The sequence below is a fragment of the Cyprinus carpio genome, chromosome B13, assembly GCF_018340385.1.
Source record: "Cyprinus carpio isolate SPL01 chromosome B13, ASM1834038v1, whole genome shotgun sequence".
In the NCBI taxonomy this organism is placed as follows: Eukaryota; Metazoa; Chordata; class Actinopteri; order Cypriniformes; family Cyprinidae; genus Cyprinus; species Cyprinus carpio.
This window is the reverse complement of record NC_056609.1, coordinates 31,673,531-31,745,619: the sequence shown is the minus strand read 5'-3', so window position 1 is coordinate 31,745,619 and position 72,089 is coordinate 31,673,531. Positions and strand designations below refer to the sequence as shown.

Below are 72,089 nucleotides of genomic sequence, written 5' to 3'. Positions count from 1 at the left end.
AGCGCTGTATGTTTACTCGCTGTATCAGTCATCCGAGGCTGTCTTTGAGTTTCATTGTGTTTAACTAAATGAACACACCTGCTAACTAGGGTGATTAAACTCTATCTGTCACGTGACGTGCTATAGACCTTGGATCAGTTTTATATTCAGGTTCTAAGATGTAAGTTGTATTTGTAGTAAAATCATGGTGACCACGACACTTACAATAGTAACAAATGAAATTTGAAGTTAAAACCCAGTAAACAGGACATTTACCATGTTTTTACCACAGTAACTGTAGTTTTACTATGGAATAGTAATAGCACAATAATCACCAAACTATGGTTGTACCACTGTAATGATAGTTTTGATGTGCTTTTATATGACAGATATCACAGTAATAACATTTACTGTACCATGCTTTTAATACCTTTTAATGTAAATTAAAAAAAATAAAAAAGTATTTTTTCCATCTTGCAGTTCATTCATATCAGTTTATATCTTAAATATTTTGCTCACAGATCATTTACATTAACATTCTGTATATAATTATATTTTATTTTCTCTCCCCTTTTTTAATTATTATTTTTTTAGCTGAAAAGACGTAAAGGAAGCAGTCAGCCCAGTCATGTTTGTGGAGATGTATTCCTTCAGAAATGGAGAAGACAGAAAGCTGTCGTGTTAGTTTTACCCTTTTATCAAACATTCCTGCTGTTATAATTTGCACAGCATTTGTTGTTTCGTAAACTATTGCACTGTCCAAATCCCCACACTTGCCGTCTTTGCACTTGACCACTTGATTACTTATTTATCCCTCGTGCGCTCCTCATTTGAGAGTCACACTCATGGTCTTCACGGTCAAAACTGAACGGACACATGAAATGTAACTTTTATTTTCATCAGTAAAATCTAAAATCTAATATATTTTTGTTCAATAATATTTTTTCTTTTGTATTTTGAGAGAATTTTATGATACTAGTTAATATTTATGCAATAATTGTGTTAAATTTTTCCTACTGAAAATAGTACCTTTTTTATTATTATTTTTCAATTAATGTGGTATTTCAGATTAAAATAGAGACTAGGTCTTTAAAATCCAATTTTTGAAGGCAGAATAGCACCTCCTGGTGAGAGTTAAAAAAGAAAAACCTGTAATTCATGGTGTAACCACTAGATTCCTGCATAGGACTCTGTAGAGAGGCTTGTGAATCCCCTAGTTGTTTTTATACATAATTGTTTACTTTTATTAGGTTGTGGATTTAAATGTATATTAAGGCATTCTCAAAGACTACTTTTTGTCAAGGTTTAAATTTTTTTGTTGTTTTAAATGTTGATTTGAAGTGGGTTTTTTTTGCATTATTATTACTACACTCAAACCTGAACACAGAAAGCAGTTTGTTACACAAAAAAATTAAATTCTATAAAAATGTGACAAAAATTAACAGGATTGCTTTATCAGAGCTTAATCCTTCTGGGTCTGATTTGATTTTAATCTTTAGTTTTTTCAGTCTTCTGACTCATTTTGGCTATATGGTTATAGCCATACCAATTCATTTGAGTATGTATAATTCTGTATGTGTGTGTGTGTGTGTAAGTAAGTAAGTGTGTGTGAGTGGATTTATCTGTTTTACACTCTTGATGTTTTTGAGTGTAACCCCTTCCTTGCTGTCCACTTTTTTTACTGCATTGTAGTTGAATTATTGATTTTATTTTATATAGTTGCAGTGTTACAGTCACACCAGTTCATAGATGTGTATGTGTGTGTACAAGTGTGTGTGCCTGCGCATGTGTGAGTTGGTGTGTTGATTTTGCACTTTAGATGTTTTAGAGTTTCACCCCTTCATTGCTGTGCAAATTTTTTCTGCGTTTTGGGGAATTTGTAGATTGTACACATAAAATTGTTCTATATTTTATTTTTTTTTACAACCACTAAGCTTTTTGAATCATGCCCTCAATTTTTTCGTGTGTTCACATACCAAGTGCCATAAAAGTTACCAAGTTTCATACCATTCTGGTGAAGCTATGATTTTTAAAAATTCAAAATGTAAAATTCTCCGGTCAGAAATGACCGAAGACCGCACAGGGGTTAAACTTATTTTTTTATACTGATTATTCTTATTATCTGAATATTATTATTAATATTTAACGTACATTGGAAAAGTTTCTGTGACCTCTCGTGAAATCTCGGCAAAGAGTCTCACAATTTATTTCAAATCATGATACATGATGGGATACACTAAGCGTTGAATAGCTCCGGAGCTGTATTGGAGATAGTGTGGGTTTAGTGTGATAAGGGCACTGCGCTTTGGCATTATTAAGACCTGGGACTGTGTCACGTACACACGCTCTCAAGTGGCCAAGACCACAAGTGTGGGTATTTGGACAGGGTCAAAGTCTTAAAAATGCCCCATTAGTAAGAACCCTAAACACAGTCTCACTTCAAAGTCTTAATAATTCAATAATTCATTTTAACACTTGTATGATATTGTACAAGCCCCTGGACCATATCACAATATTGCTAAATCAGTTGCACTCTTCTTGGAAAGCAGTCAGATGCCACACACAGTCAGAATATTTATATTGTCCATTGGCTTCTTGATAAATTACTTCAAATAGGCCCCATCAGTTCATGTTCCAACTATACATAATATCTCTCTGCACCTCATAATTTAATTTAATTAAATTTTAACCACGGAATCGGCCCGACCCTAAAGTGCACAGCGCGCTGGACGTGGCCCGGTTTCATTTTTAATATCTACTTTACTGTACACTAATCCTTCATTTAAAATTGATACGCAGCTAAAACGTTTACTTTCATTTCCATTATCTACACTATAATACATAAATAACACGACCTAACACATCTAATGTAGATTATAATGAATGCAATTTTAAAGTCCATTTTTCAGAACTCACTTGATCAATGAATAAAATGTATTTACAAAACTATAGAATTACAGCCAATAAATATAAATATATATATATATATATATAATATATATATATATATATATATATATATATATATATATATATATATATATATATAAATATGTTATACAGAAATAGCTATAAAAATAAAAATCACATTTTGCAAAACTACCCTTGCATTTACTTATACTGTCACGACACGCACACAAACAGGTAGATCCAATTGCAGTGTTTTATTAGGGTAAACCAGAATCATCAATCAGCCAGGCAAAGGTCAAAATCCAGGTAAGCAGTCCAAAACAAGAAAAATAAACTAGGGCAAGGAAACACGAAATAGCAGGGTGACATTCAACAAGGACTCCGTAACAATGACAGAACAACCAGGGTATTTATAAACAGGTGCAAACAATGTAAGTGGGGACAGCTGAATACAATGAACAGTGATGAATACAGACAAGGCTTGTGGGAAATGTAGTTCCTAAGTTGGGGTGACGATATGGGGAAGTGAGACCTCTAGTGGACACCCAGGGAACACAAACCAGACACTGTGACACTACCCCCCCTCTAAGGAGCAGCTACCAGATGCTCCTCAGAAACCAACACAACAAAAAACAAAACAAAAAGACCAGAGAGGGAGGTGGACTGGTGGAGGTAGAACAGGGGGAGGGATGGAGGGCCAGGCCCGTGTAGGGGTACAGGGACAGGCAGCGATGGCTCCACTGGCAGCCAAGGTGGATCAGTCAGTTCAGGGGGCCAGGGTGGAACCAGAAACAAAAGTAAATATGTACAGTATAACACACATTAAGTGGAACTTTTAATTATTTTATTTTTTATTTCTTTATTTTGGCGTGCCACCCCAAGATTTACTGTAGCCTTGTCTGGCCACTGCACCTACTGTGATGGAGTGTGAGGAAAATGTACCGTTTCTCACCTAAATCTTATACTCTGTTCATTATCCCACAGTTCCTAAGAAATCACATGATTGCACTTATTTGTTTTCCTGCATTTGGACCCTTTTTTAAAAATACTACTTAATGAAAATTCTTTAATTCCTAAGGATTGTAATTCATCTTTAAGATGACCGCTTTCTCTTTCATATGCTGTACTGTCCTTTAGGTTGTAACAAATATGACGGAGTACCTCCAGCAGGCTGAAGCATCAAGACCTTACCCTTATGTCCTGTCACTTGAAAATGGACACATTGACTCCCAGGCATCTGTCATCATCGCAGAAGAAGTTTGGAGCAAAGCACTCTCATTAGGGCAGTAGATGTATGCTTCAAATCATTTTATGTTTTTGATGTACATTTTTACACTTTGCACTACATTCTTGCAAGTAGATGATAAGAGGTTCTTTGAACAAACAGTGGTTCAATTGCATGAGGTAGCATTTTAGTTTTAACTTTATTTACACATGAGATGCACTTTTTTTTTGTATAAACAACTGTTTTATTGCTTGAGGAAGAGTATTACTTTATGTGCACATACTGATGATTATCAATGACATTTCTGTGTAGAAATGTAGTCTAAAAACATTACTGCTTTGTAACAAACAGAAACAAATTTAGAAATTTAGAATTTGAATTTCATGTGCATATGGATTAAAAATAATGTGAGTTATTCGTATAAAAATGAGATTTTTTTTTGGCATTTTAATTTCATGTGCATATGGATAAAAAAAAATATATAAATTATTTCTTAAAAAATGTTTTACTAAACCTTAGTTTTGGTTGACGTAAAGTGTAATTACACAAGAGTAATGTCCTTAATGTCCTGGATAAACCGACCGTCTGCTAGCCGCCTCAAGTCACAGAAGTCAGTTAATTCTCAGCACATAGAGACTCTTTCACCTAGATATCACACTATAGAGACTGTGTCTGTTCCCCGAACTAGAAAGTACAAAAAACGTCCAAACCAATTTAAGAGTAACAATTTAATTGAGGTTCAACAGATGCAATATGTATAAACAAATGATAAAGCTTGGCTTATTGAATATCAGGTCCCTTTCTACGGAAGCACTTTTTGTAAATGATATGATCACTGATCATAATCTAGATGTGCTCTGTTTGACAGAAACCTTGCTAAAACCTGATGATTACATTATTTTAAATGAGTCTACCCCCCAAGATTACTGTTATAAACATGAGCCACGTCCAAAAGGTAAAGGGGGAGGTGTTACTTCAATTTATAACAATGTTTTCAGGATTTCTCAGAGGGCAGACTTCAAGTATAACTTGTTTGAAGTAATGGTGCTTCATATAACATTTTACTGTTATAAAATTGTTAATGGTAAATAAGGTGTGATGTTTGTACTGGCTACTGTATACAGGCCACCAGGGCACAATACAGACTTTATTGAAGTGTTTGCTGATTTTACATCCGAGTTGGTGCTGGCTGCAGATAAAGTTTTAATAGTTGGTGATTTTAATATCCATGTTGATAATGAAAAAGATGCATTGGGATCAGCATTTTTAGACATTCTGAACTCTATTGGGGTTAGACAACACGTCTCAGGACCTACTCATTGTCGAAATCATACTCTAGATTTAATACTGTCACATGGAATTGATGTTGATAGTGTTGAAATTATGCAGCCAAGCAATGAGATCATTATTTAATTTTGTGCAAGCTTCATATAGCTAAAACTGTAAATTCTACTTCTTGTTACAAGTATGGTAGAACTATCACTTCTACCACAAAAGACTGCTTTGTAAGTAATCTTCCTGATGTATCCGAATTCATTAGCATATCCAAAACCTCAGAACAACTTGATGATGTAACAGAAACTATGGACTCTCTCTTTTCTAGCATTCTAAATACAGTTGCTCCTTTACGGTTAAGGAAAGGTTAAGGAAAACAGTCTGACACCGTGGTATGATGAGCACACTCGCACACTTAAGAGAGCAGCCCGGAAAATGGAGCGCAGCTGGAGGAAAACAAAACTAGAGGTATTTCGTATTGCTTGGCGGGAAAGTAACCTGTCCTACAAAAAAGCGTTAAAAACTGCTAGATCTGATTACTTTTCATCTCTTTTAGAAGAAAACAAACATAACCCCAGGTATTTATTAAATTGCTTGTTGATGCTAAATTAACAAAAAATAAAGCATCAACAAGTGTTGACATTTCCCAACATCACAGTAGTAATGACTTTATGAACTACTTTACTTCTAAAATCGATACTATTAGAGATAAAATTGTAACCATGCAGCCGTCAGCTACAGTATCGCATCAGACAGTGCTCTATAGATCCCCTGAGGAAAAATTCCACTCATTCTCTACTATAGGAGAGGAAGACTTTTATAAACTTGTTAAATCATCTAAACCAACAACATGTATGTGTAACGAGGAGTCAGAGACATTCGGGTCCATGTGCAATGTTTATTATGAACTCGTATTGACAACAGGCAGGGTTCAGACAACAGCATCAGAGTAGGTCAATTACCAGGCTTGAATCGGGGCAGGCGGCACACAGTAGACAGGTCGTAGACAAAGCAGAGGGTCAGTAAGGCAGGCGGCAGAGGATCGTCAGAATCAGAACAGTTCAAGGTAATACACAGAAAGGCAGACAGGGATAAACGCTCAGAATTGCAAGACGGGCTAAACAAGACTTCGCAACGAGTGAGTGTTTAGCTTCAGCTTATATAGGGCCTGGAATGAGGAACACCTGGTGGTGATTAGTCCGAGGTACAGGGCCGCTGGGTAATGTAGTCCATGAGAATGTCAGTACTCAGGTGAAGGTGCCCTCCGGTGGCCGTCGGAGAGAGCCACAGAGGCCTGGGTCGTAACAGTATGTTAGACCCTATTCCATCTAAGCTCCTAAAAGAGGTGCTTCAAGAAGTCATAGATCCTCTTCTGACTATTATTTATTCCTCATTGTCATTAGGATTTGTCCCCAAAACCCTCAAACTGGCTGTTATTAAGCCTCTCATCAAAAAAACACAAATTGACCCCAAAGAACTAGTTAATTATAGACCGATCTCGAATCTCCCTTTTCTGTCCAAGATACTAGAAAAGGTAGTATCCTCACAATTATATTCCTTCTTAGAGAAAAATGGTATCTGTGAGGATTTCCAGTCAGGATTTAGACCTTATCATAGTACTGAGACTGCTCTCCTTAGAGTTACAAATGACCTGCTCTTATCATCTGATTGTGGTTGTATCTCTCTATTAATGCTATTGGATCTTAGTGTTGTGTTCGACACTATTGACCACAACATTCTTTTGCATAGGCTAGAACACTTTGTTGGCATTAATGGAAGTCCATTAGCATGGTTTAAATCATACTTATATGACCGCCATCAATTCATAGCAGTGAATGAAGAGGTATCATATCGATCACAAGTGCAGTATGGAGTACCTCAAGGCTCAGTACTAGGGCCGGCACTCTTCACGCTTTACATGTTACCCTTGGGAGATATCATCAGGAAACACAGTGTTAGCTTTCACTGTTATGCTGATGATACTCAGCTTTATATTTCTTCGCGGCCCGGCGAAACATACCAATTTGAAAAACTAACGGAATGCATAGACAATATAAAAAACTGGATGACAAGTAATTTCTTACTGGTAAATTCTGAAAAAACAGAGGTGTTAATTATAGGGCCTAAAAACTCTGCATATAATAACCTAGAACGCTGTCTAAGACATGATGGCTGCTCTGTCAATTCTTCATCATCAGTTAGGAACCTAGGTGTGCTACTTGATAGCAATCTTTCCTTAGAAAGCCACGTTTCTAGCATTTGTAAAACTGCATTTTTCCATCTCAAAAATATATCTAAATTATGGCCTATACTCTCAATGTCAAATGTAGAAATGTTAATCCATGCGTTTATGACCTCAAGGTTAGATTATTGTAATGCTTTATTGGGTGGTTGTTCTGCACGCTTAGTAAACAAAGTACAGTTAGTCCAAAATGCAGCAGCTAGAGTTCTTACTAGAACCAGGAAGTATGAACATATTAGCCCAGTCCTGTCAACACTGCACTGGCTCCCTATCAAACATCGTATAGATTTTAAAATCTTGCTTATTACTTATAAAGCCCTGAATGGTTTAGCACCTCAGTATTTGAATGAGCTCTTGTTACATTATAATCTTCCACGTCTGCTGCATTCTCAAAACACAGGCAATTTGATAATACCTAGAATATCAAAATCAACTGCGGGTGGCAGATCCTTTTCCTATTTAGCGCCTAAACTCTGGAATAACCTACCTAACATTGTTCGGGAGGCAGACACACTCTTGCAGTTTAAATCTAGATTAAAGACCCATTTCTTTAACCTGGTTTACACATAACACACTAATATGCTTCTGATATCCAAATCCGTTAAAGGATTTTTAGGCTGAATTAATTAGGTAAACCGGAACCGGGAACACTTCCCATAACACCTGATGTACTTGCTACATCATTAAAAGAATGGCATCTACGCTAATATTAGTCTGTTTCTCTCTTATTCCGAGGTCACCGTAGCCACCAGATCCAGTCTGTATCCAGATCAGAGGGTCACTGCAGTCACCCGGATCCAGTACATATCCAGACAAGATGGTAGATCAGCACCTAGAAAGGACCTCTACAGCCCTGAAAGACAGCGGAGACCAGGACAACTAGAGCCCCAGATACAGATCCCCCGTAAAGACCTTGTCTCAGACGACCACCGGGACAAGACCACAGGAAACAGATGATTCTTCTGCACAATCTGACTTTGCTGCAGCCTGGAATTTAACTGCTGGTTTCGTCTGGTCAGAGGAGAACTGGACCCCCGACTGAGCCTGGTTTCTCCCAAGGTTTTTTCTCCATTCTGTCACCGATGGAGTTTTGGTTTCTTGCCGCTGTCGCCTATTGCTTGCTTAGTTGGGGACATTTCATTTACAGTGATATCGTTGACTTGATTGCAAATGATTGCACAGATACTATTTAAACTGAACTGAGATGATGACATCACTTAATTCAGTGATGAACTGCCTTTAACTGTCATTTTGCTTTATTGACACACTGTTATCCTAATTAATGTTGTTCAGTTGGTTTGACACAATCTTTTTTGTTTAAAGCGCTATATAAATAAAGATGTCTTGACTAGACAATCATCAAACCTTAAAGGGTTAGTTCACCCAAAAATGTAAATTATGTCATTAATGACTCACCCTCATGTTGTTCCAAACCCGTAAGACCTTCGTTCATCTTCGGGAACACAGTTTAAGATATTTTTGATTTTGTCCAAGAGCTTTCTGACCCTCCGTTCCAAACCCGTAATAAAAGTAGTCCATGTGACATCAGAGGGTCAGTTAGAATTTGTTGAAGCATCGAAAATACATTTTGGTCCAAAAATTACAAAATATTACGACTTTATTCAGCATTGTCTTCTCTTCCGGGTCTGTTGTGAGTGCGTTCACAACACTGCAGTGACGGCGCTGACATATGACGCTGCTGATGTGTTTTCTGGTGCGCCCAATAACAAAGATAACACATCAGCAGCGTGTTAGTTTGTTAGTGTCACTGCAGTGTTGTGGATGAAGTATGAAGATACCCGGAAGAGAAGACAATGTTGAATACGTCACAAAACTGAATAACCAATCACGTCAAGGTTAGACTCCTATCATTAGCATATAATTAACTGCACTGCAAAGCTGAGGGTGTAGTCAGAAGTCAGTCAGGTTAAGACGGTACGTAAGATGTTTCTCTAGTTAATTAATTTAACGATTGCATGTGCTGTTTTCGGATGCAAATACCAGAGAGGACAAACGGTAAGTCTTCACATACTACCAACTGATCCAAAACTCTGATCTAAATGTGTGCGGTTTCTTGGGAATGACCCTGCCAAACTTACACCAAAGACATTAGTATGCAGCAGGCATTTTCCTAAAAAGTACTATAAATAATGCTGCGTTCCAGGCAGGTTTGTGAGCCCATAAGTCACGACTTCAAACCACGACTCATGACTTTGTAGCATTCCAGGCAAGTCACGCCAAACTTCCTGAGCGCAAGGAATTGTAGCTAGATTATTAAATTTAATGCAACTTTATATTGTCCTAAACTCTATTTCTACCATGTACCACTTGCATAAACACTGCATCCGTAGACAATATTATCCATAGGGGCTGCCATTGTTTTTTCGCAGACTATGTGACGTCAGAACTCGAAACTGGGAGTACATCAATCTAGTACGAGTTCACAGGTGGGAAGTCACGGGATTGACTGCTGTTCCGGTGCACTTTCACGGGTTGCCTGGAACACGGCATAACTACCCTTACTATAACCATAACCACTAACCTGGGAAACACAAGACTTTGACATGACAGTGGTTGTGACACATTCTTCAGTGTGTGAACTGCATAGATGACCCTAGTCTCAGCCTCAGACGTCATGCCCACGGACCTCTCACTGGGTGGCCCACAGCTGAAAATATATGAAGGTTGAAACCAGTGGCAAAGCTATGGGCCCAACCATAGCTTTGCCACTGGTTTCAACCTTCATATATTTTATATATAAGTATATTTAAAAATGTATTTTTGATGCAAGAAACATATATAAAAATATATAGAGTATATATATATATATATATATATATTATATATATATATATATATATATATATATATTAAATACTTTTAAAAAAAAGACCCAAAAATTTATTGGTAGAAAATATATTTATGTAAATATATTTTAGCAAATATTTTTTGACCTCTTTTTGGATTATTATTTTGTTTTTTAAGTATTTTAAATGTACAAAATTGCCAAAGTATATTTGTGCAAATTATATGTAAATAAATATATTTGAAATATATTTTACCAAATATATTTTTTTGGCCAGTTTTTTGTATATTTTGAAATATGTTTTTAAATAAATGTGAATATATATATATATATATATATATAATATTATATATATATATATATCTATATATATAATATATATATATATATATATATATTTTTTTTTTTTTTTTTTTTTTTTTTTTTTTTTCTGTGTTCCAAGCCATCAGGGAAATCAGCTAATACACACCTCTAATAGACTATTGTTATTTGTGAAATCTTTCACAAAGTATTAGTTGTTTTACCTTTTCTTGAGCTTTTGCTTTAATATTCTATTCGATAGGATTCACATATAGTTTTTGACAGTTTACGCTTTCCTGAGCTCTTAACTTAACTATTCTGATAAAAATAATAATATAACTTCTTTATCATGCTCGCTGCTGCTGCTCTAATTATTTACGAAATATTTTTATGTTTATGTAAATTCTGAATGTTGTAGTGAGCGCGCGCTGAACTTTGGAGTATTATACACTGGAGCGGAGGGAGTTGCCATGGAAACGGGGCAGATGACAACATTCACTACTGACAAGCTGCTTGTTCCGTGTCTCACTGCTGTTTTCACTGCTTTTGGTAAGTTTAGTCCAAATCGCACAAATATCATATGCAACTGTTCCTGACACTTCTCTTGCTTGTATTTGGCCCGCTTCTGTTGAATTTACTTCATAAATGGTTTAGTGTCTACGAACAAGACGTTAGCGTCTTAACCGTTTTCAGAGGAGGTAATGTATGCTAATAGACTGAGCTCTTTATGAAAGTATGTGTAGATGAGAGGCTTGACACTTTTTTAATGTGTGATTGGAAATATCCTTTTTTAATTATTATTTAACCTAAATATAAACTACCGTTAATCGGTGAGTAACAGCCTATTAAATCTATTAAAAATAAACTTTATTGTCTCTGAATATATGATATTGAAATTCTTAATTGCATCATCCTCATCTTTTTCAACGCTGGCCTGATCTCTGTTTGATCGTAACTCCATTGGGACGGATTAGACCACATCCCTGATATTACAAATAACTTACAATTCATTATATTATATAACAATCCATTGAAATGGCAAATATAACACTGTTTTCTATATATATATATATATATATATATATATATATTATATATATATATAATATATATATATATATATATAGTCGCATGTCTTATATTTTATAGAAAAAAAGCAATGTTAGTGAACGTCACACATCACGTTCTTCTTAATGTTTCTTTGTGTCCAACTGAAATAAAAATTTCCAACACATTCGGTACAAAATAACATGACATATTTATTCTTGAGTAAATACAGTTTTTAGTGTGTTGATACTGTTTATTTTAGCCTAATTTAATTTATGCCTCTTTGTGTATTTGAGTGTAAATGCCTTTTCTATATCGGTCTATATAGAAGGTTTGTATGGTCACCATTTACATTTGTTCATTTGGCAGACGCCAAAAATATGTATTTGTAACTGTTTATTTTTTATAAGACATTATGACTCAATGTGATTGACGAAGACTATTTATGTTGATCAAATACCATACGAGTCTATCATTTTCAGTCATTATCATTTATTTGTGCAGATCGGCTTAAAGAATTTCCCTCCTCTCGCCGCTTCACTCTCCAGTCCAGCGGGTGGCGCTAAAACACATATGTTTGTTTGACAAACACCATTAAACCTCAGAGGAAGAAGTTCAGTTTCACCGTGCTCTCTGTTGTTTTGTTGTTATGCTGGCTTAATACAAACTGTTAGAATAGTTGTTTCTGTTAGTAGAGAGACACAGTTTTTTTTAATCAGGTCAATAAATACCTGTAATATTCTCGTCCTCACAGTCGTGACTAAGTTTTGAAGTTGATAATATCAGGAGGAGTATCATCTGAACTGAGATCTGCTGCTGTGAAGATGGAGTTTGTTAAAGAAGAGAGTGAAGAGAACACGAGTGAACCAGAAACCTGGAGAATAAAACACGAGGAACCAGAAACCCTGAGAATAAAACACGAGGAACCCGAAACCCTGAGAATAAAACACGAGGAACAAGGAGGTTGGTGTTTATTCATAATTCATCTTTAATTGTGATACTACACACAGGGTGTCTGCAAATCCTTGTTAAAACAAGACTTTAACTGTTTCTACTAGAAATGTGACTGAACCAACACCAAGACAATTATGTTCTTTGACTTTATTTTTGCGTTTTGGGGGTCATAAAAGTGTTCATAAAGGCATGTGAGACAAATTTTAAGTCGCTACACGACTGTGGTTATTTTCAACAATTATTTGGTATATTTCACTGTGGATAAGAGTTTTGCAAACAGACATTTACGATTAGATATAAACCTTTTACAGCATTGTCACAACATGGAAGTATTTATTGTAGGGATGTGCAATATTGACTTTTTGCCAATATTCGATATAACTATATTTTTAATTTTTGATTATTTTTAACAAGAACTTATTTGTTAGAATTAAATAAGCAATAATGCAGTACTTTTTTCATAAAGACAGTACTTTGAAGATTTAATAATTAATTATAAATAAACTATATATTAATCACTGCATTATTTCCCCAGAAAGATGCAGCAGTAACCTTAACATTTTAATTTTATGATTTCACATTTGTAAATGGTCTAAAGCAAAAGAGTTGTAAAAATTCGGAAAATCTTTTAGAGCTCATAATTTGACATATTCATATACAATAACATATTACACATTAATGAATACAGTATACATAAAATAATTTAATGAACTATGAAGGCAAAAAATGTCTGTAAATTAATCAAATAAATAAATAAAAATTAAATAATCATTCTAAAATCATAATAAAGGTAAAGTATTCAAATAAATTGAGGTTTTGATTCTAGGTCATATTGTCCAGCCCTATTTCCACTATTTTATCATGGTTCATTTTTATGTCCTCTCACAGTTCTGTGTGTGTGTGTGTTAATGAGTTACTAAAAATAACTATTTTTAATTTTATTTCAGAGTTAACTGAAGTAAATGAGGAGAATGAAGAACTGAGTGAAGTTGAAGAGAGAAATCATATTAAAACGGGAGAAAATCCTCCAAGTTGCTATCAAAGAAAAAAAATGTCAAGAAAAAATTGTCTTGATGTTCACATGAAACTGCACGCTTGTGATCAGTGCGGGAAGAATTACACACGAAAAGAACACCTTACAGCACACATGAGAGTTCATACTGGAGAGAAACTGTTTTCTTGTGATCAGTGCGGGAAGAGTTTTGCACTAAAAGGACTACTTACAGCACACATGAGAGTTCATACTGGAGAGAAACCATTTACTTGTGATCAGTGCGGGAAAAGTTTCACACAATTAGCACATCTTAATGCACACATAAATGTTCACACTAGAGAGAAACAGTACGCATGTGATCAATGTGACAAAATGTTTTTGAGGGCTTCACACCTGAAGCAACACCTGAGAGTTCATACAAAAGAGAAACCACATTCATGTCATTTGTGTGGAAAGAGTTTTTCACGTCTACAACATTTGAAAGAGCATCAGAAAATACACACTGCTGTGAGAGAGTACATGTGCTTTAAGTGTGAAAAGACTTTTACTCAAGCGACCAGTTTAAAACTGCATGAGAGGATTCACACTGGAGAAAAACCTTACAAGTGTTCACACTGTGACCAGAGATTCAGTCAGTCAGGAACCCTGAAAATACATGAGAGGATCCACACTGGAGAGAAACCTTACAAGTGTTCATACTGTGACAAGAGATTCAGTCAGTCAGGAACCCTGAAAGCACATGAGAGGATTCACACTGGAGAGAAACCATATCACTGCACTGAATGTGGCAAGTGTTTCAAACATTCAGTTTCCCTACACAGTCATACAAAAAACAATCACAGCAAGTAGATCATCTTCACATCTGATGCTGCCTTCTCACCAAATGTGACACAATAATGCATCAAGCAATAAAATATAATCTGGATAAATCTATCATTACAAGTGACAAGACAAAGAAACATTATATAAAGTTTTCACAGTGAATAAAGTTCATCTTCAAAACCAGCAGATTCAACTGTGATTCAGATCAACTCAAAGATGGAGTTCCTTCCCAAAGAACACTGTCAGAAAGATTTGTTCTCGTATTTAATTTTGTTAGTTTCATACAATGTTCAAATGTCTTATAATGCATATTTATCAATTGTAGATTGCTTACTATTTCATGAAAGAAATTAGAAGCTTTTTACAAACGGTTCTTGTTCAGAAAGCTGAAGAAGAGGCTGTAACACTTTAAAAGAGAGCTGAGATTTATTTTTAACCTTTTTATTCACTGTTGTTTTTTAAAATGGCTATTCTTCCAATCATGATGGACTTAGGAACATAGATGCAAGATATACTGTCATGTTGATTTGTAATTGATCTGTTTTGCTTCTCTTGAAAAAAGGGATCTAAATGGATTAAATGGGCCCTTCTTTCATTAAAGAAAAAAAAAAGAATACTGTTAAAGAACCAGACTGATGTGCAGTATCATATGAATAGTAATACTGTTTAAACCTTATAAAACCTAACTTATTAGATCTTCAGGATGCCATCTGCATTATTTTTAGATACAGGAAAGTATATGAAACTCAATTTCAACACTTTAACTTTTATAACACACATTTGTAACTGATAAACCGATTTTGTCACATTTCTCACAAATATTTGTGTTTCGCTCAAATACATTACATCGCAGTCACTGACTACGAGAACACGTTGTCTCCATCATTAGCATGAAATGTGTGATTAGCACATGCTGGACTCGATACAAACATTTAAACATCCGAAAACAACAACATATTCACCCTATAAAGGATAACATTTGCATTTCTCATAACTTCAGCATATCAAGAACGCATATTACATTTACATGAATTCCATACCTGATGTGGATTGATGTAGATGTAGATTTTTAATAAAACACAGGACAAGGAGCTACTGCTTCACCATCAGAGTCTCTGTATTTTCCTCAAACGTGAACACTTCTCAAGTTAAAACAATCAAGCAATCAGTGAATCCTTCAAGGCTGAGCTGGGAACATTAATTGTCACAGATAATAAATTATAGTGCATTTGAAAATTACATTCACTTGTTTTAAGGTCAGTGTTACTCTAATATAATTTATGTAATATTTTTTCTTAGGTTTACACTTATTTTTATTTATTTATTTATTTGAACCACCACAGTCATTGCCTGAAGTGGCCCGGACTCTACAGCCAGACTCAGGCTGGTCCTGGTTAACAGGAATCGGGCCGGTGCTTTACAGCCGCGTCACAAACACATGCGCGAGAGCGAGCTGCGGGCCACACTCTGCCCGGATAACACTCGCCGATGCCGAGTCTGAGCCGAGGGCCAGCCGAGCTCGGGACGATTACTACATGCTATCTGGGCAGCAAAGAGCGCTGCATTTATAATCTCTAGAAGACATCTCTGTTCATCGCATTTTCACAAATCTCTGTTAACACAATAAATATATGCATAATGAATCTTTCATAGTGTCTACAATTTGGGTGTTATAATAAGATTAGCACGCAAATTTCAGCACTGCATTGCTTAATGCTGCAAATATGCTTTATAGCCTAGATAGAAACTCTGCATACGCTTGCACCTGTTAATCGTTTATGTGTTATATCAGTTCAAGTTGCTTTTGTGCAATAGTTAAATAACAATTTATTTACTTTAGATATTTTATGTTTACATATTTCGCATCCCGCACACACACGAGTCTCTGCGCTCGCATATCAAGTCTTGTCCCGCGCCGCACTCTGTTGCGTCGGGTCTCGCGGGAGCAACTTCTAACCCACTGGCACTTGACTTGACAGTGCGTGTGCTACATCCTTTTTACAATCTCTAGATTATAAAACACTGCATTCTGTCAGCAATGTAACGCGGCAATAACGTATATAGAGACCTCGGCTTGTACTCTAATTACTGAAAATTGAAATAATTTAATTTTGAAAATTATAACTATGAGAGAACTATGGCGGCTGGTACAACAGCAGCAGCAGCACGGCGTGCTGCGGGAGAGTGCACACAAGAGTTTTCTCGAATTAAACCAGAGATTTACCATACTGAAGACGGTAGAGTCGTAGTCGAAGATGAATTGCTGAACTTTATTGTGATTAAAATGCGAACTCTAAGCCATGATGATATTGTGACGATTGTAACGAGCAGTTTTAGCTCTGAGCGGATTGAGACCTCAAAGGCAGTTTTGTCAGAGCTCCTTCCACATCATAAACGATGGATCTCCCATAGGGGACAAAAGAAGGATGTTAATAATGTCAAAATGTGTCTGCAAGCGCTTAATGAATCCGGTGAAGAGATCCCAAGATTTGTATCGCACTTCCTGGATGATCTACCCCCGTCTCATTTAAACACATCGATGTGTCTGTGCTCCTTGGGAAAATGCAGCAAATTAATACTGACATTGACCACCTAAAAAGAACTATGGGAACTCAAGTAGCTGCCTGTGAAATGTTGCGGCGACGTTTCTGAGAAACTTGACGCCCGGCTGACAGCTGTGGAGGGGCACTGTGACCCGGATGCTATCTGCTTCACTGCCGTGGAGACACAACTGGGTCTTGCGCCCAGCGAGTCAGGTCTTCCCTCGGCTGTGTTGGAGAGGCCAATGGCGGGAAGACCGGCTCAGTCTGTGGATCCAGCCCTGGGACGAACGCAGACTCCCCCATGGAGCAGGGTGGTTAAGGATGGGCGCCGGCTGAAGCAGGTACGGCTGAAGCAGTTATCTGAGAACCCTGCACATCGAAGCCCCACACCTCGCACTGTAAAAACTCCAGCAAGGTATGGGAGAAAGAAAACTGGCATAATTGGGACTGGTGTGGTTAGTAATATACTGGCTGTTAAAACAAAGATGGTAAAGGTATTTTTGAACAAAGTTTGATCTTAGTGTTGATGCGATACCCTTAGTGACTACTTAAAGATGAAGCTGAATCGGGAAGTGTCATGCAGAAAAATAGAGGCGACACAGAGCAGATCTAGCTCCTTTTGTATTTCCGCTGAATGTAATGATGTGGCTGAGCTATACGATCCGCAGCTTTGGCCCGCTGGGACTTTTGTCCTACGCTTCTATGAGCCTCGTCGCCCTAGGGGAGCAGACGGAGGTCTGTCCGGGCCAGAAGATGCCCCTCGCTCTCGAGATGAGGGGCTGTTGCACGTTAATGATGCTAGTGTGCCTGCTGTAGTTGTGGGTGAGGGCTGGATGAAGGCCAGCTGCTTGGCTGGAAATGACAAAACATTGTAAAATGCATGTTGTCTCATATAATACCTGCGGGTTGTGAGTAGGTCATACTGCTTCTGATATATCAAAACGTCTGGTTGTGGATACATTGCTGGATGAGTGTGACATTCTGTGCTTGCAAGAAACGTGGCTGGGGAAACAAGATCTGGATAAGCTGAACACTGTACACCTAAACTTTCATGGGGCTGGAGAGTCCACTACTGACCTCGGTACAAAGCTGGTTCGAGGTAGGATAGCTGGTGGTGTAGCAATATTGTGGAACATCAAATATGACTCAGTAGTGAATGTGGTGCGCTTAAATGTTGACTGGGCCATAGGGCTAGGGTGTAATTTTAATGAAAAGAAATTTATTGTCTTAAATGTTTATACACCGTATGAATCATATGAGCATGAGGATGAATTTTTGAACAGGTTAGCTATTATTCAGACATTCATAGAGAAAAATAGTTAATCTTGTGTCTATGTTATGGGTGATTTTAATGCCGATATGTCAGATAGAAAATCTTTATTTGCAACACACTTACAGCAGTTTTGTAATGAGTCTTACTTAATTCTATCGAGCACTGCTTTGTTGCCTGACTCAAGTTTTACCTATGTTAGTGATGCGTGGAACACAACATCTTGGTTAGACCATATTGTTACCACAGCTGATGCTCTTGCCTCACTGATAAATGTGGAGATCTGCTATGAACTTGCCACCTCAGATCATATACCTATTGCTGCTTTGTTAGATGTTGAAAAACTCCCCCGGCTGTCCAGGAATAAGAATGCAGCTTCAAGTAAACTGGACTGGTCAAAGCGGAGTAAAGAGGCGGTGGCTGAATACTCAGTGCGAACTGAAAGTTTTCTAAATAATATTCCACTGCCTTATGAAGCCCTAATGTGCTCAGATATTAATTGTAAGGATGTGCTACATGTTGAAAAACTCTGTGCCATGTATGATGGTATTGTGAAATGTCTTAATGTTTCCAGTGTACCATTCTGTAAAAGAAAATGTAAGGTGCTTAACATTAGACCTGGGTGGAATGAGTTTGTGGCTGAGCAGTATGCCGAGGCAAGAGAGGCCTTTAGACTCTGGTCAGAGGCAGGAAAGCCCAGACATGGGGAATTGTTAGATAGAAAAAAAATTACAAATGCTAGAGTTTAGTATGCACTACGTTTCATTAAGAAAAATGAAAATACTTTGAGAGCAGACTCACTAGCCAGAAAGCTACAGAAAAACAACCCTACTGATTTTTGGCAAGAGGTCAAAATTATGAATAACAATAAAATATCTTTACCGGCTGATATTGAAGGTATTAGTAGCCCAGAAAAAAATAGCTGAGCTCTGGAGAGAGCATTACTGTGACTTATTCAACTGTGTCAAAAGTAACCCAGTTAGAATCAATCATGAACATACTGATTTCTCAGCAGATATGATGGTTATGGTAGCAGATATCTATGTTGCCATTAATATGTTGGAGAACAACAAAGCCTGTGGTATGGACTACATTAATGCAGAACATCTAAAATATGCCAGCCATAAGCTCTGTCCTTTGCTTTCCATGTGTTTTAATGGTTGTTTGGTTCATGGTGTCCTGCCTAATGCTATTATGTCTGTTATTGTTACTACCTGTGCTTAAAGACAAGGCTGGGAAGCTCAACAGTATTGACAATTATCGTCCAATTGCATTAGCCAGTATCTTGTCTAAAGTTCTGGAGAGAATACTGCTAACAAAGTTAGAAATGTATGTTCTTACTGCTGACAATCAGTTTGGTTTTAAAAGAAAGCATGGAACCGATTTGTGTATCTATGCTCTTAAAGAGATTGTGTCAAGGTATAACAGCCTGAATTCGCCTATGTTTTTATGTTTTATTGATGCGTCAAAGGCATTTGATAGAATCAATCATGAACGACTGTTTGTAAAATTGCTTGATAGAGGTGCCCCTACATTTTTAGTGAGAATTCTAGTGTTTTGGTATGCCCATCAAACGTTTCAGGTCAAATGGGACAATGTTGTATCTGCTCCATTTTATGTCAGTAACGGAGTGAGACAAGGAGGAATTATGTCTCCTATTTTTTATTCAATGTTTATATGGATGAACTGTCAGACCAGTTAAATAGGTTAAAAACTGGCTGTCTTGTGGGCAACACTGTTGTTAATCATCTAATGTACGCAGACGATCTTGTCCTGCTCTGTCCTTACAGCGTTGGGCTGCAGCAGATGCTGAAAGTCTGCTCGCAATATGGCTTTGATTATGATATTAAATATAACACTAAGAAAAGCCACATAATGGTAGTTAGAAGCAATGAGGATAATAAATCAACTTTTCCGACTTTTTATTTGTCGGACAGCCCTCTTGCTGTGTGTGAGGAAGTTAAATATTTAGGTCATGTGATATCTAATGACTGGACGCATGACAAAGACCTATACCGTCAGCGTTGTAAAATTTATGCTCAAGCCAATATGCTCATAAGGAAGTTTTATATGTGTTCTAACTCTGTGAAGTGCTCTTTGTTTAGAACCTACATCACACCGCTATATACTGCTCAATTGTGGTCTAACTATAAGAAAAAGAGTATGCAGCGGTTAAAGGTAGCGTACAATGATGCAATGAGGTTGCTGCTCCGTGTCCCTAGGTGGCATAGTGCCAGTAATTTGTTTGTGTCTAATAGAGTGCCAACCTGTGAGGCTTTCTTAAGGCAACTGATGTTTGGTTTTATGTGTCGACTGGACAATTCAGTGAACCATATAATCGAAGCCCTAGTCAGTCCTTTGAAAAGCTGTTATAGATACACTTCGAGGCTTAGACGACACTGGTGTAATAGCCTGTATATTCTATAGGCTATTATGGAATTTTTATGTATTTTTGTATTTCCTTTCTTATGCTGTATGTTGTGTGTATGTATATGGACTTGTGTCTGCAATAAATCTTTATTATTATAACGCGTCAAATTAATCAACTTACAGTAAAGCGTTAATGTGCTAAGTTAAGTAATGTGCGTTACTGCCCAACACTGTCCATGGCATCCATGACTTGTAATGTGTCGTTTTATACGTAGTAGTTTAAACAGAGACTCACTTTTCATGTTGTGAAAGCCTAGCACGTATGTCTGCAAGATGTCTGTTAAATCGTAAAAACAGAAAACATCTGCTGTCTACAAATATCTGACAGACTCTTTCAGATGTCAGTTTTACATACATTCTAAATCATAAACATCTTAAAGACATCTAATAGACATCTATTTGACAACTAATAGGAAACGTCCTATAGAAAATACGTCTTGCAGATGTAATAGATGTCTCTGAGATGTACGTGTGCTATCAAGGTAGTGAGCCTATAGTACCTCGCAGACCCATTGCCACCACTGGATCTACGATCAATTTAGGCTTACGCTTCTGGGAAACGCAGCCAGGTCGGGACTTGAAGTGTGCGCCCCGGAGCACTTCTCTCTCGCTCAAACGCATAGCAACTCCAGGTAAAGACTAAAGTAACCTAATATTTAGCCTACAATGACCACAATAAGCCATATTTTTTTAGGCATATACCTGTGTGTCATGTCATAAAATATTAAATTTAAAGGCATAAAAAGTCTTAAATTGTCCAAGAAAGTCTTAATTTGATTTCAGGAGGTCTTGTACGGAAAGTCCAGAATTACGATGTGGCTTAATGTGACAAATATGATTTCATTAAATAAACATGAGTGCTGTACATTTCAAACAATAGTCCAAAAGCCCAGAGTAGCGCTGATTTGTGTTCTGTTACCGGGGAAACTATATTTCTGTTCCTAAAGCGCAGGAATGAATGTGCATTTTCAAAAAGGCTGTTGTTGTGAGTAGGTTGTTGATTTCTATTAAAAAAGTTAAAAGCAAAAATGTAAGCTATCCGCTGCCGTTTTCAAAGCACAGTGCAAAACTGACATTTAATCCAATGACGCTTTACAATCAGCGGCGCTATAATTTTTATTTTTTATTTTTTGTATAATAGGTGCCCTTACAAAAAAATAAAAAAATAAAAATAAAAAAAACGAGCAGTTTTGGAAGAAGATAGCAACTATTCGATGGAATATGGCCCTTAACCAGGGAACTGATTTTCACTGAAATATTTGGCTTCTCATTTTTCTCTATCAGTCCTCACTCACGAAGGCTGCTGGTGTTGATCAAATACCATGCGAGTCTATAATTCATTTATCATTTATTCGTGCATTTATTTGTTTCAAAATGAAAACAAATCTCCCCGTATTATTTTCCTCCTCTTGCCGCTTCACTCTCCAGTCCAGCGGGTGGCGCTAAAACACTCGTTTATTTGCCAAACACCATTAAACCTCAGAGGAAGAAGTTCAGTTTCACCGCGCTCTCCGTTGTTTTGTCGTGATGCTGGTTGAATACAAACGGTTAGAAATGTTGTTTCTGTAAATGGAAAAATACCGTTTTGAATCAGGTCAGTAAATACCTGTAATATTCTCATCCTCACAGCCGTGACTAAGTTATTAATCTGAACTGAGATCTGCTGCTGTGAAGATGGAGTTTGTTAAAGAAGAGAGTGAAGAGAACACGAGTGAACCAGAAACCCGGAGAATAAAACACGAGGAACCAGAAACCCGGAGAATAAAACACGAGGAACCAGAAACCCGGAGAATAAAACACGAGGAACCAGAAACCTGCAGAATAAAACAAGAAGAACAAGGAGGTTGGTGTTTATTCTTCATTCATCTTTAATGAATATTTGTGGTACATCCACAAATCCTTTATGTAAAAATAACACTTTAACTATCATTAAAATGTCTTAAATTCATGTTTCAAAGTTTTTATGGAAGTGTGACTGAAATGATACTGAGGATATTTAATTAATTAGAATTTATTTTTGCGTTTTGGAATCATTAAATAATAAATCACAAATAGTGTTCTTGTGGCTCAAGTGGTATCGCATTGCGATAGCAGTGCAAGGTTGTGGGTTCGATTCTCAGGGAACACATGTTAGGTAAGAAATGTTAACTTGAATGCATTGTAAGTCGCTTTGGATAAAAGCATCTGCTAAATGCATACATTTAATTTTTACATTTTAATTTGATTTATAAAACTGTTGAATAACTTTAAAGGTGATTTTCTCAATATTTTAACTTTTTTGCACGCTCAGATTCCAGATATCTTCCAAATAGCTGTATCTCAGCCAAATATTGTCCTATCCTAACAAACCATACATCAATGGAAAGATTATTTATTCAGCTTTTAGATGCATACATCTCACAACACATACTACTTACAGCACATTGTCACAACTTAGAAGTAAACTTGTTTATTCTAATGTCTGATCTGTAATCAGTGATTTCTGATGTGTAATTATTCAATTTATTTGTCTTAAGTGTTGAATGTTTTTGTGTGTGTGGAAATCAAGCCAGTGACCAAACTAAACATTGTTTCTCATAAAAGCATGAATATAATACGTTATTTAAATTGTTAAATTTAGGGCTGCAACTAAGGATTATTTTGGCAATCTAATAGTTGGCTGATTATTATTATTATTATTTTTTTTTTAAAAAAAAGCCCAATTTTCTTTCTTTTTATTTTATTGACAAAAACACTATTTCAAATTCTGCCCAATGTCTTTCAAACAAACATGCCACTTTAATGCTATGAAAACATGCAGTGCTTAACAATTTATTAGACTATCTGCCATAATAAAAAGAGAAAGCAAAATATTTTAGGAATCTGTCAAAAAACTGTTTAAATCTAAAAATGTTATTGTCATTTATTGGGCAAATAACAAACTGAAACAAATAAATAATATTTATTCACATATAACAAAAATGGCCTCTTTTGCCTTTCATAACAGACTGCATTTTCACTGTCATTGTTTAGGTATTTTTTGACTGTAATTGGGCATCTGGGAAGGAAAAAAAAACTATATAAAGCAATTGAAAAGGCTACTGTTTCTGCCTTTCTTTCAAAGACAACAACAATAATTCTCTTCTAGCATTAGAAATAGCCTACTACTGTTACTAAAGAGCTTACACAGACTGGAGAACTAACCAGTTCAGAAAGCTAAAACTTGATTTTGGTAATCACCAATACTGTTAGTTTAGAGCAGCAGTGGCACAAACCTTACATAATTTGTTTAAAACCATACATAAATTGTTTTAATAAATGTAAGCATTGTATATAGTGAATATATAGTGCTCAGCATAAATGAGTACACCCCCTGTAAAACTTAAAAAATTCAGCAATTACTCTTTGCTTAGAAGACATGTTAGGGTTCTTTGGAGATATGTTTCAACAAGCCTGCTTGATCAATTACCAAAGAAGAATGCCAAAATTGTTCAGCAAAATAAGATTTTCTTATCAAAGTGATACAATTTTGTGTTGCAAAAATGAGTACAGTAGGTAGACAACCAAAATGAGAGTATTAATTAATACTGAGGGCGGAGGGGTTAGGTGTAAGTCAGTCTGTTAAAGATCATTCGCGAAACTACCGCCAGGTGGCGCAAAGGGACGGATTGCGAACTGAATGTAATTGTAAAATGAACGGAAGATGTTAAACAACAATAACATTATAATATACATTATAACATCCTTAAAAGCCATTAAAAAATAGGATAGTCTTAGGCTACAGTCTACTCATCAAAAATTTTAATGAAAGACCTTTACACAAAGGCTCTTATGCATGCTATTGTTATTAAACAGTCATTACATAAATTTTTAAATATGGATATTATGAATGATATTGTTATTAAACAGTCATTCAGGCTATATATATACACACACACACATAAATATTCATATATATATATATATAATATATATATATATATATATATATATATATATATATATATATATATATATACGGATTAAAGCTAAATGTTTTCATTTCGGTTCATTCTTGGTTAAAGTGTATATATATATATATCTTCAGGTTCCATTTGCAGAGCGAAATGAGAACAATCCAGCATTTACAAATAATTATTATTCACTCTGTTATTATTCTTGATTTTTCAAACTGCTAACACTTTGCATTTTTGAATTATGCCTTTACTGTGTGACCAATAATTGCGAATTGTGACTTTGATCGCGCTGGTGCCTCGATCACGCGCACAGATTCATTGGAAACAGCAGTCGTTCATCGAGCCATGCGGCACGAGCAGCGGTCCACTTTGGCATATTTTTGCTCATTATGATTTTTTTTCCCATCGATTTTGAAACACGTGTGAAATCCAAAGCCTATTTTACCTCATGAATAAGAGTTTAGCTTCAAATGGGCAACATGTTTGGATTGGTCCCGAATTAGAGAGATAAGCCCAACCTTACCTTATGTATCGCTTCAAATTATGTGTTTATAAGCCTATATTATTATATAATGCAATTATATTTATCCATTAGAATTATATATTTTGTAATTCTTGTTCTGTTCTGATAAATTTGTTGAATTTAAAGGATTTGTTGTAAAGTGAAGGGAACTAAAAATATCCTGTTGTTACATTAGCCTATAGCATTATTAGGCCTGCCATTATTATTTCTTTATTTTTTATGATGCAACTCTCACAAACTTAATTTATTTTTTAGCGTGTTTTATTGTACGTTTTTATCCAGCTTTATTTTTCCATTGAATCTAAAAATGACTTTGTGCATCACATTCACTCCGTGCGCTCAATCCCCCTCTCGCATTGTTCAGCTGTGGACGAAAATGTTTGATATAAAGGTTGCTGTCACATTTTATACTGGAACTGTTCATTAAAAAAAAAAAAAAGTAAAAATAAAAAATAAAAAAAAAATCAAAATATATTGTTAGTTTTATGCTAACATGCAATCAAGGTCTTCAGATACAATATAAGACACAAGTTAATTTAGGCTATTTAACATGCACTGTGACATTTTACCGTTTCAACATAAACTCCTTGAGATTTTAAAGTCAGTTTAATAGTATTGAAATTCAAGTTTTAATTGCTTAAATTATTTCTATGAATTAATAAGTTAGCATGACTTTTTCATCATAGCATTGTTTTACGAGCTCTATTCGTTTTCTGAAACCAAGCACCCACTTTTTTCTTTTTTTAAATCTATTAATCACTCGCATATCTCCTACAACCTACAAATAAGGGCTAATAGAGGTTCTTTTATTATTTATTTATAATTTTTATTCTTGAAGAAAATAATTATTTATTCTTTAATAAAATAAGGGATAGAATAAGGGACCAAATATTTGTAATGTACAATAATATAAGCCTATATCTGCCTGCAGTTAAAAAGTTATATTTGTTTTGATTCGCCCATTTATGTAGTATACAAGTATTCTAAAAATAAAAATAAATAATGTCATAAAAAACGCCATTGGCCTGAATAAATTTTACCATTATAGAATTGGGGTAGTAATTTAGGAGGTGAAAATACAGTGAAATTACAAATGGCATGGGATTTTAAAGCATGACAACTTAAGGTCTATGAAATGTTTCTATGATGCATTTTTTTAAACAATGGTACTTAAATTTTTCAACTAAAATATTACTATTTCAACCATATAGCCTGTGAATAAATAAAATGCATACTTTTCAATGAAAGAACACTGAGAGTGTAGGTTGCTTCTGGTGTTTGGATTTTTACTTCAATATAATGAGATCCAAGTTTAAGAATAGCCTACACTAGGTTTTTTTTTTAATTTTTTTTAATCTCTATTTAACAGCATTAGCTCAATGAAATACTTCTTCCTTCAGGTAGACTGAATGTTTTCGTGCATTGCTAAATGTTGCGCTCATGATCAATGAGTTGTATTCACTCAAACTGATTTAGTAAAATCAAACCGTGGACGGTGAAGCTGGATCAGTGAGCGCGAGTCACGCGCTGTGAAGCGGGAGCAGCTTACGGAGGATTCCGCTTGGTTTTAAAGCCTTCCTCAAACGCCTACGTTCACAAATAACAATGATTTTCGCAAAAATAATGATTCATTATAAATTGATAATTTGTTATTTTTTTGGTCTAGTGAAAATAATAATATGGGCTGCGAGAAAATAATGAATAAAAAGAGTATGGCTGCTGTGAGTGCAGGCATGTTTCAACCCAGTAACATGACAACACACTGTTCCTCACAGCCAAAAAACAGACCGAGTTCAGCTCAGCTGGAGGGAGTAGTTCTGTATAGCTTGTGGGGGTCGAGATAAAGGTGTGAATCTCTTGGTCTTTCACATGGACAGTGCCTTATGAGGGTTTCAAACTTGCAGAACAGGTTTTAGGACAACTTTAAAGAAAGGTTTGATCCACTTCAAATGTTGACTACTGTATAGCGCAATAAAGTTTATTAGTTATTATAACTTAATTTCAGAGGTAGTGCCTTAACTAAAATAAATAAATAAATAAATGAATAAATAAAAGAAAAAGATGCAAACTGTTGCATTAGGGCTGGGCGATAGGCCTGATATCCCTGATTTTTTTCACAAAGAAATCCGTTTTACCATTTAAATCGATTTTTTTTTTTGCCTCCCTTCTTAAAATCAATATTCAAATGACAAAGAAATTGTTCAAGACAAGTTTTAATATAATTCTTTATCATTTACCAGTCAAATTTATAACTGAGACAAGATGATTAATTAAAAGCAGTAACGTTATTACCTTAATACTGGAAAGACCTTTATTTATTTAATTTTTTTTTTTAATACTAGCCCATCATGCAATCATACAATTAATAATTAATCCGCTCCGCGCTCACTGATACCAGAAACACTGCTCCATACTCGCAACGTGGATAAAGTTGAAATGTTATTTTCATAATGTAGCCTATAAAAATAAAGTAAAAATAAATAAATATATAAATAAAATTACAGGACAGTTTCAAAGGGGATTAAGGCTATTGTGTGCAAACTTTTTTTCCTACCAAACGCCAAACTAATAACATTGTCAGCATTAAAAGGTGATGAAAATAACAGTACATTTTCAGTTATTTTATCTACAGATCGATGCATTTCTTACAGATTTCTGCTCATTCAAAATCAGATACAGATGAAGTACTGCGTGAATGTGCTGTATCTGTTTAAATCACGCTTTAACCTGAAAATATTCAGTAAAAGGAACAGACAAACTCCTTGAGATCTAGCCTGTAACGCTCGACTATTGCTTTTAAAAAATCCGCTCCTAGCTCCAGTCAGAATATCACTGCTCCGCTCATACTCTGCTCGGCAGCGTGTCTCAGACGCGCGGGGGAGGGTGAAGCCCAATCACAACTACGAGCCCTGAGTGGAGCGTCGGCTGTTTTATTTTGTTGCGTCCATACAATATTTTTTTAGAGTATGAAATATAAATTTTCACAGAATGTAGCCTATTCATAAACAATAGGCCTATATTAAACCATCTCTTTAAGTTTTTCTAAATCCCAAATAGAGTCCAGACATCAGTAAAGTATCCGTCTATGAACATGTTTTATAGGTGACAAAAAAACACCAGATTTTTGGGAGACATTATATTTTGTAGACTTATGTGATTTTAAAATGCACAAACCAGAAGCACAATATCTGCAGAGAAGGGCTGGCCATTCTCAAAACATAAAATATCAATTTTATTTTATTAAATTTATTTTATTTTATTAAATTTTCGTTTTTGTGTTTCAGAGGGAAAATCATTGTTAATGCATCTCTCCGTTACAGACCGTTCTGAAAGAAAAATTTATACAAACGCGTATAAAATGCTTTAAAAACTTTAACAGATATGTCTAGAGGGTATTTAATAGATCTGCCCCCACGTAAGATTTTTCTAGTTACTAGTCGGTCATTTGTCATTATTCAACTAATAGCAGGTTTATATTAAATTTACATCTATAATCCATAATGAGCCTTAATATATTCCGCGCTCAAGAACATGCATTAAGTTTGCCCCAAAGCACAGGCAGAAGTAGCCCAATAATTGTGAAAAATTTATTAATAAACAAATGTTTTCTTGTCGGCTGCAAGATGAAATTCACAGTGCTGACTCTCTCCACATGAACGCGCCTTTAGAGAGAAATGAAACCTTCACAGATTACATAATGCTTTCGTTTTGAACTGATTCGTTTAAAAGACATTTCAAGCTTTCTGTAGATATATTTCTCATGTATGTGAGACACCCAGATTTTCAGTTATTTCATTATTAGGGAAAAAATCACGTGATCGAGAGGGCGCCTCCGTCATGCATGCGCATTAATAATTTTTGCACAAACACTTGAATATGAATAATAATTCACATTTTGCATATGCATTACAAAGTAAATATTTTTTTTTTTTTACATGCAATTATCCAAAATAAAACCAAACAAGATTTGTAATTAAGATAAAATGTAGACAAATAAGAATAAATGCTGCACGTGCACTCAGCATCATGCGCGCCGAGCAAATCTTGCACTCTTACATTTTACAGAATATTGTACAAACCTGCATTTAAATGCGGCTGCAATTTATTTCATTTATTTATTTATTTATTTTTACTTTACTTAAATTATATGAAAGCAAGTAAAAAGACTCCATTTAAAAATCACTGAAGTTGTCAATTAATGAATCTCTTTTTTACATCGTGTGTATTTTGTTGATTATAATGACTTGAGTTTAATCATGAGGACATTTTATTAATCAGTCCATTCTTTAGAGTTTCAGTGATTTAGCTAAATCGTGCAGGTTTAATTTATTCGTTTCTTGTTTTAATTAGGCCTAAATAGTTGCTAAACAACATTTGTCATAATACATTTGTGAAAAAAAGGATTGTTTCTATAGCTGCTTCAACAGTTTTTGTGAATAAGATTGTTTGTATAGCTTCAGCAGTTCTTTGTAAGTCAAAGCAAAAGTTTTGTATGTAGCATAACACAATCAACCCAGTTATTTTAAAAATCAGCCAAGACCTAACAGACCAAAATAAATACTTGGCAATACAAGCAAAATTACACAGGATAATGTCATCAGTTTCTGTATAAAACAATGGACTTTGATAACAGTTTCCCTGAAATGTTTTTATCTGCAAATAACAAACTTTAGTTAGACAGTGTGTATTTAGAGAGCAATGTCATCACTGCACAAAGTCTATTTTGCAATAAAAAAAAGGAAGGTTCACCAATATTTAAAAAGTGCACTCATTTTTTTTTTTTTCTTATAAAAAGTGTCACGTCACGATCACAAATAATGGGAGCAAAATTATACAGTGCCTCACGTTTTACTAAAATAAAGAAAATAATTTATAAAACACGCAAGCCTAGCTCACTATGCTACCACTCTTAATGCTCCGATGCAAAGTAAACCACAATTTCTTTTGAATAATATAACATACAATTCATATTATATAAATAATACTGCACACTATTTAAATGTGTCTAATCTAAAATATGGTGTAGAGAAAATATGAGCACAGGCTCATAGGCTTGACATTTATCTTGCTTGAATTCGTTCTAAGAAACGCACATATCTTCATAAGGACTAAACTTTCATCTGTGAATATTAAATATTTTAACTAGCCTAAAGTGTTTTCCTTTCATTTTCTCAGACTGCAGTCAAATATAACAAAACGGTGAGGCAAAGCTGACGTCTATTCGCGAAAATGTGCTTTGACGCGCTTGTTTGAAAACTTGTGATTAAAGCGCCACTCAGCGGTCAAAAGCTGCAAATGCACTTTGCAGACGCCGCGGCCCGGGGTTAAAATATACGTTTTTTGGCTTGGTTGCCTTGGTAAAATTCTCATTTTAGGGGCTTAATATCACGTTATTGGTATTGGGGGTCGCTTCAATCCCGCGGACATGAAAAACAACCGCAGACTTGGCAACACTGGTTCAGGTTGGAGCGGCATTTACTACACAGAGCCGTAGTCCACCGACAAGCTACACAAAATCGCTTTTCAAAATCGAGAAAGAATCGCCTGCGATTTTAAAATCGATTTTGTGTAGACTGTCAGTGAATTACGGCTCTGTGTAGTAAATGCCAACCAGTGTTGCCAAGTCTGTGGTTGTTTTCCATGTTCGCGGGTTGAAGCGACCCCAATACCAATAACGTGATATTTAGCCTCTAAAATGTGAATATTACCAAGGGAACCCTGCCGAAAAACGTACATTTTAACCCCGGGATGCAATTTGTATCGGGAACCTCCTGGAAACGTGATTGGGCTAGTTTTGGACTAGTTTTGAGAAGCAATTGGGCAGATTTTGTTGTGAAAACCTGGCAACCCTGATCTGAATGCACGTGCTGGAGATATACTACTAATTACAGGAGCGTCTTTACTGATGAGATGTGCATGAAAATCGTATTCGTCTGTAGTTTTTGTTGAAGTGCTGGATTTAGAGATGGTTTCTTAAGCAGTGGGCTTACCCGAGCCTACTTAAATGCTGAGGGAAATGTACCAGAGTGAAGAGAGGTGTTGATAATCTGAGTAAGTGAAGGTATGACTGAAGAAGAAACCGCTTGAAGGAGGTGAGTGGGGAAAGGATCAGGTGGACAAGTAGTAGGATGATTGGACAGGATAAGTTTGGAAACGTCCGTCTCTGAGAGTGGAGAGAAGGAGGAGAGAGAGTGTGTATTAGTCGTTATAGAGTTATCATCAGTCTGCGGTGTGGAGAATTAGTCACTGATGGTTCTTGTCTTATTTGTGAAGAAAACTGCAAAGTCGTCAGCTGTAAGAGTCGATGAAGGAGGAGGTTGAAGCAAGTTTTGAAAAGTGTGCGAGAGTCAGAACAGTTGTTAATTTTGTTGTGGTAGTATGATGTTTTTAGCAGTTGAAGACATTTGCAGAGAAGGAAGAGATGAGAGACTGATACACACTGAGGTTGGTAGAGTTTCTTGATTTATGCCATTTCTTCTCTGCAGCCCTGAGGTTTAGAGCGATGTTCATGGAGAACATTGGACAGCCAGGGGGCGGATGGGGTGGTGGCGTGCTGGTCTAGACGACAGTGGGCAAAAGTTGTCCAAGCAAAAGGTAAGAGCGGAGCCAAAGAGTGTCAGTAGCACTGTTCATGTCCAGTGCTAAAAACTGAGAGAGTTAAGGAAGTAAGGATGAAATCATAGAGGATAGGCGAAAGGGGGAGTGTGAGCGTATGTTCCGCCGAAAGGTCATGTGTAGATGAGGTCCAGTTGCTTGCCTGATTTGTGAGTTGCTGTAGTATTATGCTCGCTTGAGATCAAATGAGTTGAGCCGAGGTGTTAAAGTCAGCAGCCTGTGGTTTATCTAGGTGGATGTTGAAGTCACCGAGTAGTACCCAGAGGTGTGTACCATCCTAAGGAAAGTTTGATAGTAACACATCCAACTCCTCCAAGAAGTTTCCCAGTTGACCTGGGGGACGATAAACGTCTACAAAGTGGATTTTAACAGGGTGGGTTATAGTAATTGCATGTGATTCAAATTAACTGTTACCTGTAAGAGATGGTTGAAGATCACATTTCCATTCTTTTGAGATAATGAGACCAGTACCTCCACCCCTCCCGGTCATACGAGGGGTGTGGGAACAAGTGAAATTAGTGGAGAGGGCTGGCGGGAGTGGCAGTGTCTTCAGGTTTGATCCAAGTCTCAGTTAGGGCCATGAGGTTGAGACTGTAATGAGTAGCAACAGAAGAAATGAAATCTGCTTTGTTAACAGCAGACTGGCAGTTCTAGAGACCAACTGGAATAGAGAGTAAAGTAGTAGAGGTCAGAGGGACAGGCCGTAGATTTTTGGGATAGGCCTGCCTTCGACATACAGTGCGTGCTCTCCGAGTGTTCATAGTAATAGTAGAGATAGTGAGTACAAGTGACCTATATAAGTATTTGAGAACAAGCTATACAAAAGAAAAAGGGGAGAAAATCAATACTCAGGTGACTTGTAGGTGTCCTTGCTCAGTGGAGTCATGCAGGTAGAGTCGATGGTCGTCTTTACACTCGTTGGTCTTCACACGAGGGAGGCTTCACACGAGGGCTGCCGCGCGACCACTGCCGCGGTGAAAACTACAACTTTAATATTTGCCTGAGTACCTGTTATTGAAGTCAGTTGGCTACGCCTCACTATTTAGCAGACTGAAACCGGTGAGTCCCGTGATAGGCCAAACGAGAGAACAAATGGCACTTCAGCACGTATTTACCACGGTAAAAAGCACAGTAAATTAAACAAAGTTTCCTAGCAACGACAACCGCACTGTAGTCTGAGAAACCGAGGCAAAACACTTACAAACTGCTGTCCTTTTCTGTTGCTCGACTACAAAATATCTTAAGGCTAAAAGTAGCTCCTAACTTGCCTATTTAGGAGAAAATCTTAAAAATGGTGTCAGTCCTAAATTAGTACTCCTAAATTTCTGCCCTAAGAGTATTTCACAAAGTGTTTTAGTGCTAAAATTAGCTCCTAAATCTGTGAAACATTAGGAGTAGTGAAGAGGACTCGTAAGTCACTAAGACCAAATGTGAAATATCCTAAAATGGCCAGCAATTCACCTTGGAATATAAACATTTTAGAAAAAAAAATTTCTGATTGGATTGGATGGGAGGTTATCCCAACTCCAAATGTTTGATTATATCCTTAATATAGCGGTTTCTCGCTCCAGTTTGTTTTTCTTTTATGTTTGCATATCTTACTATCTGCCATGATTATTCTGCTAATTAAAAGGCTGTTTTTTATGCATATTACCAAAATTTTTATTAGTCGCTTAGTCACAGAAAAAAACAAAATTTCCACATGAAGTGGCGAAATCACAAATCGTTAACAGCTGGTCTATGTGGTATAGGCCTAGTTCATTGGGCATGACATCCATATGCTCACCTAACATTCATCGACCTCAAATATATGGCTTATCAGCCGAGATATTTATGTATTAGTAGCAACTTTACATGGCAGCTCAATCTAATGTTAGCCTAGAAAAAAAGTGTGCATGTTTGTGCAGAGTGTGGAAGCTGAACAGTAGCGTGCTTGGGCTACTGCAGACAGATGGAGGTGCCGCTGCGATCATTTGCTCTTTAAATGATTTAATTTAATTTTTTTAATTTTTGGTCATACAGATAAGAGTAATGTATCTTTTGTATCTGTAAGACTATGTTTATATTCGTGTGCACTCAGAATAGCAACGAAATGTTTTGCTTTGTAAATAAATTAAAGCAAACTTGATGCACTTTCTGGTCGTCTCAGTCTCTGTGAACTTGAGTGTATCACTTCGAAACTCTGTGTATGCTTGCCTTATTACAGACATGAAAATATATCTATAGAGAGTGACACTTTTAAATGAACCAATTCAATTGCTTGCTGCGGAGATGAGTCACTGTCGCAGATAGTGTCTCTTAAACCAAAAACAGAAAGCACTATAACAATAAATTACGACGTTACAATAAATTAAAACATTATTGCAGTGTACTTGCTGTTTTTCCCTAACAAGTTCATAATTATTATATTTGCTGGGTGCACTGTGCAATGAAAAAAAAAATTATACTTTGGACCAACCGAAAAAAAATTGCTGTAATATGTTACAAGTAAATTTATTAGTTTTTCTCAACCTAGATTTTTGATTTGGTTGAAACTTTTAAATTTTAATTTAATATCAATCAAAATATTTCTTTTGCACAAGATTAAAAAAAAAAAAAATTATGGAAACCAAATCATTATTTTTACTTTGGTACAACTTAAAATTTTTACTTTGGAAAAACTTACTTTTTACCATAACATCCAAATATAATTTTTTACTGTAGACTAAACTCAAATAAGTTGCTCTAATTGTGTTACAAGCAATTTGTATTACATTTACTCAAGTTAAATTTCTGATTCATTACAAACTGTATTTTTAATAACACCTAAATCAATTTATTTTTCTTAAGTCCTAAAAAAAAAAAACTTTACTTAAATGTAGGTCAATATATGTTCACTTTAAAATAAAACAAAAGCATTTTCAGTAAATGCTTAATTTAGTTGATTTACTACAAATAAAGACAGGAATATTCTATTGGAAAGACCTCGATGTTTATTGTGGTGTCTTTTAAAATATGTATCACCTTCTCTGTCAAAAAAATACTTTTTTTTATAATAATAAAAAAGCCCGATTTTTCTGCCAGTTAGACTAGCCTGTACTTTACACATCAACAAATGATGGAAAAACACTGGTATAAAATAAAATGGTCTTCAAGATTTTTTTTTTAAAAACATTTTCAAACTTTCTGTAACCTTAACCACATTAATGTGGTATGTTAATCTTTTTCTAAAAGTCTCCTTTAAGACTTGAAATATTTAAAATAAGTGTAAAAAATTAAGTTTACAGTTAAAACTGCTAACCTTTGAGATACGTGGAGAGAAATGACCATCAACCTTATTGCAAATGCAAATCAAGAGACCGTGTTTCCCACAGCCTTAAAATCCATTTTGGCGGCACTTCCCCCCAGCATATACAGTATATGTATATGCAAATTCATTTTTCTGTCAACAGGAGGCGCTTTAAGAGCGGAGAGAGAGAGCAGTTTCTCTCCGGTAACGGCTGTAAAGCAGCGCTGAGCTCACAAAAGCTTCCTTATCAAGCATTACATGCAAGATGAAATGAAAATGATCGATACAGTGACATAAAAAGAAACACATCGGGTTTTTGGTTTTGAAACGTGCAGGTGCTCATGTTTATTCAGTGAAGTCAAACCCTTTTGGAAAATCTATTTGTGGTGGTCATGTTTTGATATTGTGGCGGCCCGCCACAATAAATCAATGTATGGGAAACCCTGAGAGAATCAAAAAAAAAAAAAAGAAAAAACAACAACACTACAGTTCAACTGCTTGGGGTCCAATCCATGAACAAAGTTTGGTCTTGAGTGCACAAGTCAGTTTAAAAGGGTTAGTTCACCCAAAAATTAAAATTATGTAATTTATTACTCACCCTCTGTTGCTCTACACCAGGTTATTCAAATCTTACCCTCAAGGGCCATGCACTGCATAGTTTAGCTCCAACCCTGATCAAACACACCTGAGCATGCTAATCAGTGTCTTCAGGATCATGTAGAAAATCACAGGTAGGTGAGTTTGATCAGGGGTTGGAGCTAAACTCTGCAGTGCACTGGCCCTCGAAGGTAAGATTTGAATAACCCTGCTCTACACTGTAAGACTTTGTTTATCTTTGGAACCCAAATAAAGATATTTTTGATAAAATCCGAAGGCTCAGTGAGGCCTCCATTGACAACAAGATAATTAACACTTCCATATGCCCAGAAAGCTACTAAAAACAGGTTGAACCACTGTAGTCACATGAACTGTTTTAAATATGTTTTTAGTACCTTTCTGGATCTTGAGAGGTTCAGTGGCATCGCTGTCAATGGAGGCCTCACTGAGCCTTGGAACTTCATCAAAAATGATCTTAATTTGTGTTCTGAAGATGAAGGAAGGTCTTAGATGTAGGGGTGTAGACCAACATGAGGGTGAGTAACAAATAACATTATTTTTAGGTGAACTAACCCTTTAAGTAAAACATCATTACAATTGCTGCCATTGTGAATTTTGCATTATTAGGGGGCCAAGCACCGAAGGTGTGTAGGCACCTATTTTATCCGTTAGCGTGATTTTTTTCTTCTGCCGCAAGTCTATGGCAGCCCATAGAACGCGCGTTGTGGGAAAGTTTGTGAATTTGTGCACACTGATAGAGGACAGTGAGAAAAGTTACCATAGGAAATTTGGAGTCTCTAACTCAAACTCTCTAGCGCCACCACTTGTCTAAACTTTCAAACATTTTATGATAATAACTTTTGAACCATAATCCACAAAGATAAAAATATTTTTTCCTCTGATTCCTTGGCTCATGCAGAGTCAAAAGGACACCAAAATTCAAAAATCAATTCAAAAAAGGTTTAGTTTTTTTTTTCGCTATTTTCAATTGTTTGTAAAATCTATTTTTTTTCGAACTCTCCTAGGCCATTGAACCGATTGTCATGAAATTTGAACCAGATCATCTTCTGACCAAAAGGTGATGAAAATAACAGTACATTTGCAGTTATTTTATCTACAGATCGATGCACTTTCTTACAGATTTCTGCGCCTCATTCAAATATCAATACAGATGAAGTACTGCGTGAATGTGCTGTATCTGGTTAAATCCACGCTTTAAACCTGTAAAATATTCAGTTAAAAGGAAACAGACAAAACTCCTTAGATGATGCTAGCCTGTAACGCTCGACTAATTGCTTTTTTAAAAAATCCGCTCCTAGCTCCAGTCAGAATATCACTGCGCTCCCGTCATACTCTGCTCGGCAGCCGTGTCTCCAGACGCGCGGGGAGGGGTGAAGCCAATCACAACTACGAGCCCTGAGTAGTGGAGCGTCGGCTGTTTTATTTTGTTGCGTCCATACAATATTTTTTTTAGAGTATGAAAATATAAATTTTTCACAGAATGTAGCCTATATTCATAAACAATAGGCCTATATTAAAAACCATATCTTTAAGTTTTTTTTTTTCTAAATCCCAAATAGAGTCCAGACATCAGTAAAGTATCATGTCTATGAACATGTTTTATAGGTGACAAAAAAACACCAGATTTTGGGAGGACATAATATATTTTGTAGACTTATGTGATTTTAAAATGCACAAACCAGAAGCACAATATCTGCAGAGAAGGCTGGCCATTCTCAAAAACATAAAAATATCAATTTTTATTTTATTAAATTTATTTTATTTTATTAAATTTTTCGTTTTTTGTGTTTCAGAGGGAAAATCATTGTTAATGCATTCTCTCCGTTACAGACCGTTCTGAAAGAAAAATTTATACAAACGCGTATAAAATGCTTGTAAAAACTTTAACAGATATGTCTAGAGGGATCCTTAATAGATCTGCCCCCACGTAAGATTTTTCTAGTTACTAGTCGGTCATTTGTCATTATTCAACTAATAGCAGGTTTATATTAAAATTTACATCTATAATCCATAATGAGTCCTTAATATATTCCGCGTCAAGAACACATTAAGTTTTGCCACAAAGCACAGGCAGAAGGCAGCCCAATAATTGTGAAAAAGGAGACATTTTAAGTACTTTATTAATAAAACAAATGTTTTCTTGTCGGCTGCAAGATGAAAATTCACAGTGCTGACTTCTCTCCACATGAACGCGCCTTTAGAGAGGAAATGAAACCTTCACAGATTACATAATGCTTTCGTTTTGAACTGATTTCGTTTAAAAGAATTTCAAGCTTTCTGTAGATATATTTCTCATGTATGTGAGACACCCAGATTTTCAGTTATTTCATTATTAGGGAAAAAATCACCGTGATCGAGAGGGCGCCTCCGTCATTGCATGCGCATATAATAATTTTCGCGCACAAACACTTGAATATAATAATAATTCACATTTTGCATATGCAATTACAAAGTAAATATTTTTTTTTTTTTACATGCAATTATCCAAAATAAAACCAAACAAGATTTGTAATGTAAGATAAAATGTAGACAAATAAGAATAAATGCTGCACGTGCACTCAGCATCATGCCGCGCCGAGCAAATCTTGCACTCTGACATTTTACAGAATATTGTTACAAACCTGCATTAAATGCGGCTGCAATTTATTTCATTTATTTATTTATTTATTTTTTACTTTACTTAAATTATATGAAAGCAAGTAAGAAGACTCCATTTAAAATCACTGAAGTTGTCAATTAATGAATCATCTTTTTTACATCGTGTGTATTTTGTTGATTATAATGACTGAGTTTAATCATGAGGACATTTTTATTATCAGTCCATTCTTTAGAGTTTCAGTGATTTAGCTAAATCGTGGCAGGTTTAATTTATTCGTTTCTTGTTTTAATTAGGCCTAAAATAGTTGCTAAACAACATTTGTCATAATACATTTGTGAAAAAAAGGATTGTTTCTATAGCTGCTTCAACAGTTTTTGTGAATAAGATTGTTTGTATAGCTTCCGCAGTTCTTTGTAAGTCAAAGCAAAAGTTTTGTATGTAGCATAACACAATCAACCCAGTTATTTTAAAAATCAGCCAAGACCTAACAGACCAAAATAAATACTTGGCAATACAAGCAAAATTACACAGATAATGTCATCAGGTTTCTGTATAAAACAATGGACTTTGATAAACAGTTTCCCTGAAATGTTTTTTATCTGCAAATAACAAACTTTAGTTAGACAGTGTGTATTAGAGAGCAATGTCATCACTGCACAAAGTCTATTTTGCAATAAAAAAAAGGAAGGTTCACCAATATTTAAAAGTGCACTCATTTTTTTTTTTTTTCTTATAAAAAGTGTCACGTCACGATCACAAATAATGGGAGCAAAATTATACAGTGCCTCACGTTTTACTAAAATAAAGAAAATAATTTATAAAACACGCAAGTCTAGCTCACTATGCTACCACTCTTAATGCTCCGATGCAAAGTAAACCACATTTTCTTTGAATCATATTAACACACAATTCATATTATATAAATAATACTGCACACTATTTAAATGTGTCAAATCTAAAATATGGTGTAGAGAAAATATGAGCACAGGCTCATAGGCTTGACATTTATCTTGCTTGAATTCGTTCTAAGAAACGCACAATATCTTCATAAGGACTAAACTTTCATCTGTGAATATTAAATATTTTAACTAGCCTAAAGTGTTTTCCTTTCATTTTCCCCGACTGCAGTCAAATATAACAAAACGGGGAGGCAAAGCTGACGTCTATTCGCGAAAATGTGCTTTGACGCGCTTGTGTTTGAAAACTTGTGATTAAAGCGCCACTCAGCGGTCAAAAGCTGCAAATGCACTTTGCAGACGCCGCGGGCAGGGGTTAAAATATACGTTTTTTGGCTTGGTTGCCTTGGTAAAATTCTCATTTTAGGGGCTTAATATCACGTTATTGGTATTGGGGTCGCTTCAACCCGCGGACATGAAAAACAACCGCAGACTTGGCAACACTGGTTCAGGTGGAGCGGCATTTACTACACAGAGCCGTAGTCCACCGACAAGCTACACAAAATCGCTTTCAAAATCGAGAAAGAATCGCCTGCGATTTTAAAATCGATTTTGTGTAGACTGTCAGTGAATTACGGCTGGGTGTAGTAAATGCCAACCAGTGTTGCCAAGTCTGTGGTTGTTTTCCATGTTCGCGGGTTGAAGCGACCCCAATACCAATAACGTGATATTTAGCCTCTAAAATGTGAATATTACCAAGGGAACCCTGCCGAAAAACGTACATTTTAACCCCGGGATGCAATTTGTATCGGGGAACCTCCTGGAAACGTGATTGGGCTAGTTTTGGACTAGTTTTGAGAAGCAACTGGGCAGGATTTGTTGTGAAAACCTGGCAACCCTGATCTGAATGCACGTGCTGGAGATATACTACTAATTACAGGAGCGTCTTTACTGATGAGATGTGCATGAAAATCGTATTCGTCTGTAGTTTTTGTTGAAGTGCTGGATTTAGAGATGGTTTCTTAAGCAGTGGGCTTACCCGAGCCTACTTAAATGCTGAGGGAAATGTACCAGAGTGAAGAGAGGTGTTGATAATCTGAGTAAGTGAAGGTATGACTGAAGAAGATCTTACCGCTTGAAGGAGGTGAGTGGGAAAGGATCAGGTGGACAAGTAGTAGGATGATTGGACAGGATAAGTTTGGAAACGTCCGTCTCTGAGAGTGGAGAGAAGGAGGAGAGAGAGTGTGTATTAGTCGTTATAGAGTTATCATCAGTCTGGCGGTGTGGAGAATTAGTCACTGATGGTTCTTGTCTTATTTGTGAAGAAGAAACTGCAAAGTCGTCAGCTGTAAGAGTCGATGAAGGAGGAGGTTGAAGCAAGTTTTTGAAAAGTGTGCGAGAGTCAGAACAGTTGTTATTTTGTTGTGGTAGTATGATGTTTTAGCAGTTGAAGACATTTGCAGAGAAGGAAGAGATGAGAGACTGATACACACTGAGGTTGGTAGAGTTTCTTGATTTATGCCATTTCTTCTCTGCAGCCCTGAGTTTAGAGCGATGTTCATGGAGAACATTGGACAGCCAGGGGGCAGATGGGGTGGTGCGTGCTGGTCTAGACGACAGTGGGCAAAAGTTGTCCAAGCAAAAGGTAAGAGCGGAGCAAAGAGTGTCAGTAGCACTGTTCATGTCCAGTGCTAAAAACTGAGAGAGTTAAGGAAGTAAGGATGAAATCATAGAGGATAGGCGAAAGGGGGAGTGTGAGCGTATGTTCCGCCGAAAGGTCATGTGTAGATGAGGTCCAGTTGCTTGCCTGATTTGTGAGTTGCTGTAGTAGATGCTCGCTTGAGATCAAATGAGTTGAGCCGAGTGTTAAAGTCAGCAGCCTGGGGTTTATCTAGGTGGATGTTGAAGTCACCGAGCAGTACCAGAGGTGTACCATCCTAAGGAAAGTTTGATAGTAACACATCCAACTCCTCCAAGAAGTTTCCCAGTTGACCTGGGGGACGATAAACGTCTACAAAGTGGATTTTAACAGGGTGGGTTATAGTAATTGCATGTGATTCAAATTAACTGTTTACCTGTAAGAGATGGTTGAAGATCACATTTCCATTCTTTTGAGATAATGAGACCAGTACCTCCACCCCTCCCGGTCATACGAGGGGTGTGGGAACAAGTGAAATTAGTGGAGAGGGCTGCGGGAGTGGCAGTGTCTTCAGGTTTGATCCAAGTCTCAGTTAGGGCCATGAGGATGAGACTGGAATGAGTAGCAATAGAAGAAATGAAATCTGCTTTGTTAACAGCAGACTGGCAGTTCTAGAGACCAACTGGAATAGAGAGTAAAGTAGTAGAGGTCAGAGGGACAGGCCGTAGATTTTTTTGGGATAGGCCTGCCTTCGACATACAGTGCGTGCTCTCCGAGTGTTCATAGTAATAGTAGAGATAGTGAGTACAAGTGACCTATATAAGTATTTGAGAACAAGCTATACAAAGAAAAAGGGGAGAAAATCAATACTCAGGTGACTTGTAGGTGTCCTTGCTCAGTGGAGTCATGCAGGTAGAGTCGATGGTCTTTACACTCGTCGGTCTTCACACGAGGAGGCTTCACACGAGGGCTGCCGCGACCACTGCCGCGGTGAAACTACAACTTTAATATTTGCCTGAGTACCTGTTATTGAAGTCAGTTGGCTACGCCTCACTATTTAGCAGACTGAAACCGGTGAGTCCCGTGATAGGCAAACGAGAGAACAAATGGCACTTCAGCACGTATTTACCACGGTAAAAAGCACAGTAAATTAAACAAAGTTTCCTAGCAACGACAACCGCACTGTAGTCTGAGAAACCGAGGCAAAACACTTACAAACTGCTGTCCTTTTCTGTTGCTCGACTACAAAATATCTTAAGGCTAAAAGTAGCTCCTAACTTGCCTATTTAGGAGAAAAATCTTAAAAATGGTGTCAGTCCTAAATTAGTACTCCTAAATTTCTGCCCTAAGAGTATTTCACAAAGTGTTTTAGTGCTAAAATTAGCTCCTAAATCTGTGAAAGTGATTAGGAGTAGTGAAGAGGACTCGTAAGTCACTAAGACCAAATGTGAAATATCCTAAAATGGCCAGCAATTCACCTTGGAATATAAACATTTTAGAAAAAAAAAATTTCTGATTGGATTGGATGGGAGGTTATCCCAACTCCAAATGTTTGATTATATCCTTAATATAGCGGTTCTCGCTCCAGTTTGTTTTTTCTTTTATGTTTGCATATCTTACTATCTGCCATGCTTATTCTGCTAATTAAAAGGCTGTTTATATGCATATTACCAAAATGTTATTAGTCGCTTAGTCACAGAAAAAAAAAATTTCCACATGAAGTGGCGAAATCACAAATCGTTAACAGCTGGTCTATGTGGTATAGGCCTAGTTCATTGGGCAGGACATCCATATGCTCACCTAACATTCATCGACCTCAAATATGGCTTATCAGCCGAGATATTTATGTAGTAGCAACTTTACATGGCAGCTCAATCTAATGTTAGCCTAGAAAAAAAGTGTGCATGTTTGTGCAGAGTGTGGAAGCTGAACAGTAGCGTGCTTGGGCTACTGCAGACAGATGGAGGTGCCGCTGCGATCATTTGCTCTTTAAATGATTTAATTTAATTTTTTTAATTTTTGGTCATACAGATAAGAGTAATGTATCTTTTGTATCTGTAAGACTATGTTTATTCGTGTGCACTCAGAATAGCAACGAAATGTTTTGCTTTTGTAAAATAAATTAAAGCAAACTTGATGCACTTTCTGTCGTCTCAGTCTCTGTGAACTTGAGTGTATCACTTCGAAACTCTGTGTATGCTTGCCTTATTACAGACATGAAAATATATCTATAGAGAGTGACACTTTTAAATGAACCAATTCAATTGCTGCGGAGATGAGTCACTGTCGCAGATAGTGTCTCTTAAACCAAAAACAGAAAGCACTAGTGTAACAATAAATTACGACGTTACAATAAATTAAAACATTAATGCAGTGTACATGCTGTTTTCCCCTAACAAATTCATAATTATTATATTTGCTGGTGCACTGTGCAATGAAAAAAATTATACTTTGGACCAACCTAAAAAAATTGCTGTAATATGTTACAAGTAAATTTATTAGTTTTTCTCAAACTAGATTTTTGATTTGGTTGAAACTTTAAATTTTAATTTAATATCAATCAAAATATTTCTTTTGCACAAGATTAAAAAAAAAAAAAATTATGGAAACCAAATCATTATTTTTACTTTGGTACAACTTAAAATTTTTACTTTGGAAAAACTTACTTTTTACCATAACATCCAAATATAATTTTTACTGTAGACTAAACTAAATAAGTTGCTCTAATTGTGTTACAAGCAATTGTATTACATTTACTCAAGTTAAATTTCTGATTCATTACAAACTGTATTTTTAATAACACCTAAATCAATTTATTTTCTTAAGTCCTAAAAAAAAAACTTTACTTAAATGTAGGTCAATATATGTTCACTTAAAATAAAACAAAAGCATTTTCAGTAAATGCTTAATTTAGTTGATTTACTACAAATAAAGACAGGAATATTCTATTGGAAAGACCTCGATGTTTATTGTGGTGTCTTTTTAAAATATGTATCACCTTCTCTGTCAAAAAAATACTTTTTTTTATAATAATAAAAAAGCCCGATTTTTCTGCCAGTTAGACTAGCCTGTACTTTACACATCAACAAATGATGGAAAAACACTGGTATAAAATAAAATGGTCTTCAAGATTTTTTTTTTAAAACATTTTCAACTTTCTGTAACCTTAACCACATTAATGTGGTATGTTAATCTTTTCTAAAAGTCTCCTTTAAGACTTGAAATATTTAAAATAAGTGTAAAAATTAAGTTTACAGTTAAAACTGCTAACCTTTGAGATACGTGGAGAGAAATGACCATCAACCTTATTGCAAATGCAAAATCAAGAGACCGTGTTTCCCACAGCCTTAAAATCCATTTTTGGCGGCACTTCCCCCCCAGCATATACAGTATATGTATATGCAAATTCATTTTCTGTCAACAGGAGGCGCTTTAAGAGCGGGAGAGAGAGCAGTTTCTCCGGTAACGGCTGTAAAGCAGCGCTGAGCTCACAAAAGCTTCCTTATCAAGCATTACATGCAAGATGAAATGAAAATGATCGATACAGTGACATAAAAAGAAACACATCGGGTTTTTGGTTTTGAAACGTGCAGTGCTCATGTTTATTCAGTGAAGTCAAAGCCTTTTGGAAAATCTATTTGTTGTGGTCTGTTTTGATATTGTGGCGGCCCGCCACAAATAAATCAATGTATGGGAAACCCTGAGAGAATCAAAAAAAAAAAAAGAAAAACAACAACACTACAGTTCAACTGCTTGGGGTCCAATCCATGAACAAAGTTTGGTCTTGAGTGCACAAGTCAGTTTAAAGGGTTAGTTCACCCAAAAATTAAAATTATGTAATTTATTACTCACCCTCTGTTGCTCTACACCAGGGTTATTCAAATCTTACCCTCAAGGGCCAGTGCACTGCATAGTTTAGCTCCAACCCTGATCAAACACACCTGAGCATGCTAATCAGTGTCTTCAGGATCATTAGAAAATCACAGGTAGGTGAGTTTGATCAGGGTTGGAGCTAAACTCTGCAGTGCACTGGCCCTCGAAGGTAAGATTTGAATAACCCTGCTCTACACTGTAAGACCTTTGTTTATCTTTGGAACCCAAATAAAGATATTTTTGATAAAATCCGAAGGCTCAGTGAGGCCTCCATTGACAACAAGATAATTAACACTTCCATGTGCCCAGAAAGCTACTAAAAACAGGTTGAACCACTGTAGTCACATGAACTGTTTTAAATATGTTTTTAGTACCTTTCTGGATCTTGAGAGGTTCAGTGGCATCGCTGTCAATGGAGGCCTCACTGAGCCATTGGACTTCATCAAAAATGATCTTAATTTGTGTTCTGAAGATGAAGGAAGGTCTTAGATGTAGGGGTGTAGACCAACATGAGGGTGAGTAACAAATAACATTATTTTTAGGTGAACTAACCCTTTAAGTAAAACATCATTACAATTGCTGCCATTGTGAATTTTGCATTATTAGGGGGCCAAGGCACCGAAGGTGTGTAGGCACCTATTTTATCCGTTAGCGTGATTTTTTTCTTCTGCCGCAAGTCTATGGCAGCCCATAGAACCGCTTGTGGGAAAGTTGTGAAATTTGGCACACTGATAGAGGACAGTGAGAAAAGTTACCATAGGAAATTTGGAGTCTCTAACTCAAACTCTCTAGCGCCACCACTTGTCTAAACTTTCAAACATTTTATGCTAATAACTTTTGAACCATAATCCACAAAGATAAAAATATTTTTCCTCTGATTCCTTGGCTCATGCAGAGTCAAAAGGACACCAAAATTCAAAAATCAATTCAAAAAAGGTTTAGTTTTTTTTTCGCTATTTTCAATTGTTTGTAAAATCTATTTTTTTCGAACTCTCCTAGGCCATTGAACCGATTGTCATGAAATTTGAACCAGATCATCTTCTGACCACGCTGGCAAAAAGTTATGGAATTCAAGTTGATTAGTCATACTGTTTCCGAATAGCACATGAACGAATTCTACGAAAAAGCATGCAAAAGTGGATGTGAGGCTATATGTCCACAATGGTTTGGTTTATTGAGACCAAATTTGGTGTGTGTGATAACAAGCATGACCTGAGACTACCTGCAGTGTTTCGGCGCTGTGCCCCCTAGTGGTCAGGACATATGAAAAATGCATATTTTTGCCCATAGCTTCTAAATGCTTTGGTCAAAAATCACAACACTGGTCTCTTTAGATTCGGTGGGTCATGCCAAGTCGAGTGATATCCCATTTTCCTGTGTCAGCCATTTTAGTCATCTGCCATTTTGAATTATGTTCTAAAATGCTGTATTTCTCGAACGCATTAGCATATCGTTAAGAAAATAATTACAAAATCTTCGGCTCCATGCCCTGATGGTACTCAAAAAGTTTGGGGGCAGTGCCACCTTGTGGTCAAAAGTTATGATGAAATTTCCAAAAATGCTAATAACTTTTGATTGCATTAGTTTATTGTAATGAAACTGGTCTTAAAATATTCTTAGGGTCGTGCCGACAACAGACATACCAATTTTTTTAGTAGGAAATCTGAACTCCCTGTCCGCCATTTTGATTTGTTAAAAACCTACTTTTTCTAACTCCTCCTCAACTGTTGGTCTGAGTTTCACCAAAATCGAGTCATATCATTTTCAGACTGTGCTGATAAAAATGTATGTATTTCGTGTAGATTAACAACACCGTTTTCGTACAGCACGGTTACAAATTTTAGACATGGTGCCAAAATGAGTCTGAGTCTATATCTTTGCAAAGCTTTGACATAATGACAACAAACTTTGTGTCTGCCATTGTCACCTCACGCAGAACACACCAATATGATTTGATTACAGCGCCACCTGTTGGTCAAAAGTCATTAAATCATATTACTAGAGGTTGAATTTATGATTTTTCAGCCATTTCAATTACAATGATCCTAAAATTGCTTTTATTACTCATTGTTGCATTTGGTCTGATGTTCCATGCCATGCTTAACTCCTAATGTTGCCGCTGGAGTGCTTGGCCTTGTAATTGCTGCTTGCAGCTATATTTCACATTGATATCAGTGCCTCAATATTTATGCCACAGAAACAGCTCTGTTAACAAAAATATTGAATTAAAGTCTGTTTCTCTCTTACTTTTAACAATGGCCCCTTCCATTAATCATGGAATATATCTGAATACAAGATCTAATGCAATAAAACACATCCTGTATCCAAATGTCTTGGATTACTCCAGTATTTAGAGCTTGACAAGGTGTGTTTGAGTTCACTTGGGTAGCTCAAATTTAGAATGTAGATGAGGCCAAACAACATGGCACATGCATGTGGGATTGATAGCATGTCATTAAGGACCTGCACCCCTTCAATAACAATTCCAACGTGATGTGGTGGCTGGAGAGGATCCTCATCTTCCTTGAAGACATAAACTGCCATTGTACATCTTTGAAGCTCTGCTTCAGCTTCATCCTTCTGAACAACCTAATAAAAGACAAAGACAAGACATTACAAAGTTATTTTGATGAAATCAGTTACTGATGTGGAGCTGGAGCGGAGTGATTATTGTAGCGCGGAGGGGAAATTGTTGCCGCTCCACTCCGCTCACATACAAACCCGATTCCAAAAAAGTTGGGATACTGTACAAATTGTGAATAAAAACAGAATGCAATGATGTGGAAGTTTCAAATTTCAATATTTTATTCAGAATACAACATAGATGACATATCAAATGTTTAAACAGAAAATGTATCATTTTAAAGGAAAAATAAGTTGATTTTAAATTTCATGGCATCAACACATCTTAAAAAAGTTGGGACAAGGCCATGTTTACCTGCCTTTCCAGATGTGTAAGCTGCCCATGCCACACGCACTCATGCAACCCCATGCCATCAGAGATGCAGGCTTCTGAACTGAGCGCTGATAACAACTTGGGTTGTCCTTGTTCTCTTTAGTCCGGATGACATGGCGTCTCAGTTTTCAAAAAAGAACTTCAAATTTTGATTCGTCTGACCACAGAACAGTTTTCCACTTTGCCACAGTCCATTTTAAATGAGCCTTGGCCCAGAGAAAACACCTGCGGTTCTGGGTCATGTTTAGATATGGCTTCTTTTTTGACCTATAGAGTTTTAGCTGGCAACGGCGAATGGCACGGTGGATTGTGTTCACCGACAATGTTTTCTGGAAGTATTCCTGAGCCCATGTTGTACTTTCCATTACAGTAGCATTCCTGTATGTGATGCAGTGCCGTCTAAGGGCCCGAAGATCACGGGCATCCAGTATGGTTTTCCGGCCTTGACCCTTACGCACAGAGATTGTTCCAGATTCTCTGAATCTTTGGATGATATTATGCACTGTAGAAGATGATAACTTCAAACTCTTTGCAATTTTTCTCTGAGAAACTCCTTTCTGATATTGCTCCACTATTTTTCACCGAGCATTGGGGGAATTGGTGATCCTCTGCCCATCTTGACTTCTGAGAGACACTGCCACTCTGAGAGGCTCTTTTTATACCCAATCATGTTGGCAATTGACCTAATAAGTTGCAAATTGGTCCTCCAGCTGTTCCTTATATGTACATTTAACTTTTCCGGCCTCTTATTGCTACCTGTCCCAACTTTTTTGGAATGTGTAGCTCTCATGAAATCCAAAATGATTAAGTATTTGGCATGACATTTCCAAATGTCTCACTTTCAACATTTGATGTTATCTATATTCTATTGTCAATAAAATATAAGTTTATGAGATTTGTAAATTATTCCATTCCTTTTTTATTCACAATTTGTACAGTGTCCCAACTTTTTTGGAATCGGGTTTGTACTCTGATCCTTTTTTTATCTGTACACAAATATTTTATCCTTTTATTTTTCAAACATTCCAGTTGATTTTCATCTTTATAATGATTTAATTTTAGGCCTAATGAAAATGAAGGAAAAAAGACAAGATCTGAATGAGGTGGAGGAGAAATATCAGGATCAGAAAGATCATGAGGTCAATGGAGAAAATTGAGTTGCAGTATTAAAAAAACAGAAGTCAAAAGGCCTTTCACCTGCTCTGTGTGGAAAAACTTTTAAACATAAAGGAGACCTTGATAATCATTTAGTAACTCACACTTCATAAAAGCCTTTCACATGTTAAAGGGTTCATCGGATGCCCATTTTCACAAGTTGATATGATTCTTTAGAGTCTTAATAATATATATATATATATATATATATATATATATATATATATATATATATGGTGAATTTTTTTTGGACGGGCAGTGACACACACACACACACACACACACATATATATATATATATATATATATATATATATATATATATATAATATATATATATATATATATATATATATATATATTTTAATACTTTGGTCAAAATTTCTCAAGTGTAGTGTAAAACAACACCAGTTTTACCCCGTCAAAAACAGCTCTGTTCACAGTCAGCTGTTTCGGTGCATGTTACTTTAAATGCTAATGCGCTGTGCTCATCCCGCCTCTTACTTCAGTGGGGCAACAAGGCACTCTCATGAGACTGTAAACTTTAGCTACATTTAGCCGCCTAACTTGCTAACTAGCACATTTTTAGGAAAGGTGATTTGCAAAGATTCATTAAAAAAAAAAAAAAAAAAAAAAAAAAAAAAAAAAAACCTTATACTCACTTCTTCTGTTGGTGAATCTGGATCACAAATGATTTGCTTGAACATAGAAGCATTTAGGTAGATTGGGGGCACATTCACTTCAAAAACAAAATCAAGCCATCTTAAGCTGCTCAGATGTTAGGAGTAAATGACGACTGCTGTGTTGTTATTTACATTCAGTTCAATTAAAGTTTATTTGTATAGTGCTTTTCATGATACCAATCAATGCAAAGAAGCTTTACAGAAAATATTAAGTTTCTACATTACATTTAGGAGTATGTTTTTAGTGGTGATTTTGGCAGAAATGTTCAGTGAGAATCATGCAGTTAGTTACAAATTACACTTAATCAAACAGACGGTTAACACTTAACTGCAATGATTATATGTTGCTATTAAACTTTCAGATTGCGACTAAACATTGTGATTAAGCAAAATTTTGCAGTTTTATATGTTGTTCCAGAGTTAACGTCATCTGAGGTCTTCTGGGGGTTGACATCATCTCTACTCAGGTGTTCGTAAGGATTGGATCTAGACTGAAGCTTGTCTAATTCCTTGTTGCCTTGGCATGCAAGTCCCATGACAGAAACAGAAAAGCAAATAGAGATGAAACTAGTGTAGCTGCTATTTCCACCAAACAAAGATGATGTGTTCAACCCAAGCAAAAGAATAAAAAAAGAGCATTTGATCAGAAGCTGAAGTACCAAGTTACAAGATACATTGTGTGAATGCTTGGCTAAAAAGATGTGTCTTTAATCTAGATTTAAACAGATAGCGTGTCTGAACCCTGAACGTTATCAGATCTATTATTAAATCCAACTCCTCAATTGCTTAGGTGACATTCTTGTCTACATCTGCTCCGGCGTCGAAACAATGATGAATTGATGACAGCTCCCTCAGAGCAGGTCTGTGCTAAAACACCAGTGTCAATCAATAATCGTGGGAGGAGCCTGGATCTGTGTGATGTCACAGCCAATAATTTGTACACGGTTTGATCTGAGAAAGGGGATACGATTTATGGGAATTAAAAAAAAAAAAATTAGTGGTTTTGGAACCGTGACTTTTTCAAACCGCAGAATACCTTGAAACTGGTTATCGTATTATGCCTAATATGCATGTATATTTGCAGTTTTAGATTGAAGATTGTTTCTGTTAAAACAAATTAAGAGCGGTTGAATAATATAGATGGAGCAGCAAATAATAAGGGACACTTTGTTCAAAAAATCTATGTTAGATAATTGTGTAGTTGATCAAACATATTTATTTATACAATTTATAGAAATTGTCTGTTAGACCAGGGATGTACTTTCACGTTTCTGTTTTTGTTTGTTTGTTTTTCAGGTTAGAGACAAATTAACAGTTTTTGCTTTTATTTTAGAGTTTATTGAAGAAAGCGAGGAGAACGAGGTACTGAGTAAAGATAAGGAGAAACATCATGACAAAAATGGAGAAAAACCTTGGTCTCAAACCAAACAGAAAGATTTAGAGAAAAGAAGCTATAAATTTTTCACCTGTCCTCAATGTGGAAAGAGTTTCACAAGAAAAAATAGTTATGTGCTTCACATGAGAGTTCATACTGGAGAGAAACCGTACACATGTGATCAGTGTGGGAAGAGTTTCACACGATCAGCATACCTTAAATATCACATGAACATCCACACTGGAGAGAAACCATACAAGTGTTCACACTGTGACAAGAGATGCAGTTTGTTAAGAGACATAAAAAGACATGAGAGGATCCACACAGGAGAGAAACCGTACACATGTGATCAGTGTGGGAGGAGTTTCACACAATTAGGACACCTTAAACATCACATGAACATCCACACTGGAGAGAAACCATACAAGTGTTCACACTGTGACAAGAGATTCAGTCGGATAGGAGCCATAAAAACACATGAGAGGATCCACACAGGAGAGAAACCGTACACATGTGATCAGTGTGGGAAGAGTTTCACACGATCAGCATACCTTAAACATCACATGAACATCCACACTGGAGAGAAACCATACGAGTGTTCACACTGTGACAAGAGATTCAGTTTGTTAAGAGACATAAAAAGACATGAGAGGATCCACACAGGAGAGAAACCGTACACATGTGATCAGTGTGGGAAAAGTTTCACACGATCAGGAACGCTTAAATATCACATGGACATGCACACTGGAGAGAAACCATACAAGTGTTCATACTGTGACAAGAGATTCTGTCGGTCAGGAGAAATAAAAATACATGAGAGGACCCACACTAGAGAGAAACCTTACACATGTGATCAGTGTGGGAAAAGTTTCACACGATCAGGAACGCTTAAATATCACATGGACATCCACACTGGAGAGAAACCATACAAGTGTTCATACTGTGACAAGAGATTTAGTCGGTCAGGGGACCTAAAAACACATGAAAGGATCCACACTGGAGAGAAACCTTACACATGTGATCAGTGCGGGAAGAGTTACACACGATTATTATGCCTTAAGAAACACATGAACATCCACACTGGAAAGGAACCTTATAAGTGTTCACACTGTGACAAGAGATTCGGTCTTTTATCACATCTGAAAACACATGAGAGGATCCACACTGGAGAGAGACCATATCACTGCACTGATTGTGGGAAGTGTTTCAAACATTCATCATCTTTACACAGTCATACAAAAAAAACTATCACAGTAAGTATTCAAGATTCAGCTGAGATTCTGATAAAATCAATGTTATTGTTCTGTATGTGTGACTGTGAGGGACTGATACACGATAGTAGAGCTGACATTATCAAGTATGTCACCGACATTGAACAAGACAAGGTTTTGTTTGTTTGTTGCAAAGTCCAAAAGCATTTACTGTGTGATTAAGTCTATTAAGGCCCCGGTATACTTCAAACGTAGTTCATTTTCGTTGGGGGCAAAAAGAAGTTCGAAAAGGGCTAAGCGACGGTATACTGTTTCCGAATATACCTTCTCCTCCGTGCTGCTGGAGGCAGAGTGTAGATTAATGTAAACATGACTCGCGTATCTACTAAACACAACAACGATGAAATGAAGAAGTGTAGGCAATCTAGGTGTGAGACGGCACCAATGGTCAGAATATTATAGACAAAAAAATAAGAGTCAAGTGTCATGTTTGCAATACAAAAGAACCATAATCAGTCCTTTATGGGAAGTGTGAATGTCTCATAGTCCGAAAAACTTTAGCATGATGTGAAAAAAAAAAAAATATATATATATATATATATATATATATATATATATATATATATATATATATATATATATATATATATATTTATTTATATATATATATATATATATATTGTCAGTTTGTTACTTTATTTTATTAGTGTTCATTTATTATATTAATATTGATAAAGTGTTACACCTTTTTATATTTTATGTGGTGTCATGATTTACTTTTGATAAAAACAAAGGTTTATTATTGTACAGTAGGTGGCCATCCAAAATGTTGGTTCTACCGCCGCTCGTACCGCCACCGCGGCGTCTGCAAAGTGCATTTGCAGCTTTTGACCGCTGAGTGGCGCTTTAATCACAAGTTTTCAAACAAGCGCATCAAAGCACATTTTCGCAAATAGACATCAGCTTTGCCTCACCGAAGTGTTATATTTGACTGCAGTCAGGGAAAATGAAAGAAAAAGTATTTATTATTCACAGATGAAAGTTTAGTCCCTATGAAGATATGTGCATTTCTTAGAACGAATTCAAGCAAGATAAATGTCAAGCATATGAGCCTGTGCTTATATTTTCTCTACACCATATTTTAGATTAGACACATTTAAATAGTGTGCAGTATTATTTTTATAATATGAATTATGTGTTATATTATTAAAAAGAAAATGTGGTTTACTTTGTATCGGAGCATTAAAAGTGGTAGCCTATTGTGAGCTAGGCTTGCGTGTTTTATAAATTATTTTCTTTATTTTAGTAAAACGTGAGGCACTGTATAATTTCGCTCCCATTATTTAGGCCTAATTAAACAAGAAACGAATAAATTAAACCTGCACGATTTTAGCTAAATCACTGAAACTCTAAAGAATGGATGGATTAATAAAACGTCCTCACTTATCAACAAAGTGCACACGATGTAAAAAAAAAAAAAAAAAAGCTTCATTAATTGACAACTTCAGTGATTTTAAATTGAGTCTTCTTTATTTGCTTTCATATAATTTAAGTAAAAATAAATAAATTGCAGCCTCATTTAAATGCAGGTTTGTACAATATTCTGTAAAATATCAGTGCAAGATTTGCTCTGTGCATGATGCTGAGTGCACGTGCAGCATTTATTCTTATTTCTCTACATTTACATTTAATCATTTAGCAGACGCTTTTATCCAAAGCGACTTACAAATGAGAACAGTAGAAACAATCAGATCAACGAGAGAACAACAATGGTATACAAGTGCTATGACAAGTCTCAGTTAGTCTAGTACAGAACACGTAGCCAGGGTGTTTTTTTTTTTTTTTGAATATGATAGACAAGAAAAAGAAAAAGGTAAGTACTAGTATTAGTTGGTTAAGTGCAGGCGAAAAAGATGAGTCTTTAGATGTTTTTTGAAAATGAGTAAAGACTCAGCTGTTCGAATTGAGATCGGGAGGTCATTCCACCAGCTGGGAGCAGTCCAGGAAAAAGTCCGTGAGAGTGATTTTGAACCTCTTTGGGATGGCACCACAAGGCGTCGTTCACTTGCAGAGCGCAAACTTCTGGAGGGTGCATAAGATTGAACTAGTGAGTACCTTGAATTTGATGCGAGCGGCTACTGGTAGCCAGTGTAACCTGATGAGGAGAGGAGTAACATGAGCTGGTTTTGGCTCATTGAAGACAACCCCTCGCTGCTGCATTCTGGATCAGTTGTAGAGGCTTGATAGTACATGCAGGAAGGCCCGCCAGGAGAGCATTGCAATAGTCCAGTCTGGAGAGAACAAGAGCTTGGACAAGAAGTTGGGTGGCTTGCTCTGACAGGAAGGGTCTAATCTTCCTAATGTTGTATAAGGCAAATCTGCAGGACCGGGTCGTTGTAGCAATATGGTCTGTGAAGCTTAACTGATGATCCATCACAACTCCTAGGTTTCTGGCTGTCCTGGAAGGAGTTATGGTTGACGAACCCAGCTGTATAGAGAAGTTGTGATGAAACGATGGGTTAGCTGGAATCACCAGAAGTTCAGTCTTAGTAAGGTTGAGCTGAAGGTGATGGTCATTCATCCAGCTAGAAATGTCACTCATACAGGCTGAAATTCGAGCAACTACCGTCGGGTCATCTGGTTGGAATGAGAAGTAAAGTTGAGTGTCATCAGCGTGGCAGTGATAGGAAAAGCCATGCTTCTGAATGACAGATCCTAATGACGTCATGTAGATGGAGAAGAGAAGTGGTCCAAGTACTGAGCCTTGAGGAACCCCAGTAGCACGTTGTTGTGACTTAGAAACTTCACCCCTCCAAGACACCATGAAGGATCTATCAGAAAGGTAGGAGTTAAGCCACTGGAGTGGGGTTCCAGAGATACCCATCTTTCTGAGGGTGGACAGGAGAATCTGGTGATTAACGGTGTCAAAAGCAGCAGACAGGTCCAGCAAAATGAGTACTGAGGATTTTGAAGCTGCTCTTGCCAGTCGCAAGGCTTCAGTAACCAAGATCAGGGCAGTCTCAGTTGAGTGGCCACTTTTGAAGCCAGATTGGTTGCTGTCCAGGAGGTTGTTCTGTACAACAAACATAGAGAGCTGGTTGAACACAACTCGTTTGAGTGTCTTTGCAATGAATGGAAGAAGGGATACCGGTCTGTAGTTTTCTAGAAGTGCTGGATTTAGAGATGGTTTCTTCAGCAGTGTGCTTACCAGAGCCTGCTTAAATGCTGAGGGGAAATGTTCCAGAGTGAAGAGAGGAGTTGATAATGTGAGTAAGTGAAGGTATGACTGAAGAAGAAATCGCTTGAAGGAGGTGAGTGGGGATCGGATCCAGTGGGCAAGTAGTAGGATGACTGGACAGGATAAGTTTGGAAACGTCCGTCTCTGAGAGTGTAGAGAAGGAGGAGAAAGAGTGAGCATTAGTCGTTGTGAAGTTATCCTCAGTCTGCGGTGTGGAGAATTGCTCACTGATGGTTCTTGTCTTATTTGTGAAGAAAACTGAAAAGTCGTCAGCTGTAAGAGTCGATGGAGGAGGAGGTGGAGGCGGATTAAGAAGAAAAGAGAAGGTTTTGAAGAGTGTCCGAGCGTCACAACAGTTGTTAATCTTGTCGTGGTAATATGATGTTTTAGCAGTGAAGACGTTTGCAGAGAAGGAAGAGAGGAGAGACTGATACACACTGAGGTTGGTAGAGTTTCTTGATTTAAGCCATTTCCTCTCTGCAGCCCTGAGTTTAGAGCGATGTTCACGGAGTACATCGGACAGCCAGGGGGCAGATGGGGTGGTGCGTGCTGGTCTGGACGACAGTGGGCAAAAGTTGTCCAAGCAAGAGGTCAGAGTGGAACAAAAAGTGTCCGTAGCATTGTTCGTGTCCAGAGCTGAAAACTGCGAGAGTGAAGGAAGTGAGGATGCAACCACAGAGGATAGGCGAGATGGAGAGAGTGAGCGTAGGTTCCGTCAAAAGGTGACCCGCGTTGGAGCGTGTGCCGCTTCAGGAGTAAGTGCTAGGTTAGCAGTAATGAGGAAGTGGTCTGAGGTGTGCAGTGGAGTAACTAAAGTGTTGTCCACTGAGCAACAGCGCATGTAGATGAGGTCCAGTTGGTTGCCCGATTTGTAAGTCGCTGTAGTAGAGACTCGCTTGAGATGAAATGAGTCGAGCAGAGTGTTGAAGTCGGCAGCCTAGGGTTTATCTAGGTGGATGTTGAAGTCACCAAGCAGTACCAGAGGAGCACCATCTTCAGGATAGTTTGATAGCAGCACGTCCAACTCCTCCAAGAAGTTTCCCAATCGACCTGGGGGACGATAAATGACCACAAAGTGGATTTTAACAGGGTGGGTTACAGTAACAGCATGTGATTCAGATGAACCGTTACCTGTAGGTGGTGGTTGAAGATCAAAATTTCCAATCTTTCGATATAAGGAGACCAGTACCTCCACCCCTCCCGGTCGTACGAGGGGTGTGGGAACAAATGAAATTAGCGGAGAGGGCTGCGGGAGTGGCAGTGTCCTCAGGTTTGATCCAAGTCTCAGTCAGTGCCATGAGGCTGAGAGCGGAATGAGTAGCAATAGAAGAAATGAAGTCTACTTTGTTAACAGCAGACTGGCAGTTCCAGAGACCAACTGGAATAGAGAGCGTAGTAGTAGAGGTCAGAGGGACAGGCCTTAGATTTGTCGGGCAGGCCTTCCTTCGACATACATAGCGTGCTCTCCGAGTGTTGGTAGTGATAGTAGAGATCTGAAAGCAGATAGTGAATACAAGTGACCAAAATAAGTATTTGAAGATGAGCTGTACAAAAATTGAAGGGGAGTAAAGCAATACTGAAGTGCCCTGTCGGTGTCCTTGCTCGGTGGAGTCGCACAGGTAGAGTCAATGGTCTTTACACTCGTCGGTCTTCACACGAGGAGGCGTCACACGAGGGCTGCCGCGGTGACACCTACCACTTATATATTTGCCTGATTACCTGTGATTGAAGTCAGCTAGTCTCGCCTCCCTATTTAGCAGACCGAAACTGTCCAGTCCCACAAAAAAAAAAAAACGCCACTTCACACGTATTTACCAGGGTAAGACACACAGTAATTAAAGCAAAGTTTCCCTAGCAACGATGATCACGCAGTAGTCTAATGAGAAAACGAGGCAAAAACACTTACAAACTGCTGTCCTTATCTGTCGCTCGACTGTTTCTTCTCTACATATTTTATCTTCATTACAAATCTTGTTTGGTTTTATTTTGGATAATTGCATGTAAAAAAAATTATTTACTTTGTAATGCATATGCAAAATGTGAATTATTATTCATATTCAAGTGTTTGTGCAAAAATTATTAATGCGCATGCATGACGGAGGCGCCCTCTCGATCACGTGATTTTTTCCCTAATATTGAAATAACTGAAAATTGTGGCGTCTCACATACATGAGAAATATATCTACAGAAAGCTTGAAATGTCTTTTAAACGAATCAATTAAAAACAAAAGCATTATGTAATCTGTGAAGGTTGTATTTCTCTTTAAAGGCGCGTTCATGTGGAGAGAGTCAGCACTGTGAATTTCATCTTGCAGCTGACAAGAAAACATTTGTTTATTAATAAATAATTAAAATGTCTCCTTTTTCATAATTATTAGGCTACTTCTGCCTGTGCTCTGTGACAAACCTAATGCATGTTATTGAGCGCGGAATATATTAAGGCTGGATTATAGTTGTAAATTTAATATAAACTTGCGATTAGTTGAATAATGACAAATGAACGACTAGTAACTAGAAAAGTCTTACATGGGAAGCAGACCTATTAAATACCCTCTAGACATCTCTGTTAAAGTTTTAAAGCATTTTATACGCATTTGCATAAATTCTTCTTTCAGAACGGTCTGTAATGGAGAGATGCCTTAATGATTTTTCCTCTGAAACACAAAAAACGAAAATTGAAATAAAATAAATATTTTATGTTTTGAGAATGATTGGGCTCAAGCCTCCCCCGCGCCTTTGAGACACGCTGCCGAGCAGAGTATGAGCGGAGCGGAGTGATTCTGATTGGGGCGAGGACCGGATTTTTTAAAAGTCGGAGCGTTGTGGTTTTCACTCGCTCCAGCACCGCTCCATCACAAGTGCAAGTCATGCCAACAGCCCGTAATATAACTGCATAATTATCAAGAATTCACATGATAAACATATTTAGCTATAGCTTGATACAAATAATCTCTCCCATCAGAAGACTATAATGACGGCAATAATCGAGGACCCATCGACAGGCTAGTTCTCAAGGAATTTGTCTTCCTTTTACTGATTATTTTCGGGTTAAAGCATGATTTAAACAGATACAGCACATTCACACGTAATCGCTGTCACAATAATGCATTCAAACAAATGTAATCAGTAGGCTACTTCATCTGTATCTGATTTTGAATGAGCAGAAATCTGTAAGAAATGCATCGATCTGTAGATAAATAACTGACGAAAATGTAAACTGTTATTTTCATCACAAACAAAATTTGCACAGCAGAAAGCAGCAATTATACCTTTTAATGTTGACAATTTTATTAGTTTGGCGTTTGGTAGGACAAAAAGTTTGCACACAGTAGCCTAATCCCCTTTGAAACTCTACTGTAATTTATTTATTTTTATTTTATTTTTATAAGCTATTATGAACATAACATTTTAACTTTAGCCAAGGAGTGAAGGCGGAGCAGTGTTTCTAGTATCAATGAACGCGGAGCAGAGTGATTTTTAAATGCTCGGAGCGCGGAGGGAAATTGTTGCTGCTCTCTCTCTGTTGCTGCCGAGTGAGAGAGATGTTTCACCCGACGAAATGAACAAGGCCGTCCGGTGTAGACACGGTTAGACAGTGTCTGCTATATTTACAAATAATTGATATAAGAAATAAAAATAAATACATAACCTAAACCAGCGGCATAACGAGATGAAAATATAGACTAGAAAATTGATTTAGGCCTTCACTTGGTCTGTCCTCCGTCCATGACACTGACTCACTGCGGAGCTGCCAGTTTTAATCTGAACAGCTCTTAACGCAGAGTGGATGGTTAGATGCATGATGGGCTAGTATTAAAAAATAATATATTATATTAAAACTTGTTTTGAACAATTTCTTTGTCATTTGAATATTGATTTTAAGTAGGGAGGCAAAAAAAATCGATTTAAATTGTAAATCGGGGATTTTTTTTAGGCCATAGGCCTATCGCCCAGCACTAATGCAACAGTTTTTTTTTTTTTAAGTTAAGGCAACTTTCTCTGAAATTAAGTTATAATAACTAATAAACTTTATTGCGCTATACAGTAGTCAACATTTGAAGTGGATCAAACCTTTCTTTAAAGTTGTCCTAAAACCTGTTCTGCAAGTTTGAAACCCTAACAAGACTGTCCATATGAAAGACCAAGAGATTCACACCTTTATCTCGACCCCCACAAGCTATACAGAACTGGCTATATGGTTGAAAAGTTTGAAACCCTAACAAGACTGTCCATATGAAAGACCAAGAGATTCAAATGCATCAGAACTGTTTCATTCAGATTTTCCCGTTGTCATGCTTTTCAAATCCCAAAATAATAACAAATTTTGATAATTTCACTGTTTTTTCACCTTAATTACTATTTGTGTACCCCATAATGGTAAAATTTATTCAGACCGATGACATTTTTTATGACGTTTATTTTTATTTTTATTTTTAGAATAGGCTAATTGTAGCCTACATAAATGGATGAATCAAAACAAATATAACTTTTTAACTGCAGGCAGATATAGGCCTATATTATTGTACATTACAAATATTTGGATCGTCCCTTATTTTATTAAAGAATAAATGCTTATTTTCTTCAAGAATAAACATTATAAATAAATAATTAAAGGAAGAACCTCTATTAGCCCTTATTTGTAGGTTGTAGGAGATATGCGAGCGATTAATAGATGTAAAAAAGAAAAAAGTGGGTGCTTGGTTTCAGAAAACGAATAGAGCTCGTAAAACAATGCTATGATGAAAAAGTCATGCTAACTTATTAATTCATAGAAATAATTTAAGCAATTAAAACCTTTTTTATACTTGATTCAACTTGAATTTCAATACTATTAAACTGACTTTAAAATCTCAAGGACTTTATAAGTTGAAACGGTAAAATAGTCTAAATGAACTTGTATCTTGTATAGTATCCGAAGACTTGATTACACGTTAGCATAAAACTAACAATATAATTTGAATATAATTTTTGATTTTTTTTTTTAATGAACAATTTCTGTATAAAATGTGACAGCAACCTTTATATCAAACATTTTGAAATCGTCCACAGCTGAGCATCGCAGGAGGCAGATCTGAAGTTATATTTGTTTGTTCACGAAGTGAATGTGATGCAATGTATGTAAAGTCATTTTTAGATGCAATGGAAAAATACAGCTGGATAAAAATATACACGAAAACATGCTAAAAATAAATTACATTTGTGAGAGTTGCATTTTATTACATTCAGAAATAATAATGGCAGGCCTAATAATGGCTAATGTACCAACAGGATATTTTTAGTTCCCTTCACTTTACAACAAAACCTTTAAATAAAAAAATTAAAAAATCAGAACAGAACAAGAATTACAAATATATAATTCTAATGGATACATATAATTGCAGCAGGCTATATAATAATATAGGCTTATAAACAACATAATAATAATAATAATTAAAAATAATTTGAAGCGATACATAAGGTTGGGCTTATCTCTCTAATTCGGGACCAATCCAAACATGTTGCCCATTTGAAGCTAAACTCTTATTCATGAGGTAAAACAGGCTTTGGATTTCACACGTGTTTCAGTATCAACAAAAAAAAAAAAAATCATAATTAGCAAAAATATGCCAAAGTGGACCGCTGCTCGCGCCGCATGGCTCGGTGAACGACTGCTGTTTCTAATGAATCTGTGCGCGTGATCGAGGCACCAGCGTGATCAAAGTCACAATTCACAATTATTGGTCACACAGTAAAGGCATAATTCAAAAATGCAAAGTGTTAGCAGTTTGAAAAATCAAGAATAATAACAGAGTTAATAATAATTATTTGTAAATGCTGGACCGTTCTCATTTCGCTCTGCAAATGGAACCTGAAGATTATTTTTAATATTTTTTTTTTAACCAAGAATGAACCGAAATGAAAACATTTTAATCTGTGTATATATAAAAACAATAGCATGCATAAGAGCCCTTGTGTAAAGGTCTTTCTTTAATTTTTTTGATGAGTAGACTGTAGCCTAAGACTATCCTATTTTTTAATGGCTTTTAAGGATGTTATAATGTATATTATAATGTTATTGTTGTTTTACGTCTTCCTTTAATTTTACAATTACATTCAGTTCGCAATCCGTCCCTTTGCGCCACCTGGCGGTAGTTTCGCGAATGATTTTAACACGCGACTGATTTGCAGTTAACGCCGTGGTATTACCCATATGGGTTGTCTACCTACTGTTTGTTCATTTGGCATTTCATTTAAATTCGCTAATTGAAAGAACAACAGCAACAGCATGTTGTAACAATTATTTGAATCATGTATTTGGTACTTATATCTTTACTCTTTCCTTTCATTCTTTTCATGGCTTTGGAAAACTTATCTCGGATGTTTCTCTGTCGCTTTTTGCATAACTCTGGGTCGTCGACACCAAGCTTTGTTGCAATTTAGTTCTAGGAATTAAATGCTGTCTCTCCTCGAGCGATCGTACAGGTACGGGTATATCTGTGCCAGCTCAGCTATTCGACACTCCAGTGTATTCATGTTGCTAGTGACTAGGCCAGAGATACTGTTCTCTCTTGCCTCCGTTAAATGAGAAACGAACCAGGGAAAAAAATTGCACGTCAAAGAAGGTGGAGTTTCAGAACACGCCCACCGATTGCGTAACCGCTACGGACCAATGGAAACTCAAAGTTGTTAAGGAGCCGAACAAACTCCCCCAGAAAGTTCACTTTGGTCACCTGTTTCGAACTGCTAAAACATACTCAAAACCAACTTTGTTCCGTCCTGATTTTGTTCGAAATGATGTCATTTCAGTTCGTTCGATTTCGTTTGAAGTATATCGGTGCCTCTAGAATGCAGTTAGAATGCCCTTATAATTCAAGCAATGAAAGAAAAAATACACATTTATGAGTTGTTTTATATTCATTGCACAAGCAATGTACTTTTCTACATATCAACACAAGTGTGTGAGCACAAGTGTGCTAATCATCATTTTTTTCGTAGTTTTTTTTTTTTTTTTTTTTTTAAAGTGCATAGGAACACGGTGTTTCATTCCTTGAATAAGCCAGTGATTCAGTGGTCCGTTCAGATGTGGACTTGTTTGTTTTTGGGTAGTACTGGCCTAATGTTTAGAGATTCGGACTCGTAACCTAAAGGTTGTGGGTACGAGTCTCGTTCCGGCAGGGATTGTAGGTGGGGGGAGTGAATGTACAGTGCTTTCTCCTTGCCACCAAATACTGGTGGTTTTATTGTCATTTTTACTTATCCATGACAGGCCTAAACCAGCCAAGGTGCCACAAAAACACATTCAGCAAAATATTGTTCAATTATCAATATTGACAAAATCTCTCCATTTCAGGGCCCAGAAGGAAAAACTTAGAAATAATAGTTTAATAACGCAAATCTTTCATTAGATAAAAACCTTTTTAAAAATAAGACAAATTTTGTAATCATTGTGTAAAATTAGCTACAGGAAAGAAAATACAAAAATTTCCCCCTGTATTTTTTTTACAATTCGTCCACTGACGATACCCAACCCTACTTGTAAGTCAGTTGGAGAGGGATCTATCTCATTAGTTTTCACTTTTACTTTCAGTAATTATTTATCATATTTGCTGTGAGTATTTTAATGATCCCAAAGACCCACCCTCCTTAGTTACCGTTGCTAACTCCGACAAACAAAGCTGCTCTCACACTACACATGTTCTGACGCAGTTTTAAAAACACTTCACAGAGCGAAGAGGAAACTGATAACGTGCCAACAGACAAGATAGCGCAGGTAGTAGTTCTTGTATGAAACAAGGTCTCAGGACTCTCAGCTTTCAAATTTTGTAATTTTTAAAGAAATTCAAACAATACCTTGTGGCTCTTTAATGTGTCGTGACAGATCACTGTAGCACCTCAGTTAAGTTCCTGATTAGGGCAGAGTTCACAGGATTTTCCAGGACATTCCACAGAATGATAAGAGCACACATTATTTTAACATTATTTTATTATTTCACATTATTATTTTAACTTAAGCGCTGAAAGCCATGCATACAGCGCCGGACATGAACAGATTTTCTAGTACGCAAAACAATTACTTTAAAGGAATTCCTTTAGCATATTGCTTTTTTACTGTGGCAGCCACCAACAGCACAACTTAAACCCTCCGCACACGTTTTTATATTTATTTGAAAAAGTTTCAATTCAGTCTATGTTTTTTACCCTGTTTTAATATGGATTTCTATGGAGACCAGATGTAGCTGTTGGACAAGATGGCGGATAGCAGCAGCGGCACATATCTGCGTTCTGATTGGTCAGATCACCTGTCAATCATGCTCCCTGCGAATGGTCAGTTGTGTAGTTAATCAAACATATGAACATATTTAATAGTTCTCCCTATAGAAACATGGGGTTTATCTCTATAATATTTTTGTAAAAATAATAATAATTTGAAGATTTTTTTTAACACAATTGTCTACTTTCCACTGTTGGTCTCAAAACTGCAACTTTGCATTTTGCAAAAAAAAATTCTGCTTTTTGAGACCACCACGTTACCCAATACATAAAGAGCAGCCATTTCTGTTGCATATGTGAAACATCAAATGGCAAATAAAACAAAAGCTAACAGAACTGTGCTACTCGTTTGTGCTGGACAGCACGGACCGTTTAGCTGCTCGGACCAATAATTGAGCGCAACGGAAGCAAACTGGTCCAAGCTCAGAACAGGTTTACTCAGGAACCAACGTTGATCTCGCGACACGGTTACTACACAGCCCTTCGAGATCCAGTGAGAAGAGTTTGAACTCTCCGCAGAATGAATATGGCTGCTGCGAGATCTAGTGAGAAGCATTCAAATTCAGCACAGAGTTCTGCTATGAACAGATCAAACAGCACTGACACAGAAACCCACAAGCAGTAACATTAACTGTAAACATAGTGTTGTGGCAGAAATCGTCCAATGTTATTACATCATTAATTTCAGGGTTTGTACAACCTTTTGAGAGAGAAATTCAAGCACTTTTAACAACTTTTTAAATATTTCACATTAAAATTTTATTTTTAATGTGAAAACACAATGTATATGAAAATATAGTTTTGTGGTAAACAAATACATAAAATTACCACCATAACCAATAGATGGCAGCGGAGAAGCAATTATTCGCTTATTAATCATTCATTTCTTTGTTTTGCTTAATATATTGAAATTCTAAAATTGTAATCTAATAATGGTACATTTAGTAAGACTATATCAATTATTCTATATAAATATGAAATAATCGGGACATTAGCTAGGATTGTCAGAAGGGGAATAATCAGCCCGATTATCTTGTGGTGTGTACCCAGCTTTAGACTGGAGCCCTGCACTGTTACATCAAGGTTCACTTTTATTTTACATTTCTCAACTTTTTACAAGCTACTGAAAATGAACCATTTTTTCTTTTGTTTCAGTTGATTGAAGAAAACAAGGAGCAAAAGGAATCAAGTGAAGTCGAGGAGAAAAATCATGTCAAAACTGGAGACAAAATTTAGGGTTGCTCTCAAACCAAATTGAAAGAAAAGAAGAGCCAAGAAATCTTTCACCTGCACCCTGTGTGGAAAGAGTTTGACAAACAAAAGTCTTGAGCATCACTTGAGAGTTTATACTGGAGAGAAGCTGCATGCATGTGATCAGTGCAGCAAAACGTTTTTGTGGGCTTCAGTTCTGAAGAAACACCTGAAAAGGAGAAGCCACATTCATGTAATTTGTGTTGCAACAGTTTTTTTGTGTCTACAAAATTTTAAGTAGGTCAGAAAATACATACTGCTGTGAGAAGAGTACATGTGCTTTGAGTGTGACATCAACAAGACCAGCAGATTCAGATCATTTCCATTTAATCATTTAGCAGACGCTTTTATACAAAACGACTTACAAATGAGAACAATAGAAGCAATCAGATCAACGAGAACAACAACAGTATACAAGTGCTATGACAAGTCTCAGTTAGTCTAACACAGAACCCGTAGCTAAGGTTTTTTTTTTTTTAAGAATATGATAAACAAGAAAAGGTGAGTGCTAGTATTAGTTGGTCAAGTGCCGGAGAAAAAGTTTAGTCTTTAGAGTAAAGACTCAGCTGTTCGAATTGAGACTGGGAGGTCATTCCACCAGCTGGGCGCAGTCCAGGAAAAGGTCAGTGAGAGTGATTTTGAACCTCTTTGGGATGGTTCAAATCAAACTCAGATCAGTTCAGATCAACTCAAGTTGAACTTTGAGTTCAGATCAACTCAGAGATGGAGTTCCTCCCCAAAGAACAATGTCACAAAGTTTTATTGTTGTATATCAGTATGTTTCATGATTATGATGTCATTGTGCTTTTTTATGAGTTTCATTTAATTAATGTTCAGTTCATTCTTATAATGCATATCACTTGTAGTTTGCTTACGTTTTCACGAAGGAAAGTAGAAGCTATTACAAACTGTTCTGCTGAAGAAGAGGCTGTAACACCTTTAAGAGACACCATTTTTTAATTAATTCTTCCTTGTTATTTTTAAAACAAGTTATTCTTCTTTGGTATATTTAGAAAACGCAGGTGCGATATATACTGTCATGTAGATTTGCAATTGATCCTTATTTGCTTCTCTTTCCGTAGGAATGAATGTTTGAACTCAATAATGAGCCCTGGGGCTAAAATATGAAAGACTGTGATATCAGCTCTAATGTTAACTGTTCTGATTTTGGTGCTGGGGAAATGAAGGAAATACACTTACAATTTATTATTGGTATATAAATATTATCAAGCTGACTGTATCTTGCAAACTGTTTCTACATGTGATAATATCCAGATATCTGTCTGCGATGCGTTTTAATTTTTTTGCAATCCAGAAGCAAGATCTATTGTACTTTAGGGCTGTGTGATTAATTAAATTTTTGATTGAGTTTGACTTCCGAGGATTATGAAAACAAGTTGTTTGACTTAATGTGATATATTAGAGACAATTTCCAAATACATGTGTTTCAGATAAATGTTACACCATATTGCTGTTGCTGTTGTTCTTTCAGTGAGCGAATTTAAAGGGCATGCAATAAATGAAATGCCAAACGAACATACAATAATAAACCTTTGTCTTTATCAAAAGTAAATCATGACACATATAAAAAAAGTGTAATAATTTATCCAGTTTAATAAAATAAATGAACACTAATAAAACAAAGTAACAAACTATATATATATATATATATATATATATATATATATATATATATATATATATAAAATGTAGTTTTTTTTTTTTTTTCACCTCATGCTAAAGTTTTCAGACTATGAGCCATTCACACTTCCCATAAAGGACTGATTATGGAAATGAAATTGTTCTTTTGTATTGCAAACACGATACTTGACTCTGAACTGCTGCTTATTATTCTTTTGTCTATTATATTCTGACCATTGGCGGCCGTCTCAGATTGCCTACACTTCATCATTTCATTGTTGTTGTGTTCAGATCAGAGTATATTTCCCTCCTCATAATCACTGCACACGCACTGATACCAGAAACACTGCTCCGCCTTCGATCAGTGGATAAAGTACTTCAGTATGTTTGAGATGTTATGTTCATAACGTAGCCTATATAAAATTTAAATAACAGGAGAGTTTCAAAGTTTCTTAGTCTTTTGTTTGCAAACTTTTTTCCTACCACATTCCAAACTAATAACATTGTCAGAATTAAAATGTAGCCTGTAATTGCTGCTTTCTGCTGTGCAAATTTTGTTTGTGATGAAAAAACAGCAAAACAGTTATTTTATCTACAGATCGATGCAATTCTTACAGATGTCTGATCAGATACAGATGAAGTAGCACTGTAAGATTACATTTGTTTGAATGCATTATTGCGAAAGCGATTACGTGTGAATGTGATGTATCTGTTAAAATTAACCCGAAAATAATCACTAAAAGGAACAGACAAACTCCTTGAGAACTATCCTGTAACTTCCCGCTCGCTTATTGCGTCATTATAATATTCTGATCTGAGAGATCCATCTGTATCAAGCTATAGCTAAATATGTTTGGATAAAAGCATCTGCTAAATTACTAAATGTAAATGTAAATATGTTTAACGTGAATTATTGCTGAATATGCAGTTATATTACGGGCCATTGGCATGAATTGTACTTGTGATGGAGCGCTCTTGGAGCGAGTGAAAACCACGACGCTCAGACTCTTAAAAAACCCGCTCCTCGCTCCAGTCAGAAACACACCGCTCCGCTCACATACTGTAGTTCAGGGGACATGATCGAGGAGCCACGCACTAACCCAACAGATGGGTTACACAAAAACTACCCAACACTGGGAAAATAACCCAACACAATGACCCAACAGGCATAAAAAATAATAACAGTAACCCAGAATTTTTTTTGAGTGTAGTGATGATAAAATCAGACTATATTTAGATTCACATAGACATGCTGCTGTAATAGTTGATAAATGACAATATAATAGTATTTTCTTTCCATAGAGCAATTTAATGGGGTTTTAGCATACATCTTATCTCATATAATCAGTTTCTAACAGCAAACACTCAGAATAAAGAGAGATGATCTGCTGATGATCTGAATGTGTTATTGAATGAGTGTTGATCGTCTGAGACTCATCAATATTTCCATTTCATGTCAATAGTTCCTGTTTTCACCTCATTTATTATGCTGATGTCTTCAGATCTCCTGTAAATTGACACTTAATGCTCATTTCATTAGTGTCAACAGACTGAGGCTATTTGGTTTTAAAGTATGTATATTTATTTCTGTGTTTATGCTTTCAACTGGTTTCATCAGTGAAGCTCCTCCCACAGTAATTCACCAATAAATCCAGGAATATCTCTGTCAGTTCACAAGTGAAGACAAGCATCAAATCATCAGGAAGAGCTGAAATCTGTAAAGACTGAGTTTATTAAAGAGGACAGAGAGAAGATGAGAGACCCAGAACCCTGCAGAATCAAACACACTGAAGATACTCAAGAACTAACAGGTTGGTGTTTATTCTTCTTTCATGATGCTGAAGAACATTCATGTTATAAAGACTCAAGCACTTCATCAGGGCCTGTATGTATAAAACTTCTCAGAAATGCAGTGTGTGTTGTGTCATGATGTGACAGAGACAGCACACCACACATGAACAGGCTTTCAACCAGAGTCTCGACTGTGAACACAGGAAACCTCGCAAAAACTCGCGAGACTTCAGCTTAAGCATGGGCGGACAATATGCAGGAAAAAAAATAGTAATGATAGTGTTTTAGAATGATTTTCACAGACAAACCAAACGTATTCTTAAGATTCACATGAGTGTTCACACCGAGGGAGAAACCATTCACCTGTGATCAGTGTGGGAAGAGCTTCACACAGAAAGAGCAACTTAAAGGGCACATGAGGATCCACACTGGAGAGAAACCATTCAAATGTCATGAATGCCGAATGAGATTTTTTAGTAAATCCCATCTTGAACGTCACGTGAGGGTTCACACTGGAGAGAAACCATTCACATGTGATCAGTGCGGGAACAGTTTCCCACATAAACAAAATCTGGAGCTTCACATGAGGATCCACACCGGAGAGAAGCCGTTAATGTGCAATCAGTGTGAAAAGAGATTCTCAAACAAACAATGTCTTGAGCTTCACGTGAGAGTTCACACTTGAGAGAGGCCACACACTTGTGATCAGTGCGGGAAGAGCTTCACACAATCAGCACATCTTAAAGGACACATGAAAATCCACACTGGAGAGAAACCGTATATGTGTGAAACGGTGTGGAAAATGTTTCTCAAAACAAACAATATATTAAACATCACATGATGATCCACACTGGAGAGAAGCCACACGCGTGTCATCATTGCGGAAAAACATATCTAACAGCATCACAATTGAAGACACAAGTTCATATGAAGGAGAAGCCACATTCATGTTCTGTGTGTGGAAAGAGTTTTCACTGCTGCAGAGTTTAAAAGCACATCAGAAAACACATACAGCTGTAAAAGCTTATATGTGCTTTGAGTGCGGGAAAATGTTTACAATTGCAAGCTGTTTAAAACTGCATGAGAGGATTCACTCTGTAGAAAAACCTCACAAGTGTTCACACTGTGATAAGAGATTCAGTCAATCAAGAGACCTAAAAAACACACGAAAGGATCCACAGCAGAGAGGAACCTTACACATGTGATCAGTGCGGAAACAGTTTCACTTTTAAAAGTCAGCTGAAGACACACATTCAGATCCATGCAGTGGGAGAAACCAGATCACCGCAGTCTGAAATCACTGTAAGTAGTTCATCTTTATGTTGTTGAGAAACAAAGTCTCTTCTGAGGAAGAGCTGTGATGAGCAACAGGCCGTTTTGTTGGCCATTTTGTGTCACTTTAATCGATTTGATGCTGTTTTTGGCAGAACTATCCAGAAAGCAATGGTTGAAAGCAGAAGGAGAGAAAAGAGAGAAGATGAGTGATCAAGAACCTGCAGAATGAAACATCATGAAACTGAAGAACAAACAGGTTGGTGTTTATTCTTCATTCCTCAGTCAGCATGCTGAAGAAGTCTGTGTTTGTGTAGTAAATAATGTGATTGCTTACAGATTACATGTCAAGCCTGCATCAGTCTCGTGGTCAAACAAGTGATTTGTAACACAAATCATCTTCATGTCATTAAAATAGATCATAATCGTGTACAGCAGCTTGATTGAAATGACTCTTGTACTCAACAGTGATCTTGACTTTAGGCTACACTTTCTTTCTCACTTTCTCAAACTATTATTTAATGTTTATTTTAGACCTGAGAAAGGAAAACAAACAAGGAAAACAAGAAGCCAAAAACAAAATTGTCACCTGCCCAGAAGCACATATATTCTCTCTCCAATCTGTCAGAAACTTTGGAAACACATGAAAGGATTCACACTGGAGAGAAACCACATCCGAGTTTGATCATTTATATTGTCTACACTCATTGTCAACATCCCTTGATTTCAGAATTAGAATCTCAGAATGTTTCTAGTAAAGTGCAGATTAAATCTAATTACTTTTCCTGGTAACACAGTAAAGTAAGTTACAAATGCAGTGTTAAACACACACACACACACACACACACACACACACAGACATTATATATATATATATATATATATACTATATATATATATATATATATATATATATATATATATATATATATATCCCTTTAAAATTCCTGTAAAATTTGAGTAGAACGCCTAAAAAAAGACATACCCAAAGTAAATTGCACATTGTTCTTGAACCATTTGGAGTATATGCATGGGTTTGGTATATTTTTGAAAGGTGACACTCTAAGGTTTCTTCCTAAATAGATTCACTGTAAGTCTTACTGATATTGAGTAATATAATTTGGAACACAGTAAAAAAGGGGGAAAAAAACATTCTGCCTACATTTTATTTGTAAATAGATTCCTGCAGATGACTATAGTTGGGAGCTATTAGCTGGAAAACACAATGGGATCAAAGCCTGAAACCTTACCAAGCAAAATTTACCATTTTTTTAACAATACCTTATAAACTTATATAAACATGTGTAATACACAAATTTTCTGTCTAAGCGCTCCCCTAAAAAAGGCCACTTGGAGACTCCAAATAGCCCTTTGTAACCATTGACACATAAAAGGCTGTAATTCTTGAATGCTTCAACTTACAGTCATAATTTTGGTCTCTAATGAAAGGTTACACTCAGAGCTATTCATCTTCCTTATCCAGATTCACTGTCAATCATTGCTGACACATTACTAGAACATTTTTGTTTTTTCAATTCTTGACTCTAAACTTTGTGCAAATAAAGAGACAAAACAAGTGCTATGGTATTTTTTATATATATATATTAAAAACACACTAATGTATTACACTATATAACTATTTACAAAAAAAAAAAAGTAGTTATAAAAAAATAAGTTACAGGTTATTGGCAACATGCCACTCATAAAAATCACGATAACTTGGCAAAAAAGCACAAAGCCACATCACAAGAAGAGCACTTCACAGGTGTCTTTGCATGGCAATGTCTGCACCTCAGACGACCTGTGGTGCTGTCTCCACTTATATGTACAGGCTTGTGATGTGCTCTGTGTGGAGTGGGCGATGAAGCAGGTCTGTCAACTGCTGCTGCCGCTGACAGCTCTTCAACAAGAGTCTCTCTGAATGCCTTCTGGTGCATTGGTACCTGTCCTTTACCTTTAGTGATAACCTTGTAAAGAAGGAACGCATTCACAATGGCAATGTCCATGAAGTGATAAAAAAAAATGTCTTGTACCACTTCTGGGTCTTGTGGATGACTTTGTAATAGCTGATCAGGGCATCAGAGAGGTCCACTCCACCCATGCACCTGTATGGACAGAACAAAACAACATTGAGCCCACATTTATTTATTTTCAAATAGAATAAAAGATGGTGATTATATAACACCTACCGGTTGTACTCTTTCACTGCTGGTGGAACAGAGATGTCCCACAACACCCAGTGCCCATCCTCATCTTTGACTCTCCTCTGAATGGTATCCCCCGTATGGGCTGTGTGGATTGTTGAACACATAAACACATCTCTTGTGTCTCTCCACTGGCTCCCAGTCTTCATCTGATTCAGTGTCAGGTGATTGTCTTTGATAAAAAATAAAATAAAATAATTTTACAAAACATTGACATCTTTTCTGTATTCTACTTTTTTTCCCCATGCTCACACATAAATAAACAGAAACATGCAAACAAACAATTAGACATTTACACC

General features: G+C 36.5%; 1 protein-coding gene and 2 long non-coding RNA genes across 3 annotated transcripts in view; 2 read left to right on the top strand and 1 right to left on the bottom strand.

Moving 5' to 3' along the window:
- The first annotated feature begins 11,182 nt into the window (after positions 1–11,182).
- On the top strand, positions 11,183–14,365 carry LOC109059217. Its single transcript, XR_006156351.1, has 3 exons — positions 11,183–11,286; positions 12,289–12,747; positions 13,686–14,365. It is a non-coding gene; the product is annotated as an uncharacterized LOC109059217 (long non-coding RNA).
- An 8,220-nt stretch (positions 14,366–22,585) lies between these two features.
- LOC122139499 (zinc finger protein 184-like) lies at positions 22,586–66,389 on the top strand. The gene is made up of 3 exons (XM_042737663.1): positions 22,586–22,640; positions 50,891–52,185; positions 64,787–66,389. The coding sequence occupies exons 2-3, from the start codon at positions 51,076–51,078 to the stop codon at positions 64,865–64,867; spliced, it is 1,191 nt and encodes a 396-aa protein (XP_042593597.1). The 5' UTR covers positions 22,586–22,640; positions 50,891–51,075; the 3' UTR covers positions 64,868–66,389.
- A 5,188-nt stretch (positions 66,390–71,577) lies between these two features.
- The window catches only part of LOC122139362, a 1,121-nt gene continuing 609 nt past the window's right edge, over positions 71,578–72,089 (bottom strand). The window contains exons 2-3 of the long non-coding RNA XR_006156220.1: positions 71,776–71,962; positions 71,578–71,691 (exon numbers count right to left, since the gene is read on the bottom strand). This is a non-coding gene — a long non-coding RNA (uncharacterized LOC122139362). The remainder of the gene's footprint in view (positions 71,692–71,775; positions 71,963–72,089) is intronic.

Bases quoted from the DNA above. Each gene is read 5' to 3' on its own strand.
- LOC122139499 (XM_042737663.1), top strand. From the start codon at position 51,076: ATGAGAGTTCATACTGGAGAGAAACCGTACACATGTGATCAGTGTGGG. The intron at 52,186-64,786 runs GTAAGTATTCAA...CTTTTGTTTCAG, and splicing joins ATACAAAAAAAACTATCACA to TTGATTGAAGAAAACAAGGA.